The 72,089-nt window shown below is 41.2% G+C and overlaps 1 protein-coding gene across 4 annotated transcripts; it reads right to left on the minus strand.

Moving 5' to 3' along the window:
* Positions 1–15,918: 15,918 nt before the first annotated feature.
* On the minus strand, positions 15,919–49,747 carry Klhl6 (kelch like family member 6). Of its 4 annotated transcripts, none has more exons than XM_076942657.1 (8): positions 49,364–49,747; positions 33,527–33,692; positions 27,485–27,934; positions 26,928–27,125; positions 24,359–24,596; positions 19,646–19,848; positions 18,249–18,462; positions 15,919–17,008 (listed from the first exon to the last, which is right to left on the minus strand). In XM_076942657.1, the coding sequence occupies exons 1-8, from the start codon at positions 49,648–49,650 to the stop codon at positions 16,707–16,709; spliced, it is 2,058 nt and encodes a 685-aa protein (XP_076798772.1). In that variant the 5' UTR covers positions 49,651–49,747; the 3' UTR covers positions 15,919–16,706. The 4 variants fall into 4 exon arrangements, with proteins under 4 accessions (XP_076798772.1, XP_076798774.1, XP_076798773.1 ...); XM_076942659.1 differs by having other exon boundaries at positions 49,519–49,647; XM_076942658.1 differs by having other exon boundaries at positions 33,527–33,762; positions 49,364–49,586.
* Positions 49,748–72,089: the final 22,342 nt, after the last annotated feature.

Genomic DNA, 72,089 nt, shown 5'->3' on the forward strand with positions numbered 1-72,089 from the left:
CTTTTTGCTGCAGAGCCACAAGGGGTTCCGCAGGAGTGGACCTCCATTCCACCTCCTGAGTCCTACTAATGCCACACATGGGGGTGTAGCCGATCCCGGTTGATTATAGAGGCCCCCTGCCAGGGGAATATTTTAGGCCGATCCTCTCTTACTTTAAAAGGGCTCGTGGTACACCCCGGTGTAATAGATCAGGATTATACCGGAGAACTTCAAGTTCTCTGTTCTAGCCCACAAGGCATATTCTCCATCTCCCCTGGGGACAGGATTGCTCAATTGGTTGTCCTTCCAAGCTTACATGATTGTTTTCCATCCCCTGAGAAGCTTAGAGGTGCTCATGGGCTTGGTTCCTCAGGAACTGACTTCACTCATCTGGTGGTTGACTTTAAAACTAGACCCACCTTACAGTTAGCAATAGAGGGGAAGAACTTTACTGGAATTCTGGACTTGGGAGCGGATAAAAGTATTATTTCTTCTAATTGGTGACCTAAGGCATGGCCTGTAAAATGATCGTCCCACTCCCTACAAGGATTGGGATATGAGGGCAGTCCCACAGTCAGTTCTCGCTCGTTGACTTGGCAGGCACCAGAGGGTCAAACAGAAAGTTTTATACCTTATGTGCTTCTTCTCCCTATCAATCTCTGGGGAAGAGACATTTTACAAGACCTAGGGCTAATTCTGACCAGTGAGTACTCCCCACAAGCTATAAACATTATGAAGAGCATGGGATTTAAAGAAGGGAAAGGTCTTGGCAGGAACGAACAAGGAAGGTTAGATCCTGTCTCACAAGAATCAAACACAGGAAGACAAGGCCTGAGTTTTCCCTAGTTGCCACTGAGTGTTCTATGCCCATACCCTGGCTCACAGAGGAGGCTGTGTAGATTCCTCAGTGGTCCCTATCCTCTGAAAAATTGGAAGCTGCTACAAAACTAATTAAAGAACAAGTGCAGCTGGGTCATCTAGAACCTTCTACCTCTCCCTGGAATACACCCATATTTGTCATCAAAAAGAAATCCGGAAAGTGGAGGCTTTTACATGATTTAAGAGCCGTCAATGCACAGATGTGACTATTTGGCTCTGTGCAATGAGGCTTGCCTTTACTCTCTGCCTTGCCTAAGCAGTGGAAAATCATAATTATAGATATTAAAGATTGTTTTTTCTCTATTCCTTTGTGTCCACAAGATAGACCAAGATTTGCATTTACACTACCTACTATTAATCATTTTGAACCTGATAAAAGATATCAGTGGAAAGTTCTGCCTCAGGGCATGGCCAACAGCCCCAATATATGTCAGCTGTATGTACAAATGTCCCTCGAGCCAATTAAGAAACAATTTCCCTCTCTGCTGCTGGCCCATTACACAGATGACATTATTATGTGTCATAAGGATTTAATTACTTTACAGACCTCATACCCCTTATTATTAAACACCTTGGAACAGTGGGGTCTACATGTTGCTACTGAGAAAGTTCAATTTTCAGAAATTGGCTCCTTTTTAGGGATGGTTATCTATTCAGAAAAGATAATTCCTCAGAAATTGGAGATTTGTAGAGACCATTTACATACTTTGAATGATTTTCAGAAATTGTTAGGTGATATAAATTGGTTAAGACCATTTTTAAAAATTCCCTCGGCCGAGCTGAAACCTTTATTTGATATTTTGGAAGGGGATGCTCATATTTCCTCACCGAGGGCCTTAACACCGGCTGCAAGCCGTGCTCTGCAAGTAGTAAAAAATGCTTTACAAGATGCCCAGTTGAAATGCATAGATGAAACCAAAACCTTTGATTTATGTGTTTTTAAAACTAGACACTTACCAACTGCTGTATTATGGCAGGAGGGGCCCTTGTTATGGATTCATCCCAATGCTCCTCATGCAAAGATTATTGAAAGGTATCCAGATTCAGTCGCTCAGCTTGCCCTTCATGGACTAAAAGCAGCCATTACTCATTTTGGAAGGGAGCCTAAGGTTTTCATAGTGCCTTATACTGCCCATCAAGTCCAAATATTAACGGCGACCTCTGATGTTTGGGCAGTGCTGGTTACTTCCTTCAATGGTCAAATAGATAATCATTATCCTAAGCATCCCATCTTACACTTTGCCTTAACTCAAGCTATCATATTTCCACATATTGTGTCTCAGGAGCCACTCCCAGATGGAATGGTAGTTTATATGGACGGGTCTAAAACATGAGTGGGTGCCTATGTGGTTAATGATAAGGTTACATACAAACAATACCATGAAACCTCACCTCAAATTGTGGAATGCTTAGTGGTGTCAGAGGTTCTGGAAATCTTTCCAGGTCCCTTAAATATTGTTTCAGATTCCTTCTATGTGGTTAATGCAGTGAAAGCATTAGAAGTTGCTGGGTTAATTAAGACATCTAGCAGACTTGTAGAAGTTTTTCAAAAGATTCAGCTTACCCTGGCTAAGCGAAGATTCCCTGTCTTTATAACTCATATTAGGGCTCACTCAGGCTTACCAGGACCTATGTCCCGTGGAAATGACCTGGCAGATCGAGCCACAAAGTTGATTGCAATTGCCCTTTCGCCAAAATTGGATTTGGCTAAAGCCTTTCATAAAAGGTTTCATGTGACAGCTGAGATGCTACGATGCCGATTTAACATCACTAGAAAAGAGGCTAGAGATATCGTGACTCAATGCCAAAACTGCTGTCAATTCCTACCTGTTCCCCATACCGGAATTAACCTTCGGGGAATTAGGCCATTACAGATCTGGCAAATGGATGTTACTCACATCCCATCCTTTGGCAAATTACAATATTTGCATGTCTCCATTGATACCTGTTCTGGAGTTATGTTCGCCTCTCCATTGACCGGAGAAAAGGCAGCCCATGTTATTCAACATTGTCTCTTTCCCCAGGCTTGGAGTGCCTGGGGAAAGCCTAAAATCTTTAAAACTGACAATGGACCAGCCTACACTTCTCAAAAATTTCAACAATTTTCTCGCCAAATGGAGGTGACACACCTGACTGGTCTTCCTTACAACCCTCAGGGACAGGGCATCATTGAGCGTGCTCATCGTACCCTTAAAACTTATTTGATAAAACAAAAAGGAGAAGTTAAGGAAGCTCTGCCCATGGTGCCATGAGCTACTGTTTCTCTGGCACTTTTTACTCTTAATTTTTTGAATTTGTACAGTCAGGGCAACACAGCGGCTGATCGCCATTGCCTGGAACCAACTAGGCCAAAAGAAATGATAAAATGGAAAGATGTTTTGACTGGTCAATGGAAAGGCCCAGATCCTGTTTTAGTAAGATCCAGGGGAGCGGTTTGTGTTTTTCCACAGGAAGAAAACAACCCATTTTGGCTGCCAGAGCGACTAACGCGGCGACTCGAGATTCCTGAAAATGACCCCCCAAAGGATTCATCTGCAGACACTCTCAGTTCTCATTTGGACTCTCCTAAATCAGGCTCCTAGTATATATAGTGAATTTAGATGGCTATCCTATCTGCTTTTCTAAAACCTATGCCCTTGCCTTCTTAAAAGGCGCTGCTTCTGCTAACTTATACCAATGTAAACTTGCTTTATGTCCCAGTGCTGGTCTGCTCTTGTCTATAAGCAGGCCCTCATAGCCAGTATACCACTATGGATCCCTATCCCCATTCAGATGTCTGGAACCTTGACTTTATTTCGACAGAAGAGAGATTTTGATATAACTGCAGCCATTATCACTGCTATTACCATCTCTGCAGCTGCAGCTGTGACAGCTGGCACAGCCTTGGCTAATCAAGTTACAGCAGCTACTGTTGTTAATTAAATTTTAGAAAAGACTTCTGAGGCTTTGACCACTCCACAGAAAGTGGATGCATACCTGGCATCAGGCATCCTGTTGGTCAATCAGAGAGTTGATTTGCTCCAAGCCCATGTGGAGCAGCTCATGGATGTGGTTCAAATGAGCTGCGTGTCAACAACCCCACATCTATGTATTACACCTCTGAGATTTATGAATGATACATTTATTCAAAGCCATAATCTTTCTGCTTATTTACAAGGGAATTGGACTGGGGAGTTGGACCAGGTGCAGCAGCAATTGCAGATCCAGATCTTGAGCCTTGATGGAACACGAGTGGATCCTGTTACCCCTGGTGATTTTACTTCTTGGCTTACCTCTGCCTTTTCTTTCTTTCTTAAAGGGTGGGGATAGGTCTGTTTGGTGCAGCCCTATGTTGTGGATTAGTGTTCATGTTATGATTGGTCTGCAAGCTCAGAGCCCAACAAAAACGTGACAAGGTCGCTATTGCCCAAGCACTCGTAGCCTTGAGCAAGGATCTCCCCCTGAAATTTGGCTATCTAGGCTAAGAAAGTAGCTGCACTGGGTCGATGAGATGTCTAAGTCCAGCCAGCCCTTGCCTGAATAACTGTGGTACCAGAATATTTAGAGGTGTTTGCGAGTGAGTACTCGACAGGGAATGTTCCACGAGTGTGGATAGATTTCCTGAAAGTATGCCTGATGGCACAAAGGTTTGATGCCAAGCAATCTCCCCTGGTGGCGCCCCAGTATGGAGGCTCCCTTTCCCCGCCAAAAGGCATCGAGATGGGTATGGGAAGTATTCCTCATTGCAGGACAACAAGAGAAGAAACCCATTACAATATCTCATTTTGCACAGGGGATCAGGCCTCTGCTTTCCCTCACTGAGTTGGTGCTGTGCTTGATAGGCAATAGGCTGTTCCATCTTAAATATATAGATAGGGGGAGATGTTAGGAGCCGCAGTGAGCGTGACAACATTCGCCATTACAAGATGGCGCAGGCATCCTGTGCTCCCACAAGTAAACAACTAACTGCGCAGGTGCAAAAGGCAAAAAGGCGCCAAAGTCACTGCCCATCCCGGGGCGTAATATGGGGTAATGAGTGAACAGCCAATCAGAAGTGAACTCGCCACTCTAGGGTACATATAGCAGTGCCTTTCCCGGGCTTTGGGTCTTTTCCGCTTCTGCTGATACAAGAATAAAGCCTCACTGTAGTAACCACCCGAACACTGCCTTATGTGTCTCTTTCGAGGGCGAAGGGGACTCAAAAAGGGGTGCAGAACATGTTTGAGTCTTAGGAATGTGCTCCTCCCAGGATGTGCCTGGGGACAGCTAATATCTGAGTGTAAACTGAAACTCAAACTTAAGGATCTTTTAATTTTAAGTTCAAGCTGAGACCTGAAATTACGTTCTTACAACTTCAGGCTTCACATGCTTAACTGTTGAACATTCTATTCTTGATGTTAAACGAAGGAGACCTGAAGAACCTATCTCTGACATGACCATCTTACAGAACTGAAGGAGTTTTGGACATAGACTGAAAAGAGACAGCCTCAGAAGGGCAGGGAGACTCGGCTGAACCTCATAGTATCTCATCTCATAGAGCTGTCCTGCCTCCTAAGGACCGTGCTCATTAAGTGAGTCCGCCTCCTGGGAGAGGCTCATAGCAGATCTCTGACCTGCCCACCGGATTAATCCTTGAGGGAGTAGACAAGGGTGTGTCTCCACCTATCGGTAGATTCCATTATTTACAGGATCTTATTAAGTACTCCAAGTTGGACTCAAACTTTGTAGCCCCTCTGGCTCAGCCTCCTGAGTGCAGGGGTATGCATGATTTATAAATTCTTTGACAGCTTTTACACATGATAGGAAGTAACTGAACAGAGAGCTGAGTCATTTGGGCGGTGTAGCATTGAACTTCTGAAAGATAAGCTGAATGAAGATGTTTATCTCTGGCTAAAGGGTTTGAGTGGGGCAGACATGCTGAGCCCTGCAGTGTGAAGCTACTAGAATGAACATTTTGATTTATCTATCCTACAACAGCAATTTCAGACTTTAAAACCAGGTATCAAAATAAAATAAAACGCATATTCCGCCTTTCCAGATGGTTAGAGCGTATTCTTTCCTGTCTTCAGTTACTCTTGGGTGTCCTTGAGGAAGACCTCTGAACATAACTTCAAAACAAATGGAAACACTGGTTTGTGATCCGCATATTCTAGCACTCCCTCCCCTCAACAGCTGGTGTTTATACAACTGTCTTGCATTGCCTTCCTCTCTCTGTCTCTCTCTGTCTCTTTCTCTCTCTCTCTTTGTGTGTGTCTCTTTCTTTCTCTCTCGATTAGATTACAAAACTTTCAAAACTTTCTTTTTTTTTTTTTTTTTTGGAGGGGGGGTTCGAGACAGGGTTTCTCTGTGTAGCCCTGGCTGTCCCGGAACTCACTCTGTAGACCAGGCTGGCCTCGAACTCAGAAATCTGCCAGCCTCTGCCTCCCAAGTGCTGGGATTAAAGGTGTGTGCCACCACCACCCAGCTACTTTCAAAACTTTCAATGAAAGTCCCTGATATGAGCCTCTCTGAGGGTTTTGTTTTGTGCTTCATTGGAATAAGAAGGAGGAGGAGGTAGAGGAGCAAAGAAAACCCAAACAAACCAACCAAACCTAAGAGGCAATGTCTAAATGCCTTTGGCTCTTTTATTTTAAATCGTCATTCAAATTCAAAGTGGTTGCTTTATTTATGTGTTCTAATTTTGTTTTATTTAATCCTCAAGGATATGTTTACCTGTATGTTAATTTTTTTTTTGTTATGGAGGGTGTTGTGGGGAATCCACCAGAATACTACTTGGACATGGGTTTAAGCCAATAAGAAGTCTTTACTAGCCAGCTGGTGACTACACTAAGTGTTTGGGATCCCAGTGTAGACCCAAGCCTTTCTCTGAGCCTTTAAGTACAAAAACCATATTCTAGGTTGACACACTTCAGTTAACAAGAACAGTTAGCCAGAAGAGGAACTACAGAAACCAAAAAACAAGGTTAATAATTGAGAGACTTTCCCAGGACTGTAAACATTGATAGATTAGGTCTTTGTTTTCATTTGGCAGATGGTGCCGTCAGCTCGATGAGTTTTATGGCCTGAATGGTACTTCCATCATAGAGTCAGTTGTGCTAAGGTCTCAGAGCCTATCACAGAGAGTGCATTTGAAAGGCCAATTGAAAGGAATCCAGAGTTACTGAGATGCCGAAGCTTTTAAATTCAGACTCCAATTTAGAGAACCTGACCTAAGTTTGAACTCAGGTAGACAAACAGGCTGGTACCTAGCATTAGTTTCCCAGTTGCCCTCCCCCCCCAACCCCCAACAAAACCTGAGCCTAGCGCCAGTCTCTAGGCCAATCTCCAACAAGACCAACATTTCCAGGTTACACCCTCAACAAGACCAGTGACTCCAGGTTATTTCCCTAACAAACCTGCACCCCCAGGTTACAAGCTCACCCCCTGCCTAACAACCACCAATGCAGAGGAGAGCAGAAATTAAGTTATGATATAACTTCCAGCACCAGCCAATTATGTTAAAGGCCACAATAACTTTCCAATTAGATGCTTGCACACATACTCCCTGCTTGCTGCTCACTATAAAGCCTTGCCCTAGGAGACATCTGGGGCTCCCCCCCTACCCCCACCACCAAAATCATCCTGTGTAACAGTGGTGTGTTGGGGGGGGGGGGGCGGCTGAGCTAGCTGGAATAGAATAAAGACCCTGCTGTGCATTGCATCAGATTGGCTCCAGTGTGTGTTTTTGGGGATCACTAACATTTCCCTGGCACATTACTTTAGTTGCAGATCCTGCTTCCTGACCAGCAGAAGACAAGTTGCCTGGAAATCAGCAACCCACATACTGCTCAGTTCTACAGTTACTTTGGTTAGTGGGAAAAAAAAAAAAAGTGACTCAAAATCTTACTGGGAATAGGGGTAGCATGTCTCTACTCACAATTCCAGAGTTACATAAATCAGCAAAAACTAAGCTTCCTAACCTGCGAGAGTTAGGAGTCACAACCAGCCTTGATCAGCAAGTATCAAGATCTACCCTTTCCCTCCCTTGTAGAAAATGTACAGTTTCCTCTTTCAGATATGTCATTAAGTATTTAAGATGATGGAGAGGGTAGCTTAAAAGAAAAGGCTGCCTATTCTGGCCACAATGTGTTAGAGGCACAGGATAAAATAAGTTCACTTTATTTTTTTTTAATTTATTTTATTTGCCATAAACTCCAGTAACTATAAAATACACACACACACACACACACACACACACACACACACACACACACACACTAAAAGTACTCATCATGCAGTTTGAGTATTATCTCCTTTGGCTATATGGCTCAAGGGAATGCCATATTATCTGAGGCATGATATTGTACCCAGAGGAAAAGAACTGTCTTCAATAATGACAGTAATGACAGATCAAGAATTGAGCGTATAACAAGGGTGCAGGTGGATGTCTAATGGATTGCCAAATTTGTTCTCTGGCACAAGCAAAATCCTGAATATCTGGAAAAGACAGAAGAGTAACTCCCCCTCCCCCCCCCCCCCCACACACACACACAAAGGAAAAGGAGCAACTTTCAGCCTTCAGAATTAGAGAGGCCTAATGCTGGAAGTCCATTAAATCGACTCTGTTGTGGGCGTTTTATACGGCTCTGTGTCCTCCTGTTTCACCTATTGGTCCTCTTTAGATACTCAGAAGGCCCTCAAGCCTTCTCTTTACAGTCTTCTGAGAACAAAAAGCCACCATCTCAGGAAGGCTGCTTTCACTATCTTTGTTGACCCATTTGCTTCAAAAGCAGTTAGTGTTGGCATTCCTTCTATACCCCACCCAACAGTTACCTAGCAACAACCAGGTAGGCCTGACTTGCTATAAAAGAGACTGTTTGGTCTCTCTGACTCTGATTCTGATTATTTTCTCTTTCTGACCTCCTTCTCTCCCCCTCCCCTTCCTCCTCCCCAGTCTCTCTCCACATATGCCTGGCTGGCCTTTCTCTCTCTCTCTCTCTCTCTCTCTCTCTCTCTCTCTCTCTCTCTTTCTCTCTCTCTCTCTCCCCCTCTCTTTCTCTACCTCTACTCTCTTCTTAACTCCCCTTTCCATGCCTCCAAATAAACTATTTGGAAAATAAAATTCTATACTAGACCTGTCATGTGGCTGGTACCTCATGAAGGGAGGGATGCCTCAGCATGAGCCCACTGAGACACCCTCTCCCATCGCACCATACCATGCTCTAATAGAACATATCCTTGGTTTTATAAAACACATCAGTTAAGATATAATAGACCAGGAAAAAAAATAAAGCATGGAGTATAATTAATTCAATCTTGAGAATGGAAAGAACCTATTATTTCAATCTGACTAGAATCCTTTATCCCTTGGGGATGAAAGTTTAGCCTTAAGTAAAGTAGGTAGGACAGTTCTCAGGCTGGCTTTTTGCCCTCTTAGGCTGTGTCACAGTGGCATCTCATTTTTTAATTTGAATCTATTAAGATAAGACTCCAGACTTTAAGCTCTTGTTGTCATTTGGGATTGTCATTGTAGAGGAAAGAAATGTAAGGCAGGGAGGCACTTGGAAGTATCATGAGATTCTTCAGGGAACAGAATCAACATTCAACTTACAGATTTCCCTTTTCTTCCTCCCAGAAACCTTCAGGGAGGACAGGTCACAGCCCTTTATTCCTGACCCTGACAGTATAAAAAGGAAAAGGACACTGTATTCATCTGTTTGCTTCAGGAAAAGTGAAGGCAGAGTTGGAGTTTTAAGGTCTGCCTTCAGGAATTAAAGGGAAATGCAGGGTAAGGGACCCAGTAGGGGTCTTACCCAAGGTAGCCATTGTCCTTCTGTGAGCCAGCCTTCCTGTGTTTTGTGTAATTTCTATGGTTAGACTTGGAGGTTTTGTGGTGTCTCAGATGATTCTTGATTGGTTGATGTAGAAGCTGCAGTCCTCTTGAAGAAAGAAGCATGTGCCCAGCCCCCTTTTTCTTTCATTAGATCTATGGCGCTCTTATTTTGGAGAATGACTTATTTAAGGGAAACTGGTTTGAGAAAGTATTGATAGTGGCTGCTATATCAGCTAGGGCATTGGAAAGTGCCTTTAGTAGTTGTTGAAAATAGTAAGTGGAGGTAAATAGTATCCCTGCTATGCTTATCCCCAAGGAGGATGAGATGCCTAACACAACCAGAATAAGAAGGAGGGGCAGTATTCTCCTTGATTGAAAGTGTAGATTTAACAGACATTGTTGGGAAAATAGAAGCTGTCTGGTTGTGAGAACCTTTATGTCAGGGTATGATTGAAAGACTAGGGTGTAGATTACTGACAAATTGTCTGGCAAACATATGTAGCTATCTGAGCCACAAAGAAAAGGAAGAGTTTCTCTTCCTCCTTGCTTCTTGAGAGTTGAGAAAGAATCAAGTGGAGAATGTAAAGAGGTGGGAAAGATCTTACTTCTGGCAGACCAATGTGTTTGGACAGTAATTTCATCTTGTCAGACATGATGTTCTTTTGACAGTGTGCAGCTTGAAGGGGTTGGGAGTGGGAGGTCTTGGTTGTGGATGGACTTTAGCTGTAAATGAATAGAGTGAAAAGTTAAACTCTGGGGTACACTGGTAAAGGAGTCAGAAATGGATAGCACTCAATAATTTGAGGTTCCGTAGCAAGACAGTGTATTCAGGGAGCAGTGGGTGAGGTCTGACAATGGCTCAAGGTTGTCATACATGGACAGGTAAGAGTCATGAGGGAGACATTGTAGGACATGCAGAGACTCTAAGAAGGGCATTGTATTTATTATCTTGGTGTCCTAGGGGGCAGAGAATTTGGTATTTCTGGGGAGGTCAGTATCTACATAATCATTAAAAAGCTGAAAATAGCTTGGGTTCTGTTGAGGTAATATTTTAAATCTTGTTTGTTCTTAACCATCCGCCATCTTCCTGACTAGACAAGGCCCGTGGCCATGAGCAGTGGTGGTGTATTTGTCAGAGGTGAGTCAGATCTAAGAGGAAAGGATAAAGGTCGAGTTAATATGTAGGAAGAGAGTGATAGCTTGCAGTTAGATGTTCTAAAAAGGGAATGGGGAGGAGTCAAAAAAGCAAAGGGATCTCAGAGGTCTGTTATGGGTATAGGACCTTGGAAGGAATCAGTCATTATGTAAAAATGTAGGGGGGATGTGGATAAAGAGTGATGATGGATCAGGGAAAGTCCAGGATTTTAGTGGGTAGACAAACCCAGCCATTGGATAAGTAAGTGAAATAGAACACCTTTAGGATATGGTGTGTTTGGTTTAAGAGGGCTATCCAATGCTCTCTAGAAAGAGATTAAGAGGAGAGGTAAGAATATAGTCCATAGAAAAAAATCATAACTGAGACAAGAAGAGGGAAAAATAGAAGGATGTGGCCAATGAAAAGATATTTTAAATTGGGTGAGACTGTGGTTGCATCTTGAAAGCAGACAGGCAGTACACCACCTACAAGGGGAGCCACTGACTGTCCACACTTGCCTCTAGGTGCTCCCTCTGTGCTCTTAGTTGAGTGTCACAAAGCATTTGCTGTGAAAAAGTTAGAAGCAGAGGGAAACCCTGACAGAGCAAATGTAGCAGTATATGAAGCCAAGGATTGTAATATTAGCAAGGTAAAAGAAATGTTAGAAGTTTTATTTTTCTTCCAGTTCCAGTCATTCGGGGTGCAGAGTGCTGCACCACAGTAAGCCAGCAGAAACAACAAGTGGGTAGAGAATGGGCGAAAACAGAGAGCCAATGCAAAGAACTGTATCTGACCACTCATCAAAGTAAATTAAGATCAGATAAGCAATTTAAACTGACCTATAACCACCAGAGAAATAAAAACAGTCATTAAAAGTCTTCCCTCGCCCCCAAAAAGAGCCCAGGGCCATATAGTTTTAGTGCAGAATTTTACTAGACCTTCAAAGAAAGTTAATCCCAATACTTCTCAAATTATTCCACAAAATAAAACAGAAGGAACATTTCCCAATTTATTCAGAGACCTCAGAAAAAAAATCTTTATGGACATAGATGCAGAAATAATAAATTTCTGGCAAATGAAATCCAAGAACACACCAAAAGAATCATCCACCATGATTCTTCATCCCAAAGATGCAAGATGTGGAGAAAGAGGGACACTCCTCCATTGCTGTTCAGAGCACAAACTGGTACAACTACTATGGAATCCAATCAGTATGGCAGTATCTCAGAAAGATGGAAATTCATTCACCTCAAGATATAGGTATACTGCTCTTAGGTATATACCCAAAGGATGCTTCATCCTACCACAGAGACACTTGCTCAGATATGATCATTGCTACTCTATTTTTAATAGCCAGAAACTGGAAATAACATAGATGTCTTTCAACCAAAAAGAATGGATTTAAAAGACATGAAACATTTGCATAATGAAATATTACTCAGCTCTTAAAAATGACATCATGTAATTTGCAGGCAAATGAATGGAAACAGAAAAAAAAATTTATCCTGAGAGAGGTAACCCAAACTCAGAAAGATGTCATAAATATGTTGTCTATTCACTTATATATCTGTATGTTAGCCATTAAACGAATGATAAATAAGCTACAATCTGTAGGCCCAGAAAGAATAAGCATAGAGAAAGGGACTGGGAATGGAAGGGTAGCAGAATGCATGGATATCCCTGGGAAGGAAAAATAGAATAGATTTTATGAAGGGACTGGAGCTAGGTAGAGGGGACAAAAATGAAAGGATAAGGTGAAGTGGAACTTAAGGATTTTTTGGAAAGTCAGACAGTTGTATTGGAAGGTGTTTGTTGAGGCAAACATGTAAAGAACTGTTTTCCTGAAGGAGACACAGGTGAAAGACTAAGGCAGACTCATGTGTTTGCTGAAGCAGACCCAAGTAGGAAAGGATGTTCTGCTAAAGCAAGCATGTGAAAGGACAAATAATGAAGGATTCTTCACTAACAACACACATGTATTGGGCTGCCTTTCATTGCATAGTTGAGCTGCATTTGTCGGGACCCCATAGAGAGAAATGCTCTAAAACCTTCTGGTGGTGATTTGGCTTCTTGCCGCTTTAGCAGACTTGGGCCAATTAGCAGAATGATGTCAGCTGATACAGACGCACATGCTGAAGGAAGACCGGTGGAGAACATTTTATGTTTGGAAAGAATATAAATAGAACTCAATGGGTAGTGATGGAGGCTGAGCTTGGCTTGCTTTTAGAGCTAGCTGTGCAACGCTTGATCATCTCACATCTTTGCTAATCCTTGCTTCGATGAGAGACGCACAGCTGAGAACCCTTCCTGGTGTTCCTGTTGGCCCTGGTTCTGCCTACTGATTTTATCCAGTTGAGTTGTTGGCCAAAGGGTCCCATGAAACCCTCTAAAAGCCCAGGTTATCCCCAAGGCAATAGGTTGCTCTCCACAAACTGTCAGCAAGTTCCCACTGCTGAACATAACACTCTCCCAACTCACTGAACACTGAAAGGTAGAGTTGATGCCTGCGTGGAATCTTCATCATATGTTCTTGTGTCTATGTCATAGAAAGGTACTCTGAAGGCTACCAGAAAAGAAAAGTAAACCAATCAAGCCATAAAACCTTTGATCTACAATCTGTCCTGCCTGCAAAATATGCTAGGGCAATGGTGGCACAAACCTTTTAGGAGCAACCAACTGATGGCTGATTGGACTTAAGGCCCACTCCATGAAATGAAGTGGAACCCACATCTCTTGAATGACCAAGAAACAGAGTCTAGATATCCCAGAGACCTAAAGTAAAACCAAATATTACTGGCCAAAAAGAAAGTAACAATAAAATGATCCTTAATGATATTCTTGTCTGCTTATAGATGAGGGCCTTATGTAGCCACCATCAAAGAGGCTTCCTCCTACAGTAGATGCACAGAGTCATAGCAAAACATTACATAAACAGATCTTGGAACACACAGCTCTAAATGGGATGTCTGCATCAAATCCTCTTCCTCAGAGCTCAGGGTACCCATGGAAGAGGAGGCAGAAGTGGTAAAGGACAACAGGGAAAAAACCCCTTCTTAAACAACTGAGCAAAGCTTATATGAACTCATGGAGACTGAAGCAGCATGCACAGGTCTGCACTAGGTCCTCTGCTAATATAGATAGATGATAGGTAGATAGATAGATAGATAGATAGATAGATAGATAGATAGATAGATAGATAGAACAGTAATAAAAATATAAAAATTGTATCTGATCTAGGGTGAAAATAATGGAGGTTCCTTGCAGCCTTAGCTTCTTCACGATGTTTAGAAAGTCCACAAGTGTGACAGACAGGTGATCGGCCATTAGACTCCTTGTAGATGTACCAGGAATGAATAGGGCTACTGTAGATTTAGAGCCATCAGCAGAGCTGATGTTAGAACATTACTGTTCAAATACAGAGAAGGCAGGTCCAGTAAGTATAGTATTGTTGAAAAAAAGGTTTCAAATCCTTTGGGAACACCATAGGTGAATGCATGAGGAGAGGCCATCAAGATTAGAGGCAACTTGTGTAGGAACCACTATCTTAAGGGAATCAGTTCATTCGAAAGAGAGGTCCTGAGAATTAGGAATAGAGACTATGCTGCCTAGTTTTATGACAATTTGACTCAAGCTAGTGCTGTCTGAGAGGAGGGAGCCTCAGTTGAGAAAATACCTCCATAAGATTGGGCTGCAAGCAAACCTGCAGAGCATTTTTTAAGTCAGGGATTGATGTGGGAGAGCCAAGCCCATTTTGGTTTGGATACCCCTGGAGCAGGCTGAGCGATCGATCGATGAGAAGCAAGCCAGTAAGCAGCACTCCTCCATGGCCCCTGCATCAGCTCCTGCCTCCGGGTTCCCGCCCCACTTGAGTTCCCGTCCTCGCTGCTTTGATGATGAACTGTTATATGAAGCTGTAAGTAAAATAAACTCCTTCCTCCCCAAGTTGGTTTGGTCATAGTGTTTCATACAGCAATTGTAACCCTAACTAAGACACAGAGACACCTTAGATCCCCAGTCTCTAGGGTGGATGGGACTGGGGCATCGCTCAGATCGAGAAAAGGGCAAGAGCTGAGTCCTTAGGAAGAAAAGGAGACTGCTGGCAAGGGACAAAGGAATCAGAGTGGGGTGGGGGGGTTATGCAGGGGGGACTAAAGGCTGCCATACATAAGACCAAAGGAGATGAGGTAGGAGGGCTTACAGGGAGAGCCTCAAGTTTTAGATGTGCAAGGCATTAGAACTTGGACCATTCTTGGTTTACTTTAGAGTTAGTTTGGTGAGAGTTTCTTTGAGGGTTCAGTGAGCCATTTCTACTTTCTCTGACAATTGGGACATGGGATATGAAATCTTCAGGAAACCTAGAAGAAGGTAACAACTCCTTGGGTGGTCGTGGATGTGTCTGAAGGCAACTGTCTCATTGGGAAGATGGGAAACTGCATTAAAGGAATAAATTTTGAGACCAAGATATAAGACACAGTAGTGACCCTTTTGTAAGTAGTTGGGAAAACCTCAACCCCTCCTGAAAATGTGTCTACCATTCATAAAAGGTAGTTATACCCTTTTTACAGGAGGCAGTTGCTAGTCCATGGCAGCCATCCAGTATGTAGAAAATGGTAGAGTCTAGGGTTTGAATTGGGGTGGATTCTTCTGCAGGTATCACGAGGGTGAGATAAATCCCGTAGTAAATGTATGTCTGGAGGTTGGAGGGGCTCGGGAGATCACAAAAGTAAAACTAAAACAGAGGCTGTACACTGAGAGGCCAGGATATGAAACCACTGAGAAAAAGTAATACTTAACAAAAGCATTTTCATTTTAACTTTTAATTCTGTTATTTTTAAATGTGTATGTGGCATGGGTATATTTATGTGTTCACAACTCTGAAGATCCAAAGCTGATGCCAAATGGGTTCTTCAGTCATTCTCCACTTTTACACTGCTGGACCCACACTCTCCAGCTATGACTGTCCATTTTCATTTACTGAGTCAGGGACAATCTGAAGTCATCAACTCTGACTTGCTCAGCTTACCCTGGGGAACCCCGGTCTCTGCTTCCCACGTACTGGGACTGCAGGCAGCTACCATGCCTGCTCATATGGATTCTAGGGCGCCTAACACTGGTCTCCATTCTTTTACAGCAGGTGCTGTATCCATGCAGCCACCTGCAGCCAGTAAATGGCAGTAAGAGTTCTAGTTCAAAATGGCACGATCAAGAGCAACAGTTAAGATGTAGGGGGAAACAGGACACAACTTTCACCTCTTTCAAAACATATGGGCCTGCCCAGACACCAGACCTGTCCAGTGGGAGAGCATAGGAAATGCTCTTTACACAAAGTGGCCTGAAAACCTCCAAGCCCAGGGTCCTCCTGTGGTTTATGTACAAAGAATAAAAGGGAGACATCACAGAGAAATACCTTTATTCCCTTATCTTTAGCAAACTTGCCAGAAAGAGACACCAGCCAAGTTTGGGGTTGGCTTTCTGTTTTCCTATCTGAGTTAAGAAGTGTGGTAGGAGACACACTGACTGACATGGAAAAACTTGGGTTTATTCTGGCTTAACTTCTTGCTTCCTGAGAGACCCAGTGAAAATTGGCCTGTCTGAAACTCCTTTTCCCTGCCTCTCAGACAGGCATGATACTATCTGGCAGCAGGCCATCACCATAGTTAAGTAAATTACAATGGATAAGCGCCTGGCACAGGCCAGGGTAAGCAGGCATGTATGGAATGTTAAACATTACCCTTCATCCTGAGGTAGTTCACACAAGCATTCCTGGCTGGTCTCACATATCCCAAAGCATTATCTTCCTAGATGCCCCATGATGAACCTTAAGCCCAAGCCAAGCCTACGACTCATAAGGGATGACATGAGCAAGCTAGGGTACAGAATCAGTGCTCAGAGAATCCAGGGGCACCCCTGTTTCCCTTGCAGTCACACAGACACTGCTCCAGGGACAACCCTCCGGATGTGAGTATATGACTTCCTGATGGTGACACTGCCATGATGTGACACTCCTCGTGGCAGCACACATTCCTCAGTCAGCTTCTGAGCCTCGGGGTCCCAGCAGAGCACAGTAGCAATGACCTCATTCTTCTCGTCCCGTCCACCAGTGATATATAGCCTGTTGTTGCAGGGTGCAATGCCACAGCTGGCTCGCTCATGGCTGAGCTGTGTCACCAGACACCAGCTGTCTTCCAGAGGGCTATAGGCATAGAGTGCTCTCATGGCACCACCTGTGAAGAAAGAACATTCATGCTGGGCATCTTTCTGTGTCTTTTCCCATTAATCACAAGAATTATACTTCTGATTAAGCTAAATCTATCATCTAACCAAAGAAACAGTAGACTGATAGCTTTCTTGCTAGAAAGCCAGAGTGGATCCCCAGGCTACTAACCTAAAGAAACTTCATCCCCTTTAAATTCTGATCCACTGGGAATCTGAGTCTAAAAGACACGTGACTTAGCACTGCTACAAAATGTTCCCTAAGACTGGTTCCCTGGGAGAATGCCAGGTACCTCAGCATAGCTACTTTCTGATCATCTGTAAACATAAGCACTAGAATCACAGTGGTTACAAAGTAACGAAAGGACCATGCACCAGGTTCATAAAAGTCCTCAACCTGGCATTAGCTAGGAATGGCATCTCTTTATAGATTAAGTATGATCTAAGACACCAACCTGGGTCACCTGTCTTCATACTGGACCTTTGAAACCTTCAGGATCCTGATCACAAACAAAACCTGAAGCAAGGGAGAGCTGTTTCCCTTAATGGATTTCAGTGTTCTTCCTCCTTCTTCCTTGTCTACTTAGCCCCAACTAGTCACTGGTTATATTCCAGCACTTCGGTAGTTCCCTGGTGCAGCTGAACATTCAAATCAGCTGGAATTTTTTAAATTACAGTTGTACTAGTCCCAGACACCCTTCTTCCTCCTCTCATTTCAGATAACTGATGTAAGGCATAGTTATTGCATTTTTATAAAAAGGCTCTCTGGTAATCCTATAAGGAATGGTCAGGACTGATAATTACCATCTTTAACAATTACATGCCAACTGTAGTCTGGCTGGCCAGGCTTCCTCTCAACTAAGTACATTGTTTTTCAGGTCCCTAAAACCAAGCAGGAGAGGAACATTCCCCTGATCACAAACTAGCACATACAAATGTTTCCTATTGCTGAGCACATGTTACTACACTGCGTGTTTCAGTTTCTGTGTATTTGCTACCTTTGCAATACAACTTGACTCTTGCAGTGACTTCTGGCCTCCTCCTCTGAACTACAGTATCTGTGCTTTGTATGGCTGTTTCTATCTCCAGAACTTCCAGGGAAATTCCACCAAGGCCTAGGCCAAAACCATCTTCTCTCCCTTTTCATCCCCATCCATATCACTCAGTCGTTCTCAAGAGGATAATAGCTGGTCTCCCAGGTGGCCATGTGGGTAGGGGGCTACAGATAAGTAAGAAGTCATCCTGACTCACCAACAACATAGATATGATCCTGGAAACTCACTGCATTGATGCATTTAGCCTCTACTGGCATGGCTGACTTCAAAACCCATTTATTGGTTGAAGGATCATAACACTGAGTCTTGTCTGTGGCCAGCTTTCCATTGGGTCCTCCTCCAATGACATACAACTTCTTCTTGTGGCTGGTGGCTGCAAAGGAACTGACATGGACAAGGAGGGGTGCAGCCTGCAGAGGCAGAGGGCACAAGAAGTCAGTGTGCTGCTCAGATTGCTGGAGAAACTCACAGAACACATACTTGGGCATGCTTTGACTAAATGACTAAGCCCATGGCTCCTCCTACAAATGCAGAGAAAAACAAAGCCCACCATCTCCTTAGGATCTAGGCAGCCTAGAGCAAGCTGTGTATTGATTGTTTCGGCTTGCTTATCCTGGAGTCCATGGAAAGAGGAATCCAGGGAAGACTAAATGTCTATATACATGAAGCCAGCATATTCATATCCATTCAATGGTGACTGAATATGAGGTGCCAACAATGGTTTCAAGTTATGCACATATACAGATACTCATAATCTGAGGAAACACTGATTTGGGGATAAAGGCAGATCTGTGTTTCTGAAGTTTGTGATCCCAAGGACACTAAAGGAGACCTCCAAGAATCTCTTGTCAATTTGCATAACCTTTCAGTTTTGAGGACTAAGTGATGGGATTTGATGAGAGAAGATCTTGCTTAGGCCCAACCCCCACAGGTTCACAGGCCTCAGCTGGATTGCCTGGCAATGTGATGATAAACTTTTCCTTGGGCCCACAGTGACCACGTTTCAAATTTTATGGAGCTGGAACATGGTCTGATAGTAAGAAAGAAAATCTGCACTTGAGAATGATCTGGAAGCACTGGAGCTAAGGTTGTCTTCCTTGTCCTGGGGCAGTTTTTAACCAGTGGTGGCTTTGCTGAGACTTGCACCAAGGCTTGTAAATGGCTCATCATTAATGAGAAAATCAATATTGCTGACCTCTAACTGTAACCAAATGACTTTGGGTGCACAAGATGCAGGAAATGGATCCTGAGGTTTCTAGTATGAAGAGGAACAGGACAGAAGGCATCTGAGGAGACAGACTCTGGGCCAGGATATGCCACTAACAGAGCTAACCATCTTAGGGACAGGCCCAGTCTTCCCTCTGTAGCGGAGACTCTGGCTAGCACAGAACAATGCCCATACAGAGCCCTTCCACCAGGAAGGGTGTTCTTACTGGATTAGCAATGTTGATGCCATGGCTATTAGGAACAGAGAAGATAAAAGCACCTGAGGGAGCAAAGTGGTAAAAAGCCTGTCTTCACCACAGGCAGTACTTTTGTTGATATTGCTGTTGTTTAAGCTTTGAAATCACTTACAGAAACAATCTCCCATACCTCTGACCAGCAGTTGTGGAAGGGATCGTAAGTCTCCACATTGTTGATCCTTTGTAAGCCATCAAAGCCCCCAAGTACATAGACTTTGCCACCCAACACGACCATCTTATGCCTCCAGCGGCCTATGTTTAAATATTCAATCTGAATCCATTTGTTGATTGAGGAATTATATTTCCAAACCTCGTGCTGTGTTTCTTTGCCACCTACAAGAGATACAATGAGTTTAAAAGCTCCAACTAGATGTCTCAAAATACAGTTTCCCCCAGCATTTCCCAAACTTTAAAAGTACTAAATTTTCAGGTGAGTCTCAGCTAAGGGGAGATAAGGTCTGATAGGAGGGACAAAAACTCAAAAGAATAAGACACCAGGGCAGCTGGCATGGGTAGGAGCTGTGCCACGATGGCTGGGATGATGAGCGGCACCCACACAGCTCAGGATGGAGAGCAAACTGAGAGGATCCAGGGGAGGCTTCAGTGAGGTCAGCCTTTTGGTGGGTGGGAGCCTACTGATCTAAGGTTTGTGCCCCCAAACGACTGGGCAGGGTTGTAGAGATTTGACAGCCAGGAAGTTAGAAGGTAGCTTATGTTCTAAGTGTACTTATTTATAAAATAATAAAATAAAATAAAAGGAGGTAACATTTTAGAAGAAATTGTTGAGAGATCTTAAAAATTATTTGAGTTTGTCTTCAATCTATATAAAAGAGTACATTGGATAAAGAGTGGAATCCAACTCTAGATAGAGACAAGCCTTTGCCTCTTCTCAAGGGTTAATCCAGTGGAGCAGTTCAGGAATCTAGCCAGGGGATACTCCCAGGAAGGCAGTTCTACCTTAAGACAATGTGCTTTTTCCTTTCCAGAATTCCCACCCCAGTGCCTTCCTAGAGTCAGGCAGCCCCTTAAGCCCCATTAGATGGGGCTGCATCTGCCTGTCTTCCTGAGGCCCAACTACTTCTTGTTCTTTTGTCTTTTTCTTTCAGATGTTGCCTGAAGCTTTAGGCTCCCTAACCAACACTGTGAGACTCTGTACTGTTTCTAAAGCTCCCCTACTGGCCTGGAAGCATGGCTTTTGTTCTTCTCTCCTCCGCTCCAGGGAACAGTGAGAGTTCCTGCTGCCCTGAGGATTCTTGTAAACTCCAATAAACTGTCTTTAGCTTTCATTTGAGTCTGTTCTTAAAATTTTTTTATCAATAAGGCCAAGGATCCCAAATAGAGAACACTGACCTCCTGGTGCCAGTCTGGTGGCTCTTCTGGGGCTCCCTACAATTTCTAGCAGCACTTCTTTTTTATTTCTTTAGCTGGCAAAGCAACAGAACCCATTTCTGCACCCCCGAGGCAGGAGTACAACTTGTCCTTTTTTTTTTTTTTTTTTTCATGTTGGGGGCGCGGGGGGTGGGGGTGTTCTCTGTGTAGCCCTGGCTGTCTGGCTGTCCTGGAACTCACTCTGTAGACCAGGCTGGCCTCGAACTCCTGTTATAAGGATGTAACCAGCATTCCAGGATGAAGATAATCTGAAGAGATGCTGTGTCCCTCAGTCTACCTTACTACTGGAAGAAAACCATAGACCACAAGAAATGAGAATTTCTTCAAGAATCTCATCTTAGGAGCAAAAAAATAACAAAATAAAAAATTAAAAAAAAAATTAAAAAAAAAAAAAAAAAAAGCTGAGTGTTTAACCAGCCAGATCAAGAACTTGTCTGCCAGAAAGAAATTTCACAGAGTTCTAACAAGTTCTTAGACCACCATGTCAGGTAAAATAAAAGCCCAGGCAAGAATGGGTTTGTGATGGGCAGCACCACACCTTGACCAGGCCTGCTTGGAAGTGTATATCCTTTACCCTCTACTCACATTTTAATCTCACCAGGTATGGTGATGCTATGTCTTTAACCCCAGCACTCTGGAGGCAGAAGCATGAAATCTCTATGGACTTGAGGCCAACCTGGTCTATACAGAGAGTTCTAAGGCAGCCAGATCTACATAGTGACACGCTGTCTCAACAAAACAAATCAAAAACCTGTAATTTCAATTTGGGTTCCCAGAGATGAACCGGAAGAAAGTCACATGATGTTCTTCTTTCCAATATGGCCACATTGAACAAATCTCCTTTCTGCTTTTTGCTATTAATTTGGCTGTTTTAATTGGTTTCTTGAGTATAAATATGGGCAAGCCTGGCTCCCTGGTACACAGACTGTGCCTCTGGGTTTAGTCCTAAGATTGCAAAGAGCTGCACTTCCTTTCTTAGTGTTGTGTTTACATGCCCTGAGCATCTATCTGCCTTTGCTTTGTACCTTTCAAAGGCCTCTATTCAAGACATTGTAATATTGATCCCATTTTTGGAAGTACTGAAGATTACAAAACACTATGAAAACTTTCAATGAGATCTTTATTAAAAGAAAACAACTGTTATGTTTTATGTAGGGACTTAGCACCTGGTAAGTTTGTAAAGCATATTGCTTGCACAGATGAGAAAAGCTGCAACTATAGATGTCCAATCTTACTCAGAGATTTGTGTATTCTGTTCTTTTATGAGCACTTAGGGAAGCTACAAGATAATCCTAACATTCACTGGGGAAAGCTTTGTACACTATGAGCGATGGAGCACACGCCAGGCAAGCTTTCTGCTGCCAGAGAACTTTTGGAAAAAGAAGAATGAGGAAAGAAGCTACCTTTACCAAAGATGAAAATATACTGACAGCATAATAAAATAAAGGTAGTGTGAGTACAAGATTACTTAAACTGATCAATTTTAAATGAATACAGAAAATAACTCAAATATATAGAAAATACTAAATAAATGTTATTTAGCAATTGTCCATTTGGAGACAAGTTAGATCAATATTTTAAACTTAAAATGACTTCCAAATGTGACTTGAAGAAGCAGTTAATTCAAGAATATAAGAGACTAATGCAGTGATTTGGAGAATGTGACATGAAATTCAGAATCACATAGGGAAAAAAAGCAGTTGTATAAATATAAATCAAAGTGAAAATACAACGACAATCTAGATAAAAAGTATTTATACCACAAAGCAAAATATATTTAACAAGTGATGCAAAAAAATAATAAGCAAAAGACAAACACAAAACAATATAGAAACAACCAAAGGGTATAAACATACATATTTTAAAATAAATACAACTAGCCAATACTTATATAAAAATATACTCAACATCACTAAAAATACAAGAGCATAAATGAAAAATTTGAATCTATTACATCAGAAATAATTGGTGATAATAACTGGTAGTAAGCATGTAGAAAATGGGCATTGAGGAAGCTACAAAATGTGCAATCTTTGTGAAGGACTATTTAGTAATTGGTAAACTCTCAATTCACTTACCTTAAGACCACTTCCAGGAGCCTTTCTACAGATTCATAAACTACTGTGTATGTAAATTTCTGCTACAGTATTTTTTAAGGAGATTACAAACAGCAAGTACAGGTGCAGTGTAAGGGCCGAGATCAATTCTGATCACTTTCCTGGACACATAAGTAATCTACATCCCACATCTATTCTGGGAAAGAAGGGCACAATGCTGGCTTTTCCTAGTGAACTCTTTGTGGCCTTTTCAGGCTAAGACTTTATAGATGTGTCTTCTCATCCAGGCCATGTGTGGGAGATGACAGAAGGAACCTGAGCCCCTGAATGCCTAAGTTGAGCGATGGACTCCTGATATCACCACTCCCACATGCTCTTGTGTTCATTCATTAAGTGGGACTTTAGGACTTGTCAGAAATAACATCGCTTATTCTAACAGAATATAAACATGTTTTATAAAAAATTAAAACACGGGAAACAGAAAGACCTCTATATTTTATTTCCTATTCTCTGTATTGTTCAAATCCTACAACATTTGAATAATAAAATGAAATATATAGCCTAATCAATATTATAAACAGACCTAAAGAATAGCTGATGTTAACCTGTGGAGAACACTAAATACATAGAAGGAAGGAAGTCTTTACATCCTCCTTTTGATCTAAATGAGACTAAGGCTTGGGCCTAGCCTCTGGATTGTGACGCTGTCCAACACCAGAATACAACCTTCATTACATTCTAGAACATCTCTGAGCTCTGTTTTCTTCAACCTCATAATGTACCCTCCCTTGCTGTGATTGTGTGTTGTTAAAGTGCAGGTTTACCTACTATACAGTAAAGGTGGTGGAGACTGTGTCATTTAAAAATGTTTATTAAACATTTGCCTTGTTAGTTGTGATAAAGTGTTAACTCTCATGGAACTTTAAGTCTAAGGAGAAGACAAGCACAAATAATTGTTAATGATTAAGCAACAACTTAGTAATGAAAAAGTATTACATTCCTCAGTACTTCAGGAGAAGTGCATTATAGAACATCTAAGAAAATTGAAAAGGTCATGTTTGTGGAAGGATAAAAAAATCTCTCTTCTCTAGCACTACACCCAGGTCCTAAGCCTGTAGAAGACTGAACAAGACCCAACATTACTTTCGCTTTTCCTCCTGCATGAGGGTTAGAGCTGTCTGTCCTCATATATCTTAATACAGTGTTGCTCATATTTCAGTGTTTATTAAGTGATAATGTTTTCTCCAGAATAAGACCACCTGAGCACCTGGTTCCATATCCTCACCCAGACAGAGCTAGACCCCTGTGAACTCAGATATTCTTACTTGGTTTTCTAATTAGGAAAAGGAAGGATGCTTGCTACTGGGAAACTGCTTTAGGACCAGCCTCCTGCTTACCTGATATGTAGACCTCATTTTTTAATGTCACGCATGCAAACTCCACCCACTTCTTATTCTCACTCTCCAGCTCATGCTCTGTCAGTGGAAGCTTGGCCACCTCCAGGCGACTGCGCCTTAGGGGGTCCAGGCAGGTTACCTCTGCCACAAACCGTTCATCCTTTGTACAGCCACCAATGATCATAAACACCTCAGACTGGAACTCATGCATCCTGGGTTTGGTGCGCTCTGAAATAATCTAGAAATCAAGGAGAGGATGTGTAGGCAGAGGAAGCACAACAAGACAGTGCAGAACTCATGCCATGAAACCACAAAAAGCAGGTCACAATTTCCACCTCCACCATTGTTGACCACATGATTTCACCACCTTGACCATGATTTCATCATTTGTATAATGGCTATTTGATCTTAACTACCCAGTAGGTTCGTTGTATTAAATGGTATAATATATAGAATGTGTTGACCCAGGGCCTACTGTATAATAGGTACTAAATAAATGTTACCTGTCATTTGTAAGACAAGAGTCTGTTTACTATTAAATGCATTTTCTGCCTCTTCTCGACTACTTCATTGGAACCTGAACTCCTTGAATCAAAGTCAAAGTTAACATTTATTCAATACCTATTATCATAATGTAAAAAAGAAAGAACAGGGTGGCAAATCCATGGGAAGGAACTGACACACATCACCCTTCCAAAAAGCTTTATTAGGAGAGGGGGCCCTGCAGGGGACAGGAGGCCTTCAGGTCCAAAGAGGAGCTTCCTTAAGAGAAATAAAGCATCATGTCAACAGATAGCCATAATGTGGCCTTAAAGATATGTTTGCGTGCGTGTGTGTATGTGTGTGTGTGTGTGTGTGTGTGTGTGTGTGTGTGTGTGTGTGCAAGTGCACGTGCGTGCATTCGTGCGTGCATGAAACACAGAGAAAGAGAACCTTTGTTTCAGAGCCTGAGAGCATAAACAGTAGAAAATCCATAGAGTAGGGATGGAACCAGAGGAGAAAAGAATTTGGCAACACTTGAAGGTAATTACACAATGAGTTGGAACCAAAGACAAACTGTGCTTCTCTGTACCATTCTTCCCAACATCAGCCTAGTTTCTGTCCCCAAACCTTCCCTCCCCACAGCCAAGGCACCTACAACATAAAGAGGCATCCTTGTTCAGTGAGGAATTTGATACTGTAGGCAATGCTTCAAGGACAGCCTTGCAATTTACTATAATTTACTATAAGGACAGCCCCTTTTCTTTAATGGATCCTCAGCACCAGGAACAGTAAGTACATGAATCTCACGGTCTTCTATGAGTCAATGGATGGATGGATGGGCAAGAAAGATAATCAAGGCCTTTCTGTGGACTTCTTATAATGTAAATCATTTCAGTACCCAGTCTCCAAAATGGCCTCAAGTAATGTCCTCCTTCCAGGACTCAGAGCCCATATAGTTCCTGCCATGCTGTCTAGAAGCAGTCTCTCTAAACCAAAATATTACAGTATAGATGATGAGGAGAATTTATGAACAGTTTCATGCCAATAAATCCAGCTACTTATATGGATGGAGAAATTCTCTGCAACTCTATTTGAGAAGAAGCAGACAACCCCAGCAGCATAGTGTCTACTAACATGATGGAATTTGAAGTGAAAACCTCCTCTCTCAAAGAAAAGCCTCTCCCGAGGCTTGGGAAAACGCTATAATACCACTCAGGATACCTGTGAAGAATAGGCAGGTGGCAGGTCTAAGAACAACTAAAAAGTAGAGAAATCCACACCAATAAAGGGACATCATCCAGAGGAGTTCTACACAGATACAATTGCAAACTTTTGGTTGAGATTTCTACCATAGTCAGTGAATAAGGTTTTCTCACAGTGATAGGCACACGGGAGGTGTCATGTGTGTAAACCAATAGCAAATTCTTTTTATAATATAGCTTTCTCATTAGCTTGCTCCTCCACTAAACCCCGTCTTGTCTTTATAAGATGCTAAGTAAAAGACATCTTCAGAAACTGCAAAAGAGAATATAGAGGAATAAATGCTTTCTTGGTGCCCATTTAATCATAATATTGAACATTCACAACACACAGGGGATTTCTAAGCTCTAGAGATGAAAAGTCCAGTAGGACCCAGTTCCTACTCTAACAAGTTACAAGGTTAGACTATTTACAAGATGATGAATTCAATGGTTGCCAGGTGGTATTTGGTTTCATGACCAAAGACTGAACTAATAGACATAAGAAAACAAAGGGTTCTTTGGAGAAGGTGACCTTAGCTTGAATTTTGGAGTAGAAGCAGAAGTTAAGTAGAGGAAGGAAAAAGAAGACATTTAGATAGCATCTGCCTTGTTTAGGAACCGGATGCAGTACGTCAAAACCACAGCAGAAGGCATATATCAACAATTAAAGAAACAGAAGTCATGAATTTGATCATAAGAGAAGAGGTGGAAGGAAAAAAGGGAAGAGGGAAAATGATATAATTATATTCTAATTTAAAAATACATGTTGATTAAATTCGTTTTTAATTAAAAATATAAAATACAAACACACACAATAAAAGTGGGTGGTAAATGATGGCAGAGACCTGAGCAGGAGATAGTTCATCGAAGTGGAGTTTAGGGAACTTTAGCAGAAAGAGTGGGTATCTTCCTGAAAGTGATGGAGAGCCAGTGAAAAGGTCCAGCCAGGGGTGAAGTTTACATGTATATCTTCTACCATACCAGGGGTGGAGGCAGGATAGCCTGGGAGCACAGTAATGAGATCTAAGGAATTTCCAGAAATTCTGTAAAGAAATAATGAGACTCAGAGTCCAGGCAATGTCAGAATAGACCAACAGATGCAAATTCTCACAAGAGAAGAGAAATAGAAGAAAGTAGACCCCCTTCAGAATGGTGATTTGACTAGACCACACACAACTAGGCAGAGGATGAATGTGACAGGCACAGGGCCACGGGCTTCCATGTCTCACTTAAGCCTCTCAACAGACATGTGAAAATGTAATATCATCCCCATTATACAGATCAGGAATCCCCAGATTCCAGAATGATGGACTTGTGGATGAGGTTCACTTGTGTCTCTGAGAGTCCCTGGCTAATACTTTACATTCCCAACAAAATGCAGTATCTCTCAAGTCCAACTCACCTCATTGCCAGAAAGGTGGTACATCCTGGCTTCCTGAAGCAGCGGGAAGACTTCAGGGCACTGTCTAATGAGAGGGTCTGCTTCGACCATCTCCACAAAGTACCATGGGTCCAGAAGTGGTAAACGCACATTCTCGAGGACACAGGGGAGTAGGCAGAGTCGTTCTGATTGTTTGTGCCGGACCCAACTCATCACAGTCTCAAACACTTGAGCTTCCTCAGTCACACACAGGTCGTCGCTTCTCAAGATGTGGTACAAGGTGTCCACAGGAAGTTCAAGGAACTCCTCAGAATTCAGAATCTGAACAAAATTTTGAATGATGTAACTTTGGACTTGCATCTTTAAACTGTCCAAGGAGTGTGTGTCTGCAAGCCTCAATATTCCAATACAATTTTCTGGGTTCAGTGCTTCTGTGAGAAAGCTGGCACAAGCATCCACCAGCTGTAGAAACTAACAGAAGGGAAGAAAGTCAGGCCAGAAAGCAATCATCCCTCAAGAGCATTTATCAGTGTGCTGTGTGTTGTGCCAAACTTAGTCTCAATGTCCAGCAATAAGGGAAGAGTCTAAAAATAATACATCCACATAGCCAACAACTCTATAAATAATTTTAAAATATAAGATTACCTTAAGTTATGTGAAAATGTAAAGATTTTCTAATCTCTTCATCAAATCTGATCAAGCCTCTAGATTTTTTAATTTAATTTAATTTTATTTTATTTTGTAGTGCTGAGGGTAGACACTCATCATCACATGTGCTAAATAAGTGTTCTGCCATCAAGCTATATTTCCTACATTCAAGCCTCTATATTTAATCATCAATTTACAGAAATGATATAGAAGTAAATACATGTTAAATGATACCATAAATATACATCCAGCTATATCTGTACAGTGGGACACTCCATGGAACAACTGATTTAATTTCTCTGGTGAATATGCTACAAGTGGAGTAGAGGGAGAAAAAGAGTGAAAGAACCCGAGCTCTGCCTACATCTATGAGTCTACGGGCAGCACAAGATGATTTAGTGGATCATTTTTAAAAAGGGGTCATGAAGTTGGGAGGAGGGATGAGGGGGTCAAGGTGAGTCTTAAAGGAGTTAGAGAAGAAGTGAGGTGTAAACAAGATCAAGAGACATTATATCCATGTATAGATTATCAAAGAATAAAAATATATTAAGAATGAGAGACTGGGGCGATAATATCAACTTACTTTAATGTATGAACCATATTTGTATCACTGATTTAAGCAACAAAGTCAGAGAAATGTCTACAAGCACTAAATTTGGGGGACATAAAAATTATTATTATTTATAAGGGCAATAATGGTCTTATGGTTATTTTAAATAAGAATCGTTATCTTTTGAGCTATGGAGATGGCTCGGCAGATAGAAGTGCTTGTTAATCAAACCTGATAACCCAAGTTCTGATTCCCAGAACCCACATGAAAAGCTAGGGTGAATAAAAGGTTACAGTAAGCACCTGACTCTTTGACAGGAACTCCTGAAATAGCACCAAAGAGACATGGCTGCACAGGAACTCTTAAAATACCATCAAAGACTTATGAGTTCCCATAAGAACTGCCTGCCTTAGAGAGCCCATTTATAGGTATTCTTTTGAGGAATGTCTATTCAGATTCTTTACTCATTCTAAAAGCCTTTCGATGTGTGTGTGTGTGTGTGTGTGTGTGTGTGTGTGTGTGTGTTGTACAACATTTGTATAGAGGTAATTTCAAACATCAAAATGCCAACTCAAATGGTTGCTCTCATAATTAATAAACTACTCAGAGAGAAATATATACTTAACACAGGATTTCAACTCTACCACACCTAAGTCTCATGTGAACACTGCAAATACTTCAACTAATATTTGATTTAAAAAAAAAAAAACAAGCAAAGAAATAACACCAGATACAGTCAGACCAAATGAAGTAACATATAAAAAGCCAAGATAACATAACTTCATCAAAAACTACTAATTCCACAGTGATGGCATCTAATGATGGTGAGTCATCTAAATGAGAGTTCAGACACTGAACTCAAATGAACTCAAAATTCAAAGAAATATGTTCAAAGAAGAAAAGACGCACCTGGGTTGGAACATAAACAGCTGAATAAAATAAGGACATTGATGCAAATTATTAAAAAAAGAAGGAATTCAAAAAAGAGAAAAATAATGAAGAAACATAAATCTGAATTGCTAAAAATGAAAAAGCTCTATGGAAATTTTATCAATAGAATAGCTCTGGAGAGGCTAGAACTTCTTAGCTTGAAGATAACATGGAAGAAGTGGAATAATCAAGCAGGGCAGAATAAAACAATAAAGTACCAGTGGGATGTAGGTGGCACTCTGAAAAGGTAAATCTAAGGATAACAGGCACAGAATATAGTTCTGAAGACAGAATACAATTTTAAAAGAATTATGAAAGTACAAGGCATGGGACACCTCCCTGGAGTTACAGCTCAGTTAGTCACTACAGGTCTGCAAACAGCACTAGCCATTCCTAATTCCCTTGGTTGCCCATCATAACTACATTGTACGACCATACTGCTGGAGAAACCACATATGTTGGTTGTGGAACATATAGAAGTCAACCACAAACAGACTGAGATCCTCTTGTGCAGGCTGCTGGAGGAGAAAAGACATCAATCGTCTTAACTTAGCACTTGACCCTACATGCTGCAATATCAACTTCCCAGACATGATATGCTTAATGGTGCCTGGTGGATTGACTTTTATGAGAAAACAACTTCCTGGTTAGACATGAGGTCTGTTCCACAGGAGGGAATTCATGCCTGGGTCAAAAGCCCATGAGTAAGAAACTCATGGACCCCCAGGGTTGAACCTGCTATTTTTATTTAACTATTCATGATGTCTACTTTCCTTCTAAATATTTATCTTTATACTCACAGACTTGGGCCTCTCTCAACCTTAGTCAGACAGGCTTCTTTTTGCAGTGGGCATCAGTCAATGGAGAGATGAATAACTGGGTAGAGTGCTGAGAATGGGGGGCTGGGTTCTCAGCCCTAAATGGGATGTCTACATTAACTACACCACCACCAAGGCTCAGGAAGCAGGTGGAAGAAGAGGCCGAAAAAAGGAGGTGATGAATAGAGAGGAATAACATAAAATGCCATCTTCAGAACATGACATGGCAGTTGCACTTAAAATTCCTAGCAATCGTTGATACCTGAGCAAGATCTACATAAGATCATGCTAGGCAAATTATGGAATAGATAGGATGAATGTCCTCCAAAACCAACCCCTTCCTGTGCTACCAACAGTTAATAGCTGCTGAAAGAGAAAGAATCATTAGCTTTGAAAGATGAGGGACTGGCAGGGAAGTAGGATTTGCACGCTTCCTCAGATGCCCCACACCCTCCCACATATGGGCAGCACTGACTGGACTTAATCAGTATAAAAACAGAGGGGGAGGGAATATAACGTTGAGAAGGCTGTGATGTGAGAACATGAAGGAAGTTGAAAGGGGAAAATAGGAGATAGACATGATCATATAATTCTTAAAAGTAAAGGAAAATAGAATCCTAACTGAAAAGTTACCAGAGTTAGAAACAAAATTGCCAATTGATATATAGGAGGATCTAGAACACCAAACACACAAAACCAGAAAAGAACGTCCTCTCATCATTTTATAATTAAAACACTACATGTACAGAACAAAGAAAGTATACTGAAACTGGCAAGAGAGAAACAATTCACATGTAAAGGCAATTCCATCAGAATAACAGGTTTGTTTTTTTTTCAAATGAAAATGTAAAAGCTGGGAGGGCCTGGAAAAATTGTATTTCAAATTCTTATAGACAATAAGTGCCAACTCAGACTATTACATCCAGCAAAGCTATTTGTTATAATGGGAGGAAAAATAAAAATTTTCCATGATAAAAATAAGCTAAAAGATTCTAAGGCCATTAAGCTAGTTCTAAAAAATTCTTTGAAGGAATCCTACAGACTGAAGAGCAAAAACAAATCTAATCATGAGGCCACAGCTCTCAGGATCTCCCTACCCATCTATAACTTCCCTCACTTGGGTGTACCTGGGTTGTGAAGCAAGAGAAGTAGTCGCATATCCTTAGTACACACGTTTGCTGCTGAGCAAACTCCTGACCCAGGAAATAAGAGGATGTGATCTATCAACAACTAGAGTACACACAATACTCCTTATACATCCCTGCTAGTGAAGTTAGAGGCTGCAAAATACCCTACTGGTGCACACTTATCTGACACACTTCTACTTCGAAGAACGTCATATTGTTAAAGTAGTGGGAAGGAAGAAATGAGTTACAAATAGGCATGAAGTTAGTGATTCCTGTCTCCCATAAGGAGGGATAGTTTCCTGCCAATCAAAGGGGCTGATGGTGAATACAGACAGCAGGTCAGGAAAATGGCTTGGAGACATTACCAGGAAAGCAGCTCTGCTGGAAACGATTGTCTTGGCATCTTCAGGATGCACCAGGGAACTGAGCCAACAAAATTGACCCAACTAGTAGCAACCTATTACTCAAAATTCATCAAGGCTGCATTGTCATGGATTTCCTTTGTCATGGATTTCCTTTCCACACTCCTGTCTTTTGCCAGACTTTATAAATCCCTCCCTAAACCCAACTTCAACAGAGGTAATCCTGCTACCATCTATCTTGGACCCTGAATCCTTCAGAGACACTTACTTTCCCATACTTTGGGTTCTGTTCCCTTCAATTATGTTCCCAAGCCAATTACGACACAAGCAGAAATCATAAGAGTCAAGTCATACATCAGATTTGATGCTCATCTCTGGCCTCTAGGAATGACTTGACCTATCACCCAGATTCTGCTTCTTACACATCTAGGCAACAAGACAACAGTAATACAATGAAACCAATTTTAACAGTATAATCCTAGTCCTGGCCATAGATGATAATTTAGATGAGACCCTTGTTATAATTATAGATGCAACTGACATTACCTATGGTCTAATTAGTTTATGAAGCCAGTGTAATTGCTACAATCATATTGAAACAAATATCATTGAATAGAAACAATATATTATTTTTAAAAAATCATAATCCTGGAGTCTTCTCTCTTCTGTGACACTGCTTACCTCTCAATGTTCTTCTTTCACAGCCACCAAGTGCTTGTCACACGTATCTTGATTCCCTCACATTTAGACAGCATCAATACCTGAAAGCTGCATGCTGTGATGGCAAGGAGTACTTTCTTCAATCAGAAAACCCAGTTTCAAATCACAGCACTTTCAGTTATATTCTGTGTTGCCTTAACTTCTTGTCTAACTCATGCTCAGATCAGTTCTGTATAGGAAGCATGAGCCCTACCGCCAGCTCTAATTGGGCTGCTACACTTGTCAGCCATTGTGCTACACTTAGATACCAAGTGAAAACCAGGCACCACATTCTCCTCTTCATCTGATGAAGTAGGCCTTATGTCATCCCATCACCTGCCACTAAATATCCAAAGGAACATCTGACTTCAGGTAATCTTGTCCTATGTATGTGTGTCTTTCTGTGTGTCTCTGTCTCTGTCTCTGTCTCTCTCTCTCTCTCTCGCTCTCTCTCTCTGTGTCTCTCTCTCCCTCTGTCTATCTCCTCTGTCTCTCTGTCTCTTTCTAACTCTCTGAGTGTGTATCTCTGTGTCTATATGTCTGTCTGTCAGTCTGTCTTTGTGTACACTTGTCTGTCTGTCTCTCTGTCTGTTTCTCTCTGTGTGTATATGTATCTCTGTGTCTATATTCTGTCAGTCTGTCTGTCTATTTGTGGAGATGAGTCTGTCTGTCTGTCTATCTGTCTCTCTTTCTCTCTCTCCATCTCTCTCTGTATGTGTGTATATCTCTGTGTCTATGTCTGTCAGTCTGTCTATCTGTCTTTGCGTACATGTGTATGTCTTTCTGTCTGTCTGCCTTTTTCTCTCTGTGTGTGTCTCTCTCTGTGTATATGTATGCATGTGCAGATCCCACAGCCACCCTAAACTGGTCTCTGGGGGCTCCCTGTTTTCATTCATTTCAAAGAGCACAGAACTTGTTTGATCACACACCTGGAAAAGGTTGGCAGCCTCCAGAACCCGCTGAACATTCTGCTTGGTGATCAGAGCCTTGCTTGTGTATGTGTAGTTCAGGAGAGTGTGCATGGTCTCAGCATCCACCCCTTTAATAATGATCCTCTTCTCATACTTTTCCTTTAAGTCGTTGCAGAACATAGCCCTAGAAGAGAGGCCTGTGATGTGAATCCTTCCAGACCTGAACAGATCCCCTTTTAAAGTCATCTTCCCTCCTGCAACAGTGAAGTCCCAAGGTCAAGACCTGAACTGATTGCCAACATAGAAACAGTCATTTGACTTGCTGACTTCTTAAGACCTTCTCCCTTGTTTCTTTGTCTCTTCTTGACTATGTTAATTCAATGCCTCCCACAAAGAAGAGTTCTTAAACGAAGTCAATGTATTTAAAGTGACACATTATTAGTATCTCTGGGATTATCTGTACTCTTGACAGGGCATCATTCCTAGATGTAGTTTCTGAATTCTCTCTTAGAATCACGTGCAGTGGATGACACTCTACTCCAGTTTAGCCCACATGTGGATTTTCCAGAAAATTAAGGGAACTGGGCATGCAAGGACCAGTACATGAAGAGGCCAAACAAGATCAGGTGCTCAGAGAAGGTTATTTCAGCCTAATCCTATAGAGACTAGAGAACATACTTCACATCTGTCACAAGAGATAAAGACACTGCTTGGGCCCTGTAGTACCACAGACAGCCTTCTGTCTGAGACGGTCAAGAACTACTCAGGAACAGATAATTCTCAAGCAATCTGGTTTTTCAAAAGCCCAGAAGAAAGTCAAAAAGAAGTGCTGCCCAATGGTTGTGGCAGGAAGAAGGCAGGAGCCCACTCAAATCTTAGACTCATCCACATCATGGCATAAATGAGAAAATACAAATCAATTCATCTGTTTAATGCTTATTGATAAATTCCCACCTTCCTGAAGTATCTGAAGAATAAGTAAGATAACATATGTCAGTAAAAACTCAAACAAGTAAGACGTTCCAGACCAGATCAGGGAAATTTTAGCTGGTAAGAGACATGGTGTATAGTGGGTGAATTAATTAATCTTCTTGTTGCTGTAACAACAGGTAACAAGAAACAACGTAAGGGAAGAAGCTCTATCTTGAAAGCACAGGTCACAAAGGAGGGAAAGCAGCAAGGACAGTTGTGGCAGCAGGAGGGTGAGCCACTTCCTTGCATTTTCAAATCAGAAAACAGAGATAGGACAGGAAGTGAAGCTGGGCTGTAAGCAAGGAGGCCTGCTCCCAGATACCCACTTCCTCCAACTAAGTCCCACATCCTCCCCAAACAGCACAACCAGCTAGGAACTAAGCATTCAAACACACATGCATGCTAAGGACAACTGACATCCAAATTCTGAGAGTAGGTCATACACCACTTCAGCCCTTAGCTTGCCAGCATGTGTCCTGGTCTCTCTTAGCTCTCCAGTTTCATGGTTTCCACATGCTGTCCACCCTTTATCTATAGCAAAGGTGGAGCCAGGGTTATATGAGCATCACTCTAAAGACACTAACTTCAAAACCCTTTATGGGCACAAGAGAGAAAACAAAAAAAAAGTATAATAAAAATGTCTTTCTCTTCAGGTCTCTGTGCACATCTGTCTCCCAAAGTCCTAGCATTTCCTTGCTCTCCTCTGACATGTTGTCACTGCCCTTGGCCATGGCCATCATGTTGAACACAAATAAGGGGGAACTAAAGCTAAGCCAACAAATTCTTCATTGACTACTCTACTACTGAGGGCTTCTGCTGCCCTCAAAGACTCATACATATACATGCATGGACAAATTTTGGTCGCCATGGTGGCCAGCCACAGAAAAGACACTATAAGTAGAACTTAGGGCCCTTTCCTGGAGCTTAACAAAAGACAATACTCAAGAAAATCAGTAGGATACAAAGTCAAAGACCAGAGACTTGATTCAGCATCAACACTGGGTACACTAAACTGGGTCTGTTCTCTGGTAGCACAGCCAGCTTGGTTGTTAGCAATTTACCTCTTAGTGGGGTCATGGGAATATAGAGGAGATGATACATACAAACAAAGTACAATGGCACAGACATATATGACACATGCCTGTCATTCCAGTACATAAGAGGTGAAGGCGGGAAGATAAGGAGATCAAGGCCAACAACATCCCACTATATAGTAAATTCAAACTCACCCTTGGCTAAGTGAAGCTATCTCAAAAACAGCCAAAAGGGAAGGATGGAAATGCCATAATGAACCCCACTCTTTGTATGGTAACTTATAGAAATAAGAATAATTAAGAACAATAGCAGGTCGTGATGGTACCTGCCAGTAGAATATACCAGACAAGCAGAGATAGGAGAATCAGAGATATATATTCTCTTCTTTTAGGTTAAGTGTGACAGCATATACCTTTAGTCCCAGCACTTGAGAGGCCAAGGCAGGCAAATCTCTGTGAGTTCAAGGCTTGCCTGTTTTAAAACAGTAATGACAAAACGTTAGGAAGAAAAGAAATGAAAAAGAAAAAAGAAAGAAAGATGGATGATAGATGGAAAAGAAAAGGAAAGAAGAGAAAAAAGGAAAAGAAAGGAAAGGAAAGGAAGGGAAGGGAAGGGAAGGGAAGGGAAGGGAAGGGAAGGGAAGGGAAGGGAAGGGAAGGGAAAGGAAAGGAAAGGAAAGGAAAGGAAAGGAAAGGAAAGGAAAGGAAAGGAAAGGAAAGGAAAGGAAAGGAAAAGGAAAAGGAAAAAATAAAGAAGCCCTAGGAGGACTAGTGAGAAATGTGAAGACATGAGTTCAGTCCCCAGGACCCTTGTGGTAGAAAGAGAACCAACTCCCAGAAATTGTCCTATGACCTCCGTACATAAGCCCACACACATGTTCTCCCATGCCTCCATCTCTCTCAATACCAAAAATAAAAAGAATAAAAAATGTACCCCCTAGCATATAAGTGAGATATTGCATAATAAAAAAATTTAGAAATTTAGTAATTTCTAAAAAGATGTGGACCAACTCGCATGAGATCCTCATTTTAAAACAAAAATAGTTTCGAAGCAGTAAGCCAGTTGCCCAACATGGTGACTCAATGATACCAGTACAAAGCCTGAGTCATTCAGCATATCTCCTACCATGTGGACGTAGCCATGAGCCCACAGCTCGGATCTCCCATCACAGCCATGGATCTAGTCACAGACCCATGACTCACCTACATGAAGTCAGACCCAGATGTAAACACTCTGCCTGGGCCACACAGCCCTCCAGTGTCCATGAGGTTTAGCCCTCAACTGAGGCCCCTCCTCAAATGTCAGTTCTTCAAAGATGCTCTCTTTCATGCTGTACCCAATCTAAAATCACCACTCCACCTTTCTTTCCTTTTTCTTTTTCTTTGTAGAACCTTCACAACCTGACATTGTACTATATAACTACTTGTTCACTAATTTAATGGTCACCCTCCCATCTACTATATGAGCAGAAGGACTGTCGCCATCACTGAATCCCCAGTGCCTAGAACAATGCTCCAGATCAAGGGCAAACTCGGTCTCTAGAGAACATAAGTAAATAAATGAGTGAGTGGACTAGTTGATGGATGCTCTTTCCGAGATCCTTAGAACTGTTTCTTCTTGGTCATCTGTCATTCCAAAAATTGTCAAACGTCCTGCAGAGGATGAGGAGGAGCCCTTCCTCCCACTAAGAAATTCCTATCAGACACACAGGACCTGGAATTTGAAAGAAATAAATCTCCACAAGCACTCTACTTTCTACTCTGATGAGTTCTGCATGCTTCTGAATATACTAAGACATCACCAATGGAACTTTTCACCCATTCCAATTGACCTATGGTTTACCCTCTCCTACAACCTCCCTGCCTCAACACCAGGCCTGTAAACAAGTATTCCCCAGTCACATCTACTGACCTATGCATTTTAACCCATGCCTGTCCCTACATAGTTCCCTGTTCATCCCTCCCCCATCCTCTTCATATAAAGGATTAACTTCCCTGCTTCACTAAGATATTCTGTGTTGTGGCACTGACATTAATTGCAAAGTGGGTAAAATTCAACTCAAGAGTACAAACAAGTAGTTGACCGACCGTAGATGGCACAGAATTACAGCCTTCAATTTCAGTGCTCAGGAAATTGAAGCAAGAGAATCTTAAGATCGAGATCAATCTGAAATACCTATCAAGAATCTGTTTCAAAGTGTGTGCATGTGAGTGTGTGTGTGTGTGTTTTCACATATATGCAACTGGTTAAGATATTACTTTCAGTTTCATCGTGTGATACATAATGAGCAGCATTGTTGAGAAAGGGCTAAGGTTTCAGCGTAACCAATCAAAGAAGTTTCCATTGCAAAAAAAGCAGGAGTCAGCAGGTCCAGCGGTGATGGAAGGTAAGATGGGTTTGCTGTCTGGCCGCTAGAAACGCTGATCTACAGGCAGGCACCGAAACCTTCCATTTCCTAATCTAATTCTTATTTTTTTTTAATTTCTTTTTTAATTAATTCCTTTATTTTAAAATGTGGCAGTTTTCTCTGCATGGATGGTGTGTACTATATATAGTACACTATAGTTTGTACTATATGCATGAAGTACCCATGGAAGCCAGAAAAGAGCATCAGACATCCTGGAACTGGAGTTAGAGATGGTTGTGAGCTACCCTGTGGGTATTGAATCTAGGTCTTTGAAAAGAGCCGCCAGTGCTCTTAACTGCTGAGCCATCACTCCAACCCCTTCCCCAAGCTACTTCTAGCTAAACAAAGCTTGCAGACATTCAGCTTAGTCCAAATTCTGATCTCAAGTTATTATCTGAAGTCGTACTTACACCTTCAATGAAGGGGCTCTGGCCAGCATGGCTCTGCCAGACCTTGCCCCTCTCCCCCATTTTTCTCTCCTGGCTAAGGCCGTTTAATTACAATCCAAAAGCTAGACACCAAGGTCTATTTCTTTATTTGGCCAGATTCTCCTCCTGAGACTGACTATGAAGATCCAGTATTTAAATTCAGCAATCAAAAGCCCTCTTTGGTTCACCTAACTAACATGCCCAATCAAAATACACCTCATCCTAGCCCATTCTAACACGGCCTTCCCCTTTTTGTCTTCATAAAACTTACACCTGCAAGGCCATTTGATGCTGTGTTTGAGTGTGGTTTGTGCCTAATCCGAGGTCAGAAAGGGAAGCTTTCTGTTCTCCTAACACTCACCTCATTCTAACAACAGCCTCATTGGGTGAGTCATAATGTAAACTCAAAGGCCAGCCACATCTGAATGCTGTGTGTGCCTGTGAGGAGAACAGAATCCTGAATATTACCAAGCCTAAATCAAATGAGTTAAAATCTTTGGCAGTGGGTTAGCTAAATGCGTCTTATTAGACTCTATTCTGGTGCTCATGATTACTTAACAAACCAAAACTTAAAATCCACTGCCTTTTTTGTTGTTGTTGTTGTTTTTGGTTTTTTTCGAGACAGGGTTTCTCTGTGTAGTCCTGGCTATCCTGGAACTCACTCTGTAGACCAGGCTGGCCTCGAACTCAGAAATCCGCCTGCCTCTGCCTTCCCAAGTGCTAGGATTAAAGGCGTGAGCCACCACCGCCCGGCAAAATCCACTGCCTTAATTCAAGCATGATAGCACATGCCTATAACCCCAGACTGAAGCTGAAGGGCCATATATTTAAGGCAAGCCTGGGCCTTGCCTTAACTGTCTTGGTTACTTTTCTATTGATGTGCTACAATATCATGACCAAGGCAACTTATAGGAAAAAGTTTATTGGGAGCTTAAAGTCTCAAAAGGTGAGTCCATAACCATCACAGCAGGTAGCAAGGCAGAAGGCAGGCAGATATGGCACTGGAGCAGTAGTGAGGGCCTGCATCCTAATTACAAGCATGAAACAAAGAAAGAAAGCTAAGTGGGAGTGGCTTGGGCTTCTTATACCTTAAAGCCCACCCCCAGTGACATAAGTTCTCCAACAACGCCACACCTCCTAATTCTTCTAAAATAGTTCCACCAAGTGGAGACCAAGCCTTCAAATATGTGAGCCTATAGGAATATTCTCACTCAAATGGCCACAGTTACCAAATGAGAACCTGGGCAGGGGAGTCCCCTAACAGAGGCCCCTTTGGCTCCCACCTAACAAGAAGATATAATAAAGATCAAAGTTAAGAAAATACTTGGCTAAGACAAATATTCGTCTGGAAAATCTTGTTTGTTTTTGCTGTAGAGGTTCTCCTCCGTCAGCCTGGAAAGCTCATGCTGCCAGGACTTGTGTTGGCCTCTTATGTCTCTGGCTAATAGACTCAGAAAAGGCACTGCAGCCTGTACTCAGGTAGTACAGTTCATTGGAGCTCAGAGTTTCCATAAACAGCCTGATATAAAAGCCTTATTAATAATTAATAACATGAGATTTTGTTCTTGTCTGTTGTATGCATGCAAATTCACTCACAGCTAGAAGCGTAACTTCTACTGTGGTTTATTCCCCCAAGGGTTTGTGTGTTCTAAGCCTGGTCCTCAATGTGGCAGTGTAAACGTGCTGGGAACTTTCAAAAAACCAAGTACCAAGGCAGCTAGGCTGTTAGGACATAGTCATCAGAAGAACCAATGTGGTTCTCATGGGACACTGCTCAGTTGTCAAAAAAGAGTTATTTGAAAGAGGAAGATTGACTCTACCCCCACAGCTGTCTGGTTTCTTGTCTCACCATGGGACATTGTTCTCTGACCTACTCCCACCATAACATAACCAACCTATTAAGTGACTGTCAAGGCCAGAGCCAGGCCAATGCTATCACTATGTCTTTGCATCACCAGTACTATATATAACCCTTTCTTCTTATTAAAGTTCCCAGTCTCAGTATTTGTTATAGTAATTAAAAAAAAAACTAACATGTATCTTCAGAGTAGCATTTGAAAGTTCACAGACATCTTTCTTTCTACTACAGACACATCTGATAGACAGCATCCCACATTTCTCTCTTGAGTTTAAAGTCAGATTATTTAACACTTCTAGCCACTGAACAAGCATTTGAACTAAAGTGACAACAGAGCTTAAAGCTGAGTATTCCCTTCTCTGACTTTAAATAGTATCAGCTCTCAAAAGAACTTCTTTTTGCCAGCCTTCTGGCTCAAGTTGACCACTCCTCAAAGTCACTACATATGGCTTTCAGGAAGCAGAAGTTGGCTTGCTTACTGTGTAACCAGAACCCTCAAAACCCCACTAGGGCAATACCGGTGACTCAGCAAGCCATGAGACTCTTATCATCCAAATTTATGACAGAAAGGCTTATTCTGTCTGTCCAACAAGATCAGATCCAATAGAACATAACAACAAATACTGTGTATGGACTCAAGTAATGATCCAGACACACATGTGACAGCCATTCTTGTTTTCTTGCTCACTGTCATTCTTACTCTGTTTAGTAGGAACATGAGACTTCCCACTGTGACCTACCCCTCCCCTACACAGTTTCAGATGTCTGTGTGAAGCTAGCCTCAATTCATGGGCCAGTGGTGAACACAGTCCAAGCCATGTAATGCATCCCCCAAGCCTTAGTGATTCGTTAGGACTGACTGCAGAACAAAGAGGGTCCAAGCAAATCCAGTTTCAGAACCTTCTCTGGAATTACTGCTATAAGAAGTTTGTTTCCCACTGAAATTTTTGATCTGGTAGAAATGAAAATTCAAAATATTTGTGTCCTCCTCGTCTCTATTCAACAGAGGCAAGGGGAGGGGAAAAAGGAGACACAAAGGGACAACACACACTAGAAAGAGATTAACTTGAACACAAAGATTCTCTGTACTTAACAGCAACACACCTAGACTTTTAAAACATAAATGAGTAAGTACACTTTAGTCTTTTTAAAATGCCATGGCAAGCACTTTTTACTAATTGTCAGATGCAGACATAGATGAACAGAGAGATGAGAAGATCCCCCCACACTGACAGCTTAGGCCAAGAAGATTTAACAACTCCACTTCACACTCTGACCTACAGTCTAAGTACTATGAGTATAAATGACTACAGCATGACCTTGCACAGATACGTGTAATAGTGTAATGAGGACTTGACTCTTGGAATCAGACCTCCAAGGTGCTGGTGCTACCTCTGTGCTCTTCTACCTGCGCTTCTATGTTACACATATGGTGGTTATTACTTGACTCACACTCTCCACTAGAAAGACAGCCTGCCTGCCCTTAACCCAATGGTTCTCAACATGTGGGTTACGACCCCTTGGATGGGCTCACCTAAAACTATCAAAAAAACACAGATATTTGTGTTACAGTTCATAACAGTAGTACAATCACAGTTGTGGAGAAGCAATGAAAATATTTTATGGTTGGGGGTCACCACAACATGAAGAACAGTATTAAAGAGTTGCAGCTTTAGGAGGCTTGAGAACCACTGCCCTAACAAAATACCATTTGCCTCCCAGACCACTTCCATGAGATCTGATTAGAGTGGCACTTAATGAGATTAGGTGAGCATTGCTGCTTGCTGTCCACTGTCACATTTCAACCCCTGTACACTGCATTCCATTTTCTTGCTCTTCTGACTATGTTTCATCCCAACTTACACAGGACCCTGTAGAAGCTTTCTGCGATGGCCACTTCATTATCTAGAAGTTAGGGATAAGCCTCTGACTTAACTGAGCGTTCCCAGTTTTAACCACTTAGAATCCTACACGCACACTTTGGTCCACATCTTCTTCCCAATACATAGAGGATCAACCTGCTGGTGGCAGAGAATCCCTCATATACCAGAGTGCCTCCACTGCCAGCTGCCAGGCTGGTCTGGACCACAAGCCTGAGATTTGGCTATCCATGATACAGAAGCCAGAAGGCAAGAGGAGAAAGCCGGGCACTCCTGCTAGAAAGCAACTGCAAAACAAGAGGAGGAAGGGTGTGATAAGAAAGAGGGGAAGTTGTGCAGGTTCTTCTTGTGCACAAGTGCCAAGGCTGGGGCTCCAATCATCACTATGACACTTGCCAGGCTTTGGCACTGAGTGTGGACTTCTTCAGCACACAGGAAAGAATCTTTACTTCTAGTTGATCCTCCCTCATAGAGAACTTTTTTTTTTTTTAAATTCAAAGTCCAGCACCCCAAATGCCTAAGCTAATCTAGGTGACACGGGACACTGAATGCTGAGTGTAATCGCTGTAGTACTTCCTGCAACGTGGTCAAAAGTTGCAATGCAGTTTTCAGGGTTACTGAGAAGTGGGAGGAGACTCTCACGGAAGCTTTCTGGGATACCTCTGATTGTCTGCAAGCCTTGGAGCAGGCAAGTTTTTTGTAATGACTGGACCATATGCTTCATTTGTCTTCAAATACATATCGATCATGTGAGTCCATTGTGGGAAGAAGAGCTCCTGGGAAGAAGCTGTGACTACAAGGGACAACTGATTGATTAGAACATCAGTCACTGTGGAGAGAGGTTGGATTGGTGCAAGTCCCAAATTATGTTGAGCCATCGTTACTGCCCTCAATAGCCATTATTGCCACTTCTATGTGTGACCTAACATCTTTGTGACTATTACATAATCTTTGGAATGTATACTGTCACCAACAGAAAGGCTAAGAATCTCAACAGATAGCATCCAGGGCCTGTAGCTGTGCTTTCTCACCTTGCTAAGAACAAGCTGACCCAGTGTATTGAGCAAGCATGTCGACTTACTTCCTTTGTTCTGTTTCAATAGAAGCTTCATGAAATTGCTACCTCATTGGAACATGGTATTCAGGAAGACAGCATATTCTGTGTTTCTAGGCTATGAGCTCTCATATTTGCCTCCAGAATAAACAAGTTCTTCTGTTCCTTTGAGGCAAGAATTGTTCCTTTTGTCAACACCTAGAACTTTTCCTAACCCATTTCAAATCATTTAACTGTATACAAAAAGCTGTTACAATAAGTATGGAAATGTTCACAATTAAGTAGTAAGTGAATTACAATACATTCGCAGTTTGACAGAAATTATTAAACTATGTCTATAGAAAGTATGGAATAAGGGGAAAAATACTTACACTATGTAATTGAGTTGGAAATAAAAAATAAGTGACAATATGTGATACAAACACAATGACTAACATCTATGCCTAGAATAAAGAACTGATAGTATATTTAAATGTTAATAAAAATACTTCTGGGTAAATTTTCTGTAAATTTATAGCTCAATACATAAGAACATTCAGTACATATTTATTAGTCTTTAAATGTTTCTTCTTTTTCCCAGATTTGCCTTAATCAATATGACTTCCACATGTAATAGAAAACAAGCTTTAAAAACAATGTTAGGATTACTTACTGTGGTAGGTATAAGAAAATATATAAAATATAAAACCAGGTTTCTGCACAGGAGGATTCTGGGTAACTAAAAACTGAAACAGTTAAGGAGCAGCACTGTGACGGGAGATGACAGAGCAGAGGGATGAACACAGCGGTCTCTTAAACACAACGCTTGCTTTCCTGACATAGAAACGCCATCAATATTTAAAGACCATAGAAAAAGAAAGTTGTTTACAGAGAGGAGGCTTTTAGATCTGCTAAGTCGTTATTTAAATCACATAGCTGGGTTTAGAGGCCAGCCAACCACAGCCAGGAAGCTAACCACACCTGTGGGACAATGACAAAACCCCTTTTTTTGAAACAAAGTTTAAACACATTAATTTATGTGTTGAGCAATTAGCATAGAGATCACATGGCCCCAAAGCTTAAAACATTGTGCCTCATGGCCCCTTACAGAACAACTGTGTCAATCTTTGATCTAAGGTAATCCATGGCTTCTAATGGTCTATGGCTACTACATGTATATAATTGATTGTGATCACTTTCACACACATCCCTTCCCCTCCCTCACCCCTGTCCTCATGCTGAAATGTTGTTATTCCCAAGGTCCCCTCCTAATTTTATGCTTCCTTCCTATGTGTGACCCACTGAGTTACGTAGCGTTACTCTCACAAGTGTGGGGGTGTAGGTGGGTATTTACTGGAGTATAGGCAATTTATTAGTGGCTACACCACTTAAAAAAGTGGTTATCTTCTTCTCCAGCAACTGTTAACTGCCAGCTGACCTCAGAGAAGGTTGGGCCTCGTGGCCCCTCCCACATCCATGATGGCGTGTTGAGATTACTCTTGTGCAGACCAGAACTGCAGTGAGTTCGTGGATGTTAAGGCTACATCCTGTCTCAGAACATCTTTTTTCTACACATCTCCCCTTCCTCTGGCTCTCAGAATCTTGCAACGTCCTTTTCTGTGACAGGCTGGGGAGATCTTCAGCCCTGAGGGAACCTACAACTATTGTTTGCTAAGCAGTCATGTCAAGTGCCTTTTAAATTCTCATGTTTATGTCAATAGATGTGTGCTGTTCTCAGAGCAGCTTACCATATTGCCGTGGTTAATGCAGAAACCACCACCTCACCAAAAAGCCAAGAACAACCCATGTTTTTATTTGATTTAATTTTTTAAGGATTTGTGGATTTTTATTTTCTATGTATGAGTATTTACCTACATATATTTATGTATAGCACATGTGTGTCTGATGCCTGGGAAAGTCAGAAGAGGGATCTGGATGTTCCTGCTTCAACCTCCTTCAACCTCCCGAAAACCTGTGTCACTATGCTCAACTACACTGTAACTTGTTGCAACTTCTAGAAGGTCTCCCTGATGTGGCTCTCCCTAGTTACAGCCTAATAGAGCATTTTTACACAGAGGTCAAATCATGTCATTTTTTTTAATGCTCTACTATTCCATGCCCTCCCCAGGCCGGTAAGATACATTCCACTCCATAACCAGTACTAACAAAACCTTTCATGGTCTGACTCTAGGAGTCTCTCAGCTGTACTGAACTGCACATCTACTCTCCTTCTCCTGGTGATCTGCATGCATGTGCTCATGCTAGCTCTCCAGAAAGTTCTCCTATTCAACTCCAGGTCCACTGTGAGTTTGCCAACCTAATATGCCATCCTGAGTCTTATGACGCTGCTAAGTAGATTGACACTCACACTCTTCTCATCTCTCCTGTTTGTGCACACTGCAATGTGTGCATCCATGCATGTGTCCGTGTGTGTGTTCCCTTGTCTATTAATCTCTTTTTCCAGAATAGTCATTGGGTTTCAGACCCTCTCCTAAATCCTTCCAAACCAAAATGCCCCAGACTTACTCTGTATGACCAAAGATGTTATGGATCTGGTAAGTTCATATTTGACTTCAGACACGGACCATTATGTCTATTTTTTTCATAGCTCCCTCACGAAAGCCAGTAGTTTTCAGTTTTATCATGTTTAAAATCATAATGATATCATTACTTGTGTAATTAGTATGGCCTTTGCACTGAAAGTGGGGATAAGTTAATTAATGCATGAGATTCCAGCAACCAAACAATACAAAGTTATTGTAAAAGGAAGTAAAGCAGACTTTACTGTCTTTAATAGATTTTATTTTTTTGGTCAGTGTCTCCTTTTTCTTGGACATTGCCTCTCCCAGCCAGAATTCACTCAGATTATGCTTTTCATGTGGCAAGGGAATATTCTCTCTCTCTCTCTCTCTCTCTCTCTCTCTCTCTCTCTCTCTCTCTCTCTCTCAGGAGCTTTTTATACTAAACACAGAGAAAATCCCTTAGTTTCCTCTGGAGCCAAAGCTGCAAGAAATGAGTCTCAGACCTACCAAAAAGCAAACTTTAACCATGTGGGGGCAGAAGTCTGAAGGCCTGGGATTCTGTCCTCCCTGTTCTCTGCAACATTCCAGTCTTCCTATGATTTAAGAATGTGCTAAAGCTGACTTCATTTGAATTCCTATCCCTTGGAATTTGTAATTTTGATACTGTTATGAACTATAATATAAATATTTTTGGAATTGGAGGTTTGCTAAGGGAATCATGACCTACAGGTTGAGAACCTCTACTCTATACTATGGCCTTCAGGATTCTGTAGTAGCTGGGCTCCTCCTGACACAGGCGGAATGGCTGAGATCTTGACTATGCCTGACCTCCTTGCACCTGTTTCTTTCCTGGGTTTGCTTCTCTTCACTCCTTGGGAGGGGATTTTCCAAGTCTATGCTACTACACACATACATTTATCTTCTCAAATAAACCAGAGGCATTTCTGATCACAAAAACTAAAACATCTGACTTTGCCACATACAACATGCTTTTAAGCCAACAGATTAATAAATGAACTGTTCCATTATTTGCATTCTATGACAACTCACTTGTAAATGTAGACCTGAAAATCTTTAGCTCTAGATGTGGCTGCTGGGCCTTAGAGAGGCCAAATAAGTTCTGCCCAGATTTATAGAGCCAAGAAGCTAACTTTTAAGGTTTACTATCCTTTGTTCATTTCTCAGTCTTCACAAAACACATTTTTCTCCAACTTCCTTGTTTCTCCCAAGACTTTAAAATAGATCTACAAAGGGAAATCACTGTCTGGGTGACTAATATTGTTCCTGTTTGGCTGACACATTCCAACCCTATCATTTTTCTGGTGCACAAATAAACTCTTGCAACTGCGTCTTTATGTGTGTGATGACAGCAGGTTGTTGTGAGTTAAATAGCTCCCATGTATTTATTGCCAAGGCCAGGGGCTAAGTTTGAGGGAAGTGATGCCTGCTCTGTACCATGTACAGTGATTGCTAATTTCGATCTGGAGTGATGTTATGACAATAACAGATGTCTCACCCTTTCCAAAACCTTAGAAACAAAGCAAAGAGGCGGTGAGTCATTGTCAGATCCAATGCAGATCCTTGGTCTTAGGATTCAAGTTGACTATTTTGTTTTTAATTAACTGGCACCTAGACTTCAGCCCCCCCCCCCATGTGTAAGATGAACACAATATTATTGTGCACAAAACTGTTGTACACAAAATCTTTGTACACATTAAATGTGCTAAGTGCATGTGGTACAAAGTGTATCCCACACAATTGCTCAACAAACAGAAAACAGAGTCCTATAACAAGAGCCCTGTATCCATTATAGGAGGAAAACTACATTGGAAATACCTAGATGTAAATGTAAAGAAAGGTTAAGAAAGTCTACATCCACATGCAGACACTCACATCTGTGTGTGCTCCAGCTTCTTACTGCCATACTGTCCCTGAGGACCAGCAGTTTTCAACATTGGCAAGAATAAAAGATCTGAATGAAGGCATCTTTTGTTTATAAGGAGAAACCCAAGGACCAAAAAAAGTGATGTCGCAAGGGAAGACAGCCAATAGTCCTTTCTGATAAGCAAGCAACCACACTTAAAAAACTACCAACTAGTGATAGCCATTTTTCAGTGACTCAAAACATAAAGAATAAACTAAAAATGAGTTCCCAGGCCATTGAGACAAATTGATGTTCATTCCCTCCTGAATGGGAAAGCTAGTGGCCAATAGAGGAGCAGGTTAAGCAGTGTGTTTGTGTCAACCCACTTTTATGACCATACTTATATTTTACCAAGATATGCTGACAACAGCATGATGCTCCATACTTCGTGGCAGCTCGTCCTGCAGTTAAAACAAGGACTCGTAGAATGTGTAGAATCAGAATCCTCACTCCTGCAACGGCCAAGTACACAATGTGCAGTTTTCATTTCCTCATCTGAAAAGGGGGCGTCTGTCACCTTCATCATGCTAGTGCAGAGTGAAACCAGTGACCGTTGTTTGCAGGCATGACTTCCCTCAAACTCACACAGGCCCTGCCCCTTGCCTTGGGAGCTCTTTACATACAACAACCTCTGCTCTTTGAATTTTTCCTACTTTCCAAAATACCTCCTTTATCTACACCATCCTTACTCAATGGTTCTCTGTCATGACCACACTGATGTTGACAATGCTGGTCCAGGTGTATTCACACAGGGTTTTATGAGCCAAGCACCATGTAAGATTTTTTTCACTAAGAGGACCTTTACAACAATGATGAAAGAAAACTGTTACTGTCTCCATCTTCCCGTTGACAAAACAGAAATTCAGAACAACAGGAAACTCTCCTAAAATCTCATGGCCAGGAAAGGCTCAAATGAATTGGACACAGGTCTTCTCACTATGACAGCTCAGGAGCCTTTCACGTCCAGAGCCTTCTTGCATGTTTGTCCTTCCTATCTCTCCTTGCACACCAGAAACCCCTATTTTTCAGCAAGCTATATGGTAACTTCAAAATCAAGGCCATATTCTTTTTCTCTACTTCTACTGATGAACAAACACAACATCATGTTTTAAACACATTAGTCAAACTGAGGAAAGAGAGAGAAAAATCCCCCTGACTTATGTAACTTCACAGCCTTAAAATCAAGGACATACTTATATGTATGTATGTATGTATGTATGTATGTATGTATGTATGTATGTATATGTTTTTAAAGAATATTTTCAATTTTATAATCAGTAAAGTACACTAGCCAAGGTAAAAGAGAAAAAAACATATTTTAAAAATAATGATAGCTTGACTCTAAGAGATGATAAGAGATATTAAGATAGAATTAAATCTTTCAACGAAAAGTATCAGAATGGTGGAATCAGACCAAGGATGACATGAAAAGTTCCAAGTAATTAAATAATAAAATACTGCTTCTAAATGGTCCCAGTTTCTCTTGGCCTAAATCAAAACTCTAAAGGTTGATAGTTTCCTTTCTTATATTTTCAGTAGGCACAAACCTTAGTGTGTGTGTGTGTGTGTATGTGTGTGTGTGTGTTGTGTATTTATATTATATATAATACATAAGGTAATATATAATATAACATGATACCTAACATATTCTATGTAAGAATATATAAAACCATAAATGTAACAGCAAGCCAATCATGTTGAGCTTGCCCTGTCTTGTAGATTGTAGAGCTCTCACATCTACAGCTGTTCTCATTGCAATATACATGCAGTTTGACTTGGATTCAAAGCAGGCTGACCTGAAATAGTTGCTGGCTGCAGCAAGCACCACGCGATGGCAAGAGAATTCCTGAATGTCCACACACAAGATGACATCTGTCAAAGCATTTTCCTCTCGCAGCGTCTCCAGGCCGTTCTGAAGAATTAAAGAAAGTCTCGTGTCGTCAAATTTTACCTTCTCCCCGGTTAATATTTCCACCAAGTCTCCCCTTTTCTGGGAGGACTTGTCTGTAGTGGGTGCTAAGGGTCCTTCCAAGCTCCTCTCTACGACATCGCTCATGGTGCAGGCGCCTCTTTGTCCTGCCATCAACGTCTAGACTAAAGAAGCTGCCAAGTTTCTGGGAGGTCACACTGCAGAAGCTGAACGGATTTCCTGCACAGGCCCCTCCACTTATCACCAGCTGTCACACATACATAACAGGAAGTCTCACACTTTCTCATCCTGTTACTACAAATGCCACCAACTCCTCCTCTTCTTTCTGTGGATTGTCACAGGGTTAGGAATGTCTTTGAGTGGGTGTGTAGAACAGGGATCTGAGAAAGAAACGGTAGCTTCTTTGTATCTCCGGGGAGTACAATTTAGTCCTTTCCCACCTCACACCCACGGGCAGCAAACCTCCACTTCCGGCTATTATTACCTGTTTCCTTATACCTGGTTCAACAACCCAAGACTTCAGGGAGGAACTAGGCAGGGGGTCTTCTCTGTTTCCCACTATCTGAGACCCGTTTGAATCAAAATGACCTTTCTTCTGGAGTAGCCCTATAAACTTTCTTCCTGATTTTTAGGGCTTCTCTAGCACATACCTTCAAACTTTTCCATCTCCCTTCTGCATACCATTTTCAAGGGCCTAAGAATCACATGCTCAGATTTAATCAATGCTATGACCCTACTCCTGGTATCAGTCTTCTGTATTAGTTGCATCATTCTGATCACATTATCTGACAGAAAAATATTTAAGGAACAAAAGATTTATTTTGGTTCAGGATTAATATGGTTCAGGCCCATTATGCCTGGAAGGGGACGGTCATTCTCCAACATTAACGCCCTGTGGCATATGTTGTCCACATGGTAGTATATCAGGAGAGTACCAGCAACAAGGCTACTGCCTTCAAAAGCCTGCCCCTAAATGACCTACTTATACCATTTAGGCTGTACTTCATAAAAGTCCCATAGCCTCTCTAATAACACCAGTCAGCTGAAGAATAAGCATTCAAGACATAGGCTTATGACATGACATTTCAGGCTCAAACCATAAAAATGCTTCCAACTATAACCTCTGGTAATGCTGAAGACAATACACAATAACATGAGCCTCTTCATGGCAACGTGTATCCCGTATGCTCTCAAATTATAGACACAAGGCCAAAAACTGCTCTACCTCCTTACCTCCTCCAACACATACACAATAGAATAAAATTCAGTTTCTCATTCGTGAGTGTGTCCACAAAACTCCTTTATTGTTTTATCTTTATTTTTCACATGCCTTAAAAACCACTAACATAGCCAAATGTCAGTTCCTTCATTTACCTAGTAGGCTGCCACATAAGGCATTGTATCATAGACTCGATGAGTAAACACCAAATGTTACAACAGTTTATTTATATGTTGTAGTTGTTGAAATCTGCTTGACCCAAGGAGCGGCACTATTAGGAAGTGAGGCTTGTTGGAGTAGGTATGGCCTTGTTGGGGGAAGTGTGCCAATATAGAGACAGGCTTTAAGACTCTCATCCTAGACAAGAAAGAAACAAAGAGAAGAAAAAAAAACATATGAAGAAATAGGGGTTAGGTATGGCGCTCAGGGGTGGAACTAAAGGGTGTAGCTCGCCTCGGTTTTCCCAGGTGCTGATTATAGGGTGGTGACAGAGACCAGTGTCACTTATTGCATAAATTAACTTGGAAAGATGACATCTTTAGGGGATAATGAGTTAAAAGGCTAGACCAATATTGTTTCTGCCTACAGAAAATTTCACTGATAGCTTATTGTGTGGAGAACGATGCCTCTTTCAGTCATAACAGCTCAACATTTGTGCCCTTAAAGGAATCAGACGTATTGCTGGGTTATTGTATGTATGTTACATATTTGCAAACTTTTTCAGATTCCTACGTTGTGATGGTTAGAATATGTTTGACCGATAGTGAGTGGCACTGTTGGAAAGTCTGGCATTACTGGAGGAAGAATGTCACTGTGGGGATGGGCTTTGAGACCCTCCTTCTAGCTGCTTGCAAATCAATCTTCTCTTGTTTGCCTTCTGAAAAATATATAGAAGTCCTAGCTCCTCTAGCACCAGGCCTGCCTAAATGCTGCAATGTTCCTGCCTTGGTGATAGTGGACTGAACCTCTGAAGGTATAAGCCAGTCACATTTAAATATTGTCTCTTGTCAGAGTTGCTTGGTCATGGTGTCTATTCACAACAATGAAATCCTATCTAAGACATAAATCTTAGTGCTTTCACTTAGTTACAATAATTTCTGTAAATATGTTTTAACTAAATGTCTGGATTTAAGAATGTAACTTAGGTATCCAAACTAATTTTTAAAAATAGTATTTAAAACCAAAACAAACCTGTGGATTTATTGTCAATTAATTGTTTTAAAATTAAAGAAGGTTTAAAATTTTTTTAAATTAAAATAATAATAATAATAATAATAAAAAGACTCTCATCCTAGCTGCCTGGAAGTCAGTCTTCTCCTGTTTGCCTTTGGAATGAGATGTAGAACTCTAAGCTCCTCCTGTACCAGGCCTGCCTAGATGCTGCTATGCTCCTGACTTGTTGATAATGGACTAAATTTCTGAACCTATAAGCTAGCCCCAATTAAATGTTGCCTTTCGTAAGAGTTGCCTTGGTCATCATGTCTGTTCATAGCAGTAAAACCTTAACTAAGAAAGATGTTGGTACCAAGGAGTGGGATATTGCTGTGATAGGCCTGACCATGCTACTGTTGGGAAGAATGAGGATTTTGGGATTTTGGATTTGGAAAGCAGTGGAATGCTTTAACTGGGGCTTAATAGGCTATCCTAATAGGAATATTGAAGACTTTGTTGCTGAGAGTGATTTGAACTGTGCAGACCTGGACCAAATTGTTTCAATGGAGAATAATTTCAGTATGTGGCTTAGAGACTGTTTTGTAGCATTTTGGTAAAGAATGTGTCTGCTTTTTGCCATTGTCCAAAGAGTCTGCCTAAGGCTAAAGAGATAATTGCTTAGACAAAGAAAGTATCAAAATAGCCTGACATAAATTCTGTTGTGTAGTTACTAAAGTTCACTCTTATGAAGAACATTTTAATGAAAAGGATCAAGCTAAGAAAGGAAAAATATAAACTATATGGTTAAGGTAATAAAGGGACACCAGGAAGCAAAGTGGAGCTGAATCTTATGTTCAAGGAGATAAACAGACTAGGCAAGTGGTGACTTTGGGGCAAGATCCCACTCACTTTATATTAGGTCCAAGCATGGTGGTAGACACCTTTAATCCAAGGAGACAGAGGTGAGCATATCTCTGAGTTCTAGGCCAGCTTGGTATGGAGCTAGTTCCAAGTAGAGAAAAGCTTAAATCCAGGCATGGTGGTACATACCTTTTATCCCAGCACTCAGTGTGGGTCCCTGTTGCTGGAGTGCACGGACGTCCTCCACAACGGCAACATGATGACTGACCTGCTGTGGGTCCCTGTGGCTTGAACACAGAGAGGTCCTCTAGGCGGGAAGTTAGGCACGGTGGCAGGCCCCGATAACATGAGAAAGTCCATGAGTTTTCAAAACTGCTTTATTGGCATGGCAAATGGTAGTTGAATCTGGATGTGCACCCCACCCCCAAACTCAGGATAGACAGATCTGAGTTAAATAGGGAGGGGAAACAGGGAGAGCCTGGGAAAAGGAATAGGCTATTGGCTACGCCCTCTGGTCTTTAGGTAACTCATTAATATGGAAATCTCTCTAGGGCTAAGGCTGGTAGTCATGCCCTCTACCTGTGCTCTTTGGGAGGGGCTGCATTGTCCTTACATGACTGAACAAAGGTGCAGGTTAATGGAGATCTAGACCACGTGTCAGAACCCTGGGTTCTGGGGGCGTGGCCGAACACCTGCTGTTGCCCCATTGGGGTCGGGGTTCAAGGCCTATGCCACACCAAAAACCAAGACACTCTACGCTGTCCCACAATTCAGGATACAAATATATGCAGATCTCTGAGTTCAAGGTCAATCTACAGAACAAGTTTCAGGATAGCCAAGCTTAGGCAGTGAAAGAGTTGGGAAACAGAAGGCTGGTGATAATGTAATAGGTAAGGGGTACCATGTTCCAGTCCAAGCAAGCAGCAGAACTTGACAGCTTTGGTCATGTGCCTCTGGCTTCTGAATCAAGAATTGTTGGGAGCCGCAGTGAGTGTGACAACATTCGCCATTCCAAGATGGTGCGGGCATCCTGTCCTCCCACTAGTAAACAACTGACTGCGCAGGTGCAAAAAGCAAAAAGCGCGCCAAAGTCACTGCCCATCCTGGGGCGTAATATGGGGTGATGAGTGAACAGCCAATCAGAAGTGAACACGTCACTCTAGGGTGTATATAAGCAGTGCCTTTTCCAGTCTTTCCGTCTTTCCGCTTCTGCTTATACAAGAAGTAAAGCCTCGTTGTAGTAACTACCCGAACATTGCCTCACGTGTCCTTTTTCGCGGACGAAGGGGACACGGAGGGGCTCGGAACAAAGAATAGATGGGACTATTGATGCTGGTTAGCTGGAGCTAAGAAATTAGTGGTGATTAAGAAGAGACCAGCATCACTGAGGTGAAATCTTCTGGGAAATGTTTTCTAAAAGCACAAAGAAGCTGTGTTCCAGAAATACCCAAGGTTGTACCTTATGCTGCAGCTGGACTTGGTAATGTGTAAGAATCACCCAAGTGGTACTGGTTTTAAAGGTATGAAGTGATCATGGAGAACAGCTGAGGCTTGGGCACTGTGAGAGGCCAGGGAAGGCCATTGGTTGAAGGTACAGTCTCAGTTGCAATTGACAACCCAGGACTGAAGGGATCACACAAAGAAGTTGAGGCACCATGAAGAGAACCTGAGAGGCTGTTGGTGAAGCCTCATTGCAGCATAAGACTGCAGCATACTGGAGATGCCAGTACCATAGGATGATTACCTAGAACAGCAGCAGCAACAGTTAAGCAGAATCAACCAGAGCCTAAAGTGCTAGAGTGCAGAGCTGTAGATGTGAGCCAAGCCCTTTGAAGGAGTCCAGAAGATTGTATGTTGATCCCATACATTGGAGTAAGAAACAGTGAAGCTGAGGCTGGCTATAACCCAAGATGTTAGAGATGTCAAAGCTGTGTGCTGCTAACAGGGAGTGGAACCAGCCCAAGAGAGTGAAGTTTGTTGCTGCTGAATTCCAGATCTGCCAACAGCAGTCAGCAAGGATGAAAGGAGTTGGAGGTCTGGAGAGCACTTTGACATCAGACATGGAGACGTGGTGTTTGGAGTTTGCCCAGTTGTTTTTCTGTCTTGCTTTGGTCCAGTATCTTTTTACTTTATACAAGATTATAATTAAGAGACTGCATGAATCTCAGAAGAGACTTTGAACTTTGGACTTTTAACATTGTTGAAACTGCTCAGACTGTGGGGACTTTTGAAATTGAGTTAAATGTATTTTGCATTATGCTATGGCTAGGTATGGCCCCATAGATTCATGTGTTTGAACAAGCCTAGGAGTGGAATGTGGTAGTTTGACTATGCTTGGCCCCAAAAGTGGCACTATTAGGGTGTGAGGCCTTGTTGGAGTAGGTGTGGCCCTGTTAGAAGAAGTATGTCAATAAGGGTGTAGGCTTTAAGATACTTGTCATAGCTATCTAGAAGTCAGTTTTCTGTTTGCCTTTGGAATGAGATGTAGAACTCTCAGCTCCTCCTGCATCATGCCTGCCTGTATGCTGCCTTGTTTCTGCCTTGCTGATAACAGACTGAACCTCTAAACGTGTAAGCCAAACCTAATTAAATATTGTCCTTTATAAGTTGCCTTGGTCATGGTGTCTGTTCACAGCAGTAAAACCCTAAGACATATGTCATCCTAAATATATTCTAAAATTCATTATTAACTAGTAGTCTTTATAGGCATTGATAAATTATTTTTCTGCCAGTGAATTGAGCCAATTCAAGTCAGATTAGAATATATAAAGGCAGGTTTATTTAATAGCTGCTCTTGGGTGGGTTCACTGGTCCCAAGACCAAGGCTCTTCCACTAAAATACACAAGCCACTAGCAAAAAGCTTGTTGTCTGTTTGTTTTGTTTATTTGCTAGTTTTTGAGACAAATTCTTGCTCTCTAGACCCAGCTGTCCTGGAACTCATAAAGATTTACTGGCTTCTGACTTCTCAGTGCTGGCATTAAAAGTGTGCGCCACCATGTCTGGTTAGCAAAAACTTTAGTACTGTGTAGACAGTCTAACTATATATTTCTGTGTCCATTAGCTTTATGATACACATATGAAATAGACTCTTTTCCCATGGAAAGAAAGGACGTGGGTAGCTGTGATGGTTAATGTTGATCATCAGATTGGCAAGATCAAGACTCACTTAGATTCACATCCCCAGCACACACATGGAAGCTGAGCCTGGTGGCATTTATCTGTAATCCCTGTACTGTGTGGTAGAGACAGGAGTGATAAAAACAGGAAATAAAAACTGGTCAGGAAGTTTTATGGAAGGAAATTTACTCAACAATTAGTAAACCTGAACCCTACACAAAAAAACTATAAGCAACCAAGGAATGCTGGGAGTAGGAGAAACCGTCTTCCCCAGGGTAGAGCACACCAACTGTCCGCTACCAAGATGGTCAGTCAGGAAAAGATACAACACAAGTGACACTGTACAGACCGAGCAGATTGTATTGATGCATTTAGGAACATGTTTATATATGCATATGCATGTAACAACAGTTAATGAAAAAAGCAGCTATGGACTTGAAAGTGAGAGAGGAAGGAAGCATGGAAGGGCTTGGAGAAAGAAAAGGGAAGGGAAAAGTGATAAAATTATACTATAATCTCAAAAAAATGAAAGAAAAATTAAAAGCAAAAATAAAATATCTTGCAAGGATGGATTTCTTAAAAAAAGAAACAGAAAGAGGATCTGAAGACAAAATGATTTAGTAGTGAAATAGTGAATTTGAAGCCATATTGTATAATCATTACATTATCCTCTTCCTAGTTATGGTAGCACTAGATAAGGATAGGCCCTTGCCTCCTACCTCATCTTAAAACTACAAAGAAGATGTTAGAATATTCAGCTCCTGTTGTTAAACAATTTATTCTGAGATAAAAACCTCCACTTAGAAGGGTCTTAAGAAAAAGGATGCTCTAAAAGAAGGTAAACATTCCATCCTTCAGGGTAGCTCTTTAAGCTCAAAAGGTAAACAACTCATAAGTTTTAGAAAGTCTCTAAAACTGAGCAGGTACAGCAGCCCCCCTCACCCCCAGTTCTATACAGGTAGTAAGGATTGCTGAAATACATTTTCAAATTGGCCATGTTTCCTACAGACTCTCAGACCAATCTAGTGGCTTGGAAGACACAAGGACCCATCAAACTGCCTAGAAAAGATGCTCTCTAGCCTGTTCAGCAAACTGAAGATTGCTGTAGTGAACTTTGGTAATGTGGCTGCCTTTGAGTCATTTCTGCTCCTGTGAGGAACTCCTCACCCATACTCCTGTAAGTAACCCAAAGAAAGCTCATTGGCTCACCAATTAGTAGTATCCTTATTTTGGTCTGTCATTGGTTCCTTATATGAGTGGGTAGACAATTGTTAATGTTTCCCCAGTAATACTGTGTCACACAAAGTTCCCAAAGAAGAGGAAAGAAATAAGTTAGATCTGCACCTGTATTTTCTGTTTTCTCACCCAGAAATGAAGGAGAAACATGATGCAGAAAGGATGCCAATGTAAGATGAGGATGCATTAGAAATAAGAGACAGCATTTGTGCTCAACAATGCTTGCCCTGAGTTAATAAAATTCATGTCATTTGTTACTCAAATGCAACTCTCAGCAAGCTGCAGCGCTGCACCATGAATATCTGGGTAGTGTCAGAGTCTCAAGTAACTAACAAACTTCAATACCAACTGATTTTTTTTTTTTTTTTTTGCAGAAATAGTGCTTATAAACAGACTATTAGATGTTTAATTCTTATTTGGATCCTGAGTTTTAAGAGGAAAAGTAGTAAACACTACTCATGTTCATAGCAGCATTGTTTACAGTTACCAGATGGTAGAAATAAACAGGTGTTAACCAACAGATGCATGGATAAATAAAATTAGCATATACATAGAATAGAATATTGCTCTACCTTTTCAAAGAGCAAAATTTTGGCCTAGGTTATGATATAATTAGCCTTGAAAACATTATGCTAAGAAAAATAATCCCATCACAAAAAGACAAATATAGTAGAATTCTCTGTATGTGAGGTAACTGAAATAGAACATTCTTAGAAATAAAAAGTAAAATGGTGGTTGCCAGATGCTGAGAGGAGATATCCATAAAAAATATCATTGAATGTGTACAAAGTATAAATACTGCAAGATGGAGAGCATTCTGGAGATCAGCTATTCTAAAATGTGAAAGTAATTAACAACACTAAAATATGCACCTCAAAATGCTAATATTTAACATCCTCAACAACAAAATAAAGCAGCTAAAAAAGAGATCTTTCTTTCTAGGTTTAGTATATTTAGAATATAAATTAGGAATATTCTAAACCCTTCCTGTCTGTGCCTGTGTCTGGAGCAGCCCTAAGGCTTCAGCTCTGCACACAACCCCACAAAACCCAGAGGAGGCTGGACTCCCAGGAGCTCTAACACGTAGGAACATAGGATAATAGGATCCCAGGATCTCAGGAGTTGTGGCAGACCAGGATTTCAGGAGCCCAAGAGCAGCCTGGCTCCCAGGAGCTATCACAACCAGAGGCTCAGGATCACAGGATCACAGAGACAGCTAGGCTCTGAGGAGTTCTGACACAGCCAAGATAATAGGACAGACAGGCTCTAGTCAGAGATAGTGAATAAAGGTAGCACTAGAAATAACCAGATGGTGAAAGGCAAGCGCAAGAACACAAGCAACAGAAACCAAGGTTACTTGGCATCATCAGAACCTAGTTTTTCCACCATAGCAAGTCCTGAATACCCGATGACACCAGAAAACCAAGATTCAGATTTAAAATCACTTCCCATGATGATGATAGAGGACTTTAAGAAGGACATAAGTAACTCATTCAAAGAAATACAGGTGAACACAGGTAAACAGGTAGTAGCCCTTAAAGAGGAAACACAAAAATCCCTTAAAGAATTACGAAAAAAAAAAAAAAGGCAAAAAACCCACAACCAAACAGGTAAGGGAATTGAACAAAATGATTCAGAACATAAAAATGAAAGTAGAAACAATTTTTTAAAAATCACAAAGGAAGACTACCCTCAAGATAAAAAAAAAAAAAACCTAAGAAAGAGATCAGGAGTCATGGATAGAAGGCATCACCTACAAAATATAAGAGATAAAAGAGAGAATCTCAGGTGAAGAAGATGTCATAGAAAACATTGACACAACTGTCAAAGAAAATAAAAAAATTTAAAAAAAAAAAAAAAAAAAAAAAACCCTAACACAAAACATCCAGGAAATCCAGAACACAGTGAGAAGACCAAACCTAAGGATAATAGGTATAGAAGACAGTGAAAATTCCCAACTAAAAATATCTTCAACAGTTATAGAAGTAACTATAGTTATAGAAGTAAATGTCTTCAACAGTTATAGAAGAAAACTCTCTAACCTAAAGAGATGCCTATGAACATACAAGAAGCCTACAGAACACCAAATAGACTAGACCAGAAAAGAAATACCTCCCGTCACATAATAGTCAAAACACCAAATGCACAAAACAAAGAAAGAATATTAAATGAAGTAAGGGAAAAAGGCCAAGTACTATATAAAGGCAGACCTAACAGAATTACATGAGACTTCTCACCAGACACTATAAAAAGTGAGAAGATGCTGGACAGATGTCATACAGACCCTAAGAGAACACAAATGCCAGCCCAGGCTACTATACCCAGCAAAACATTCAATTACCATAGATGGAGAAACTAAGATATTCCATGACAAAACCAAATTTACACACTATCTTTCCATAAACCCAGCATTACAAAGGATAATAACAGGAAAGCTCCAATACAAAAAGGAAAATTATATGCTAGAAAGAGCAAGAAAGTAATCCTCTTCCAACAAATCAAAAAGAAGATAGCCACACAAAGATAATTTCACCTCTAATAACAAAAATAATGGGAAGCAACAATAACTGTTCCTTAATATCTCTTAACATTAATGGACTCAGTTCCCCAATTAAAAGACATAGGCTAATGGACTGGATACATAAACAGGACCCAGCATTTTGCTGCATACAGGAAACCCACCTCAGTGACAAAGACAGACTCTACCTTAGAGAAAAGGTTGGAAAACAGTTTTTCAAACAAATGGTCAAAAGAAACAAAAACAAAAGAACAAACAAAAGAAACAAGCTGGAGTAGCCATTCTAAAACATCCAGCCTGAGAACACAAAGTGAAGGACTCATGGCTCTACCTATATAGGTAGTTGAGGGTGACATTGTCAGACATCAGTGGAAGTGGAGGGCCTTGGTGCCTGAAAGTTTGGATTCTCTAGTGTTGGGTAATTCAAGAGAAGGCAGGTTGGAATGGCAGGATGGTGGGAGCACACCCTCATAGAAACTCCCAGAATTATATGGATTAGACATGACAGAGGCAGGCCACTAGAAGACTAGATTCTAGAATTCAAACAAAAAATTATCTTGATACTAAAATGTGTTTTGAGAATTGTATATTGCAGAATACACAGCCTTGGTGTATCTACTCATCAAGAAAGCTAAGCAGACCTGCTCGAACCTCTGATGTCCTGGAATTCCAGCTGGATGCAGTGAAGACACAGACATCAGAGGCTTATCAGTTTACTCTTCCCCCCACCCCTCTTCTAATATCTCAATGCCCATAATCAGCTTGAAGAAGTTAATGAAGAGTCAGCACCCCTATTCCCTGGGCTTGGGGACTGAGGTGGTTAATATTGGCCTGTCTTTCTAGGGGAAAGTAATGGTTTTGTTGGAAGAGGGAGGATTAGCTAGGATTTATTGCATAGCCATAACCTATTACTAAAAATATGTACAATTGTTATTAAGCTGAAGTTATAATTTCTTAAATGGTACAAAATTTACTTTGATTTCAAATTTAAGGTTTTCATTGGTACAAGTTTCTTATTGATAGAAAAGTGAGATAAATATTGTTACTCTCATGGGGATTGTGCCTATATAACACATTTTGGAATACAAGGCTTAGACCCAGTCCTTCTTTAACTTTTTTAACTGACTTGAGATGGTTAGCCTATGAGTTAAGGGCCTATAGCAAATTCATGGCTCTGAGTTTATCGTTAGGGTATTTTCTATATTTTATTTAGAAATAGCTGAGAGGAGTTAACAGACAACAGTCCAGGTTACCTTACATGGATAGTTGGTTTTCAAAACGTCAGAAGTCCACAGAATTGATGTTACAAACATTTCTGTATTAATGATCATTTTATTAGAGACCTGTCTGCTCCTGACAGCTTCCTGTCTTAGATTCTAAGAAGAAATTGAGCATCTTTGGAGTTATTCCAGTTGTGGTGAGACAGCCACTAGTCAAGAATTGCCTCTTTTCATCTACAGACAAATCACTGTCCAGAAAAGGACACATTTGCGGAATAGTTGACTGATTATATCTGCCAAGATATAGTAATCAGCCCTTAATAATTCTACATCACTAGGTCTGTCAGATGATCCTGGGCCAGAAGGCTGAAGATCTGATGCTCCAACGTTTTGTACTAAAGGGACTGTCCAGGTGTTCAGCGGTCTCTATAAATTGGCTAGGTTTTAGAAGCTATGTTTTTTTGCTTCTCATAATTTCAGTTAATTCAGTCATTCTGGATTTCTGAGGGGTTGAAGACTGTTCCGCGCACCTCCCGTGTCCCCTTTTGCCATTGGAAGAGAGACACGAGAGACGAAATTCGGGTATTACCACAGTGAGGCTTTAATCTTGTATCAGCAGAAGTGGAAACCGCGGAAGGGAGGAACCTCGGGAATGGCACTGCTATTTATGCCCTAGAGTGGTGTGTGTTCACTTCTGATTGGCTGTTCACTCATCACCCAATATTACGCCTCGGGATGGGCAGTGACTTTGGCGGGCTTTCTGCCTTTGCACCTGCACAGTTAGTTGTTTACTAGTGGGGAGGACACGATGTCCCCACCATCTTGGAATGGCGGATGTATCACCGCTAACAGCTTCCTACAGAAGACCTATAGTCTCATAGCCAATCCCAGCTATTTACTTTGAGAGAAAAGATTTGAGAGGATGATTTTCAGCTGACATTCATTCTAAAGCCAAGAAAAAAACTAGGTTCAGAACTAAGTCTTTTATTTAGGAGAGATGACAGAGGTTCTGGTTAGTCAACCAAATGATGGACTGGGTATTAGGTCTATCTTGTACCTTACTGACACAAATTGGTATAGTTATGCTCTAATTAAAAGTTTTATTTCAACAGGAAGGGTGATATGTAGGAGGAGCTAAGGTGGGAGGAGTAAGAAGAGGAAGAGAAGGTGTAAGGAGAGGAGGAGGAGCTAAGAGAAGGGAGAGGACAAGGAGGCAGATGTTGGCATGTCTCCACCAGTCAAAGATAGTTGGTATATCTTGGTTAGGTATTAAGTTATACTTCTGATTGTATGGGCATCTTGTTATTGAGCATTACCAAACTTATAAAGCCTTTATTTAACATTTGGTTAAAAACCTAGTAATAAGAAAAAAAGGATGTATTTTAAAAAAACAGACACACTGAAACTAATAGAAGAGAAAGTAGGGAAGAGCCTTGAACACATGGGCATAGGGGGAAAGTTCCTGAACAGGACATCAATGGCTTATGCTCTAAGATCAAGAATTGACAAATGGGACCTCATAAAGTTGCAAAGCTTCTGTAAGGCAAGGGACACTGTCAATATGACAAAATGGCCACCCACAGTTTGGGAAAAGATCTTTACCAATTCTACATCTGATAAAGGGCCAATATCTAAAATTTACAAAGAACTCAAGAAATTAGACTATAGACAATCAAATAACGCTATTAAAAAATGGGGTACAGAGCTCAACAAATATTTCTCAACGGAGGAATATCGATTGGCCATGAAGTTTCTAAAGAAATGTTTAACATCCATAGTCATCAGGGAAATGCAAATCAAAACAACCCTGAGATTCCACCTCACACCAGTCAGAATGTGGAGAAAGAGGAACACTTCTCCATTGTTGGTGGGATTGTAAGCTTGTACATCTACTCTAGAAATAAGTCTGGCAGTTCTTCAGAAAATTGGACATACTATTTCCTGTGGATCCAGTGATACCACTCCTGGGCATATATTCAAAGATGCCCCAGCATATAACAAGGACACATGCTCCACTATGTTCGTAGAAGCCTTATTTATAATAGCCAGAAGCTGGAAAGAACCCAGATGTCCTTCAACAGAGGAATGGATTCAGAAAATGTGGTACATTTACATAATGGAGTAGTGCTCAGTCCAAAAGCTCGCAATACCCAAGATACAACTCACAGACCGCATGAAGCTCATGAAGAAGGGAGACCAAATGTGGGTTCTTCGATCCTTCTTAGAAGGAGTAACAAAATACTCATGGGAGCAAATATGGAGACAAGGCATGGGACAGAAACTGAAGGAGGGGTAGTCTGGAGACTGTCCCACCTGGGTATCCATCCCATGTGTAGTCACCAAAGATAGACACTGATGTGGATGTCAGGAAGTGCATGCTGACAGGAGCCTGATATAGCTGTCTCCTTAGAGGTCTGCCAGAGCCTGACATACACAGAGGCAGATGCCCACAGATAACAATTGAACTGATCATGGGGTTCCCAATGGAGGAGTGAAAGAGAAGACTAAAGTAGCTGAAAGGCTTTGTGGCACCATGGAGAGAGTGTTGAAGTAATTATTTAAAATGGCTAATAGTCAAGCCCACTATCTAAGCTGCAGCCACTCTGCCTAGGTCAGCTGCCATGTTCCACAGCCAGAGGCCACATGCTTGATGCAGCTATAAACGGCCAGCCAGAAACACCAGCCCTGCCACCCATGAGATGTCAGTGTGGGAAATGGCTCTGCCAGTCTTCCATGCTGTCTTCACAAGGCTGGGCATTGTCTAGACCATTCTGCCATCCACACGGGCCTGGTAGAAAAATGCTTAAATATTAATCAAAGGCTTTATATGTTTAGTAATGCTCAATAACAATATGCCCATACACTTAGAGTTGTTTCCCAATTAGTTAACCTAAATAAAAGTTGTTACCTGTGACTGCTCTCCATACCTGCGTGGCTCTTCATCTCTCCTACATCTCTGCCCTCTCTAGCTCCTTCTCTTCTTTTTCCTCTTCCTCTCCTTACTCCTCTCACCTTAGCTCCTCCTATAGGAGAGCAGCAATACCAAGTAACCAGAGCTCCTAGGGTCTAAACCACCAGCCTGAGAGCACATAGGGAAGTTGCGGCCCGAGCTGCCCCACTTTGGGTGTCAAAAATGTTGAGAGCCACTCTAACCCACGTTTGGGGGCCAAAATGACTCAGACCCCCTGTCAGTGTTTGAACCCGCACTGCCAAAAGCCTTGGGGGCTAAGTTGTTAGAGCCAGCACTGCCCCAAGCTGCTCAGGTCTTTGGGTCGGGGTTCAGCAAGAGAGAGAGTGAGGACAGATGCAGGAATGGAGACCAGACAGAGTGTGATTCAATCCCGTTTAGTCTTCAGTCTCTCTTCTTCTCTCCAAGTCCCTAGTCTTGAGTTCCTAGTCCCTAGTTCCTAGTCCCTAGTGCCTCCAAGTTCCAAGTTCCAAGTTTCTCCTTCCAAGTGCTAAGTGCCTAATGTCTAATAACTAACCAAGTTGTACTGTAAATTGTACTCTCTAACCTAATTCCTAGTTCCAAGTTGTACTGCAAGTTGTACTCTAAGTTGTCTCTAAATTGTTCTCTCTAATGTCTAATATCTACTCCCAAGTTGTACTCTAAGTTGTTCTGTCTTAATGCCTAATTCCTACTCCAAGTTGTACTCTCTGAAGTGTCTGATTCTCTGTTGCTTGCTTCTGTCTGCCTCTTGCCTTTTATATGTTTCACTTCTAAGCCACACCTCTAAGTCACGCCTTTAAGTCATGCCCTTAGGCCTTGTCTCTAAATCTGATCTCTAAGTCACGCCCTTAAGTCACACACCTTTAAGTCTCACACACCCAAGGGAAAATCTTGGGTATCTAAAGCAAGATGTTATCAGAGTGTGCTCAGCTGTTGTAGGCTGATGTAATCAAGTCTCTTGTCAGGGTATATGGCTCAAGATGGCTGCAAGGATGATAGCCGCCTTCTGTTGGCTCCCCACATAGGGAGAGACCCATGGTTCCAGCTGTATATATAAGGGAGGATGGCATTGTTGGGTATAGGTGGGAGAGGAAGTCCTTGGTCTTCCAAGGTCTTCTTGGGCTGGATGCCCCAGTGTAGGCGAATTCAAGGGAGGGGAGGTAGAACTGGGTGGGTGGGTAGGTAGGGGCACACCCTCATAGAAATAGGAGGAGGGAGGATGGGTTAAGGGATTTCTGGGGATGGGGAATGTGGAAAAGGAATAACATCTGAAATGTAAATAAATAAAGTACCCAATAATAAAAAAGAAAAACAAACAAACAAATAATGGAACTGGCTATGACAGTCGAACATTTAAGACTCTTTAGCAGCAATTTAACATTGCCCATATTACGGGGATTCCTTATAATTGTCAAGGACAAAAGACTGTGGAATGGGCCCATGTAACTTAAAAAAACAGTATCTTTATAAAATAAAAAGGGAGAGATATACCCTGGTACACTACAAATTTATTTAAATTGTATTCTTTTTTTTTATTTTAAAGTTTTGGTTTTTTTTTTTTTTTTTTTTTTTAATTTGGATGCCAAGGAACTTTCTGCTGGGTGTCTATGATGCTCTACAACTAGGCATACTTATGCATAGGTGAAAGGGAAGGATCCACTTACTGGCATAAGGCATGATCCCGATCTGGTATTAAATATGGGAAAGAAGGCATGTTTGTGGTTTTTTTTTTCTGCAGGATGCTGAAGGAGCATGGTGACTTCCAGAACAATGGGTAAGACATGCTGATGCTAGGACAAAGAATGATATGGACCTGTGAGCTTCCTGAGTGCCCTGATAATGGTAACTGGAAAGCTGTATTGGACATAAGTTCCCAATCCACCATTGTTTATCTATACCCATAATGGGATGAGCTGCCTTGCCTCAAGTTTTTAGATTTTGTGAAACAGAGAATCAAAAAGAAAACTTACAATGCCTTTTGTATTGTTATTAAATGTGACCAGTTATTCAAACTCAATCATGGACTTGTCTAGAAATCAATCCAATATTGGAAATAACAGTCTTCATTTGGAAGTCTGGTTCTGGGAATTTTCAGAGACATATATAAAAATTAGCTGCAGTTCTCTATGATGTTATGTTAGCAAGAGATAAAGTTGGGGCAGGATCTGAATTTAAAACAGATGTGTTAAGGCTCTTCTTTTAACTGTCAAGTTAAAAATACTTTTGTTTCTTCTACAGTATTAAATGTAAGTTGTGTTGATTGTACACCTTCTAATTGTGTTTTGAAATCCCACATGTCAGTTATGGAGGTCCAGTTTTTGTTTTAGTGCCCTGAGTATCACAGAACCTTGGTATTCTAAAACTATCTTGCTACTATCTTGAGTCAGGTTTTAAGCAGTAGCAAGAGGACAGTGGGCTTGATTGTTACTGGTATACCAGCTTTAATTACATTAATTGCTAGCACCACTGCTTCTGCAATTGCTGTGACACAAGAAGTTAAAGACAGCTACTTTTGTTACTCATTTAGCACTACATGTTACTAATGTGTTGAATATACCAGAGGATTTAGATAGACATGTGGAAGAACAGATTGATGCTCTTTATCCTATTCAAATTACTGGAAGGGGGTTCAGAATTTAAGGGTAAGGAGCTATTTTGAGTGTCATGCCAAATTCCATTGGATTCATGTTAGTTCTACAATTTACAGTGGTAGTCATTATAATTAGTAAGAAGTTTAATGACACATGCAGTGTATTTGGCATAATTCTAACACCTCTCAGGATGTTTTAATGATATATAGGGAGCTTATGAATTTCAAGAATTCTGCTCTGCTGAGCATTGATTAAGTAGACACTGCAGATAAAATTACCCATGGCCTGAGGTCAGAATTTCTATTTTGGTCAAGCTTCAAGAATGGCATATATAGCTTGATCATGCTAGCCCTTTTTGTCCTGGGAATATTTTTATTCCTGCCCATTGTGTTAAAGCTTTTCTTCAACAACATCAACATGTTGACAGCCAAGTACATGAAGCTTGCACCTGAAAATGGACCCCCAGACAGAGTTATTAAATTAATAGGCTGGCAAGTTAAGGATGGCTAAGATTCTGCACAGAGCTTTACCAACCTAAGACAGAAGTGTACTGCTTTTGATATTACATATTCCATGATGGGTAAGGAAGGCATTCTTGTCAGAATGACCTAAGACAGGCTCAGTCTTGTTAATGAATTAAAAAGGGGGAGAGGTGGAGAGCCTTTGGGGCTGCTTGGCAAGAATCTGACATGGACCAAGGACAAGGAAATGGGCAGCTTGGCAGGAATATAATGTTGGCCAAGGACAAAGAAGTAGGCTCCATGCAGAAATCTGACATTAGGCTCGAACAAAGAAATAATTTCAGGCAGGAATCTAAATCTTAGGTTAGAACAAAGAAGTTATCTCAGTCAGGAACCTAAATATTAGGTTAGAACAAAGAAGTAATTTCAGACAGGAATCTAAATTTTAGGCTAAAACAAGGAAGTAGGCTTCAGACATGAAAATGACCTTGGGCTAGAACAGGGAAGTAGGCTCAGATACTTCTGTCACTCTGATAAGCCCCTAGAAACAGTCATCACAGGAGTGTTCACATAACTGGGTTTAATGCCTTGCTTTTTCTTTGACTATTTGTGTTTATTGTCTTGCTTGTTCCTTGACTATTTGCATCTATTGTATTGCTGGACCCTCAACCTAGAACTGACCTTAATACGTGCATGTAATCAAAATTGTATAAAAGCATAAAGAAGGAGTGGGGAATAGGATAGAGGGTTCAGGGAGGGGAAATGGGGAAAGGGGGAAAGGGGATGACATCTGTACTGTAAATAAATAAAATATCCAAAAAAATACAAATACACACTGGGGGAAACAAAAGTATTCCAAAGTTTCAAACATATTAACAACACATGCTCTATCATTCAGAATGTCCTTAGATAGCATAGTGTTAGATTACAAATTGAAAATTAATGCAAGTTGAATCTCGGAGGATTTAAAATTACCGCAGATGATTTTATGCATGAGAGTGGTTATAGAGGTTTGATTATACTGCCTAAAATGTAGCTAGTAAGGACATTTGTAAGTAAAGAAAACTTGAATGTAAACTATACTCCATGATATTATTCCTGTTGTGTTTCCAACATGTGATGATTGCCTGATGCCCATGCCCTTCTTGGGAGATACATGTGAAGCACCATGATACCTGCCACTTGTTTCAAGTGATTCAGCAAACAAAAATATTTTACACAGGTGGAAAAAGTAGCAGCTAAATCGAAACTCATTATACTCTCCTTTAATATTTCAAACATAAATGTTTGGGGAGTTGTATAAGGATCACAAAAAAATCTCCAGCATGGACCATAACATGGTTTGTGTATAATTTGTCCCTCAAAGGCTCAAGATGAACATGGGTTACATCACGGGCAAGGGGATCTTAGTGTGTAAAGACTAGGTCTTTCTGAAAGATTAATATTTTCCTTGAAGGAAATATGGTCTCACTTTTTCAGGATACCCCCACAGAGCAAGCTGTTCTATATGAGTTTGGCATTGTCCCTAATCCCCTTCAGATGTGATGCTGACTACTCTTGCTGGTATTCCCCTCACACACAGAGTGATATCACCTGCCTGGAGGCTGGTGAGGGCCAGGTACATGCCAACTTCATCCTCTTGAATCCCGAGAACCACAAACCAATCATTCTTGCTTCTTACAAATTATCCAAAGTCCTTCAGTACTTTGATTAGTAGCATAAAACCGGCCCAAATTATGAAGCCTCCAAAACTGCCAACATAGAGTGTTTGGTGTCACCACTACCTGTGCCACGGGCACTGCCAATCTTACCGAAAGGTCCAACAAAGCACAGAAACCCCTAGAAATGGTTGCTCTAGATGTACCCTCAGCAGTAATGCCATGACCCTGCTCTGCTGAGGTTGAGAGCAGGGTACAGGAGTTAGGGACTGGGGACTTCCACTCAGTCTCATTTCGAAACAGACAGGTGGCCTTTCACCCTTAAAATACTTCAGCCAGAGGAAAGAGATCAAGTCCACTGAATCTCAAGCTACAGATTATCAGCAGCATTCCTCTAGATAAGAGGTGAGAAACAAGGAAAATAATGGACAAATAAGATCTGCTGTTCTGTTTCTCCACGTCATCTGTATCCACAGGGCTATGATCTACTTTACTGAGACATCACAGAATTTGAAGTAACTAAAGTATTTCTAGACTCCATATCTTACTGATACAGTAAATACAATACAGTAATTCTAATCTTATGAGATTCCTTAGAAACATACAGAAATATAACACATTCTAAATGCAGTCAATATCTTTTAGACAGGCTCCAGTTTGTCTAATAACAGTCAGTAGCACTGCTCAGCATTGTGGATGCGGGTACATAAGAAAAGGAAACATTATTAAATACTGCTTACTAATCAGTCTAGTTCGTCATCACATTGATTTTTTTTCCAGGTACTAATTTGGCAAGAGAAGTGGAGGTTAGTAAGATTTAAGTGTTAAACACTCCATAGACATTTTATAAATTGCTCCTTCTATGTAGGGGAGGTGAAGGTATACTTTTTAATTCTAAATGGGATTAGAAAATTTAGCCATCATCTTTATAGAGGATACTTGAGATTTTTGAGTGTTTGTATGGAAAAGAGTTTGAAATCCATTGCCTGGTTTAGGGGTCCAGCAGAGGCCTGGGGCAGCAGAGAAGCAAAACACTATCATGAAGGGCTTAAAGTCTAGACTCACATAAATGTGAATTTAACTACTAATTATTGTGTTAACAGACTGGCCTTGATGAGTTGCTCAAATGTTTTTAATGTTTGGTGTTTCTTATCAGCATGACTTTCTGTTAAAGAAAATTATTTTAAGAAAGTTAAATGTAATTTACATGTCTATCGGCCAGTACAAAAATGGTTTTCAGTGTGTCTAAAGGGGATATCTATCTTTGCTTTTTTTGCATATGATTTAGAAATTTCATTATTTAACAGTAGTTGCTATTTATTGACTATTACTATGCCAGGTGCCAAGGACATTCTATAGCAGCTTCTCCTCTAATAACCCCCATGAGAGACCATTAGAGAAAGTCATTTGTGTGTCTAAATTAGGCAATACAACCTTTTCACCACAAACCCCTTTTTTCTTCATCTTTGGGATTTTTTTCTGGGTTAATGTCATGTACAAGGGAATACTAACAAAGGGGACTTTCAAGTTGGTCTCTTTCCAAAATTTAAACTTAATTGATATTTACAAACTATCAAGGCTGTGCTGTCTGCAGTATAGACAAGGCACAAAAATGAATCAATATTCCCCCAAGTCTTTCACTGGAAGAGGCTTCCAACTTCATAAGACACACACGTGGACAGAAAAACTCTGTATGTAGAATGTACAGACAACTATAGCAGGGACTAATGTCTAAAATTCTATTGACACTTTTAGGCAAAATCTTTAATGATATGTTTTTAAGATTTTATACTGTTCTTCAATTTAGTTATTTCCAGAACAATAAAAACTCAGAAAGTGGGCACCTGGAGCTGCATTACAGTCTGTAGAGTGCTACTGGATTGGCCTGCCAGAAAATCCTCACAGGGGATGTATTGGGAGACTCCTACAGGGAAGTTGGATCACAGAGGGAAACAGCAATCTCCCTAAGGGCAAATCTAATTCTAATATCCATAGAAACTCTTCCACATGTCAGTACCTATGAGATGTAATAAAGTACAATGAGTCAGAGAAGCAGTTGGAGACAGAATGCCTGAGTTTAAAACTCATTTTTATCACTTGTTTAGAATGATCTTGGACAAGTCAGTTAAAGTTAAATTCAGTATCTTGGTTTTCTCTTTTATAAGATAGAGCTAATGATAATCATACCTACTTCATATAGATGACATACTATTCAATGAAATATTCCCCATAAATGTGAGGTTAGTTCTTTTCCTGTATAATATATACTTGACAAATTTTAGTTCAATGGGGTGACTTGCAAAGGATAATTACTGTTGGGGTTTGAGTGATATAATAAACTTTTGACACAGGCATAGGACCATCTGATGCTGACATTTCATAAGAAATCTAAATCGAATCACACACACACACACACACACACACACACACACACACACACAAACCAAAACAGGGAGAGAACGCCCCAACTAGACATCTCTTGCCACCAAATGAAACCTCCAAGAATGGGCTACATCTAATTGATCTGTTGGCCAAAAGGGGCTTATATAAGCATCCCAAAGAGACACATTATTCCCAAAGCTATTGATTGCTATCCAGAAATTGGTGATAAAGTCCTGTTACTGAAGACAGCACCTATATATAAGTCAATGAACATTGAACAATTGAGCTAGTACCTACCTAGAGTCTCCACCCCTACTCCCCTACTGACTAGTGTACATGCTGGAAGGTACTCTGCATGCTGCCAGAGGAGAAAGATAAATACCAACACAGCTGTAAAGCCAGCGATCTACAATCGTGACCTGCCTATAAGATGTGCTGGTGTAATAGTGGCACAAAAGTTGTGTGTGTAACCAATTATTATCTGATTAGACTTAAGGTCCATTCCATGAGATAGAACCCACTCCTGGCACTTCTCAGGTAGCCAAGAACCTAGCCTAGGTAGATCATGTGCCCAGAGGAAAACAAAATACTACTGTTCTGCTAGAGGAACATAGCAGGAAGATGACTCCTAACAACATTCTTCTATACTCATAAATCAGTCTTGCTCAGCCATCATCAGGAAACTTCCTGCCTGAGTCAGAGTTACTGCTGTGATGAAATACCATGCCCTAAAGAAACTTGGAGAAGAAATGGTTTATTTGGCTTACACTTCACTGGTCATCATCAAAGGAAGTCAGGACAGCAATTCAATGGAGTCAGAAACCTGGAGGAATGAACTCATGCAGAGGCAATGAACTGCTGACTGGCTTTCTTATCATGGCTTGCTAGCCTGCTTTCTTATAAAGCACAGAACTACCAGCCCAGAGGTGGCACCACCCATAATGGGCTGGACCCTCCCCCATCAAACGCTAATTAAGGACATGCCCTACAGGCTTGCCTACAGTCCAATTTCATGGAGAGATTTTCTAAATTGAGATTCCCTCCTCTCAGATGACTTTAGCTTATGTCAAGTTGAAGTAAAACTACCCAGCTCACCTTCCTGTTACAGTAAATGGAAACAACTAGTCAACGTGCAGGAGCACTCAGTCCTAAAAGAGATGTCTCCACCAAACCCCTCCCCTCAGAACTCAGCATGCCGTGTAGTGTAGAAGAGTAGGCATGAAGAG

Source organism: Arvicanthis niloticus, chromosome 12 (assembly GCF_011762505.2).
Source record: "Arvicanthis niloticus isolate mArvNil1 chromosome 12, mArvNil1.pat.X, whole genome shotgun sequence".
Lineage (NCBI taxonomy): Eukaryota > Metazoa > Chordata > Mammalia > Rodentia > Muridae > Arvicanthis > Arvicanthis niloticus.

What these genes read in the sequence shown, in the direction of transcription:
- Klhl6 (XM_076942657.1), bottom strand. Translation starts at nt 49,650, where the DNA reads ATGGCAGGACAAAGAGGCGCCTGCACCATGAGCGATGTCGTAGAGAGG. An exon ending in AGGCTGCCAACCTTTTCCAG is followed by an intron (nt 27,935 to 33,526) that starts GTGTGTGATCAA and finishes CCCTTCTGTTAG; the next exon opens with TTTCTACAGCTGGTGGATGC. An exon ending in GGATCATATCTATGTTGTTG is followed by an intron (nt 17,009 to 18,248) that starts GTGAGTCAGGAT and finishes CTTTCTTCACAG; the next exon opens with GTGGTGCCATGAGAGCACTC.